At 49.9% G+C, this 71,763-nt stretch overlaps 1 protein-coding gene across 1 annotated transcript; it reads left to right on the top strand.

Moving 5' to 3' along the window:
- The first annotated feature begins 19,066 nt into the window (after positions 1-19,066).
- On the top strand, positions 19,067-70,815 carry LOC147083900 (homeodomain-interacting protein kinase 4-like). Its single transcript, XM_085980063.1, has 3 exons — positions 19,067-19,601; positions 30,476-31,620; positions 70,124-70,815. Exons 1-3 carry the CDS (start codon positions 19,085-19,087, stop codon positions 70,301-70,303), a joined length of 1,842 nt encoding a protein of 613 aa, XP_085836189.1. The 5' UTR covers positions 19,067-19,084; the 3' UTR covers positions 70,304-70,815.
- Positions 70,816-71,763: the final 948 nt, after the last annotated feature.

Genomic DNA, 71,763 nt, shown 5'->3' with positions numbered 1-71,763 from the left:
CCCCGGTATCATTCTGGTGAATCTGTCCTGCGCCCCTCCAAGGCCAATCTATCCTTCCTGAGGTCCGGTGCCCAGAACCGAACCCAGTGCTCCAGATGGGGTCTAACCAGAGCTTTATACAACTGTAACATAACTTCCTCCCATTTGTATTCCAGCCGCCTTCAGATAAAGGCCAACATTCCATTAGCCTTTTAATTATGTTTTGGACCTGTCCACTAGCTTTTAGTGATTTATGTACATGGACCATGTGGGCTGGTTTAATCTATAACAAAACCAAGTTATTGCAAATGCTGGCAATCTGAAATAAAAACAGAAAATGCTAGAAATACTCAGCAGGTCAGGCAGCATCTGTGGAGAGAGAAACAGAGTTAACGTTTCAGGTCAATGACCCTTCGTCAGAACTGGAAAAGTTGGAGATGTAACAGGTTTTAAGCAAGTGCAGGGACAGGGAGAGGGGGAGGGGAGGAAAGAACAAAAGGGAAGGTCTGTGATCGGGTGGAAGGCAGGAGAGATTGAATGACAAAAGGGCTGATGGTGCGAGGCTGAAGGAGATGGTAATGGGCCAAGTAAAGAAACAGAAGATGGGTCTAGAGGAGGTGTAAATGGGAACGGCAGAATCATCAACAGCTGCTGTCTGGAAAAATGAAGGCAAAGGTTATGATGTGAAATTGTTGAACTCAATGTTGAGTCCGGAGGCTGTAAAGTGCCTAATCAAAAGATGAGCTGCTGTTCCTCAAGCTTACGTTGAGCTTTATTGGAACAGTGTAAGAGGCCGAGGACCGAGAGGTCAGAATGGGAGTGGTGCGGAGAATTAAAATTACAGGCAACCGGAAGCTCGGGGTCAGGCTTGCGGACTGAACGGAGGTGTTCCGCAAACTGGCCACCCAATCTGCATTTGGTCTCCCCAATGTAGAGGAAACCACATTGTGAGCAGCGAATGCAGTATACTAAATTGTGTACAGTTTTGGTCTCCTTATTTGAAGAAGGTATGCTTGCCTTAAAGGCGGTGCAATGAAGGTTCTGGGATGATTCCTGGGATGAGAGGGCTGTCCTATGATGAGAGATTGTGTAGAATGGGCCGATACTCTCTGGAGTTTAGAAGAATGAGAGGTGATCTCATCGAAACATATAAGATTCTGAGGGGGATTGACAGGGTAGATGCTGGGAGGTTGTTTCCCCCTGGCCGGAGAGTCTAGAACTAGGGGGCATAGTCTCAGAATAAGGGGTCGGCCATTTAAGAATATGAGGAGGAATTTCTTCACTCAGAGGGTTGTGAATGTTTGAAATTCTCTACCCCAAAGGGCTGTGGATGCTGAATCATCAAGGCTGCGATCGATAGATTTTTGGACTCCAGGGGAATCAAGGGATATGGGGATCGGGCGGGAAAGTGGAGTTGAGGTCGAAGATCAGCCATGATCTTATTGAATGGTGGAGCAGGCTCGATGGGCTGTATGGCCCACTCCTGCTCCTAATTTTTATGTTATGTTCTTAACTTGAAAGAAGTACAAGTAAATCGCTGTTTAATTTTACTTGGCCTCTCGGTATCGATTAAATAAAGAGTTCTGCCACTGGACTCGATAGAGGTAGTTTTATTAACGTACTTAAACATAAGTGCTGATACCAATTACAAACAATACACTAAAACATAAATCTAACATACACGGGTATAATAGCAAAATACTGCAGATGCTGGAAATCCGAAATAACAACAGAAAATGCTGGAAAAACTCAGCAGGCCAGGCAACATCCGTGGAGAGAAATTAGAGTCAACGTTTCGGGTCGAAACCCTTTTTCAAAACTGGAAAGGAAATGAAATAGATCGAAGGCAGGGCTGCTATAGAACAAAAGAAGTAAAGAGACATTAAGAGGTATTCAAAACCAGACGAGATGGTGATAGGACAGTGGAGACAAAAGACGGCTGAGATTAGGTGTGAAGTGTACTGGCAGAATGGGAGACAGCTGCCATGTGGGAGAGAGAAAAAAAAAAGGAAAGGGGGGGGGCGGGAAAGAAGGACCCAAAACAAAGGGGTGGAAAAAAATATAAGGAAAAAACTCGAGGAACAGCACCTCATCTTCCGATTAGGCACTTTGCAGCCTTCCGGACTCAATATCGAGTTCAACAATTTCAGATCATAACCTGGGCCCCTATTACATTTTTACTTATATTTTTTTCCACCCCTCTGTTTTGGGTTTTCCCTTCCCCCCCTTTCCTTTTTTTTCTGTGATCAATCTTCCTCCTATCAATGGCACTGACAGCACGAACCCCCACAACCCCCCCCCCAACCCCGAGAGCTCTGCCTGACTGGGAGCTTGGCTTTCGTGATATATCAGCTTTATCTGCCTGCCTTGCACAATTATCCACCCCGCCCGCCCCCCCCACCCCCCACCCTTGCGGCTACCTGCATTCTATGCTCAAGAGATCCCAACTCTTATCTTGCACATTGGGTATGGAGGTATGATGATCTCACCCACTAGGACAAGGGGTGCTTACAATCCCAAGGCCTTCACAAGACGTTTAACTTACTGACCAGGCCTTGAAGCCATCGCACCCTTTTCCCCATTAAGTTGCTGTAGTAGCAGCTTTTCAGCTGTAGGGGCTGGTACTTTCTCATCGTCAACACCCCCATGAGCCTTTGCTGTCCAACTTGACCTATTTTCCCAAAGCATGCTAGATAAAGGTATTGGATTCCTTTCTCAACAGACCCTACTTTGGTTTGGGCTGAATTTAAACCATCAGAGCCCCGCTCAGGCAAAAACCAGGTTGAGTTGGCCCAAAGTGAAGACTCAGCAATGCCCAGTCCTCCTAATTTGAATAGGCTACTGGCACAGGAAGAGCTGGCCCGGTGAGCTTGTCCTGTCCTGGGAGTGCTAGGAGCACAGAATCCGATGAGGCAACAGCCCTTAGAGGGCTAGTTGTTCCCAGTGGTCCAGCGGCTCTTCTTGGTGCTGCAGAGTTGGGGGTCCTGCTGCAGGAGGTGCACCAAAGGAGGGTGGTCCTATTGGTTTCAGTAACCGCGCATATGCCAGCTGCATGGAGAGGCTGCGGACTGCGTCAGTGCTGTCCCCTGTAACTGGTTGTTAACGAGAACAAGATTTGCTGGTGTTGGCAACAAGGTTAAGCTAACTATGGTCCTCACTTTTACACACACTTCTTGTGGGGCCCATCAGCCATGGCATCAAACCCAGGTTGGCAGCAAATGGTACCATTTGACACGTTGCAACGGTGACCTGTTGCCCTCACTTTTTCATGGTGCCAAAACTCTCTGGCACAATTTTTTTGAAGATGAAGGTTGCAGCCAAGGAACCTCCAATAGAGGCTGAGGTTTCAAGGCACAGCCTGTGGTTGTCCAGGCCTAGTGTGAGGCATCAAAGCCCAGGTGTTTCTTTGGTTTCCAGGGCTTTTCCAGAGTGGGGTCAGCAGCCATGCATGCAGAAGTTAGGCCTGTCCACCTGGGACTTAGGGACAGGAGTAGGCCATTCTGACCCTGCAGCCTGTTCCGCCATTCTATCCTCACCTCCTGCAAATAATGTCGGCATCGTGGATTGCTGCACAATAATGGCTGGTTGATGACCACTGATGCTTGTGGTGGCACCTGAACAGTGGTTGGGAGCAAACCTTTCCAGTTCATGAAGACTACTGGGTTGCTGGGAAGAGCCCTGACACCTACTCTGCCCTTGGTCGCATCCTTGTGTTCAAATCCCTTCCATGGCCTCTCCCCTCCCTATCTCTGTAACCTCCTCCAGCCCCACAACCCTCCGAGATCTCTGCGCTCCTCCAATTCTGACTTCTTGAGCACCCCCGATTTTAATCGCCCCCACCGTTGGCGGCCGTGCCTTCAGCAGCCTGGGCCCTGAGCCCTGGAATCCTCTCCCTAAACCTCTCCACCTCTCTCTCCTCCTTTGTCGCTCCTTATAACCTACCTCACCTCTCCTAATCAATGTTCCCTCTAATTTTTTTTTCGGCCAATCAAAATTCCACGCACGCGCGGTTTTTCTATTTAAAAGCCGTCTGTGCATGACCTTAAGGCTAAAGGGATCACTTAAGGCTAAAGGGATCAAGGGGTATGGGGAGGAGGCGGGGACAGGGTACTGAGTTTGGATGATCAGCCATGATCTCATTGAATGGCGGAGCAGGCTCGAGGGGCCGAATGGCCTACTCCTGCTCCTATCTTCACACTGCGCTAACCTTCACTTCTACAGGAAGAGACACCCCTGAGCTAGATGTTGTCAGCCAGGCGTGGTTGAGCAGATGGTATAGCGCTGTGATAGCCTGTATGGTGAGCGGAGGTCATGAAGGCAGGTGCCCTCAGGCGTGCCCAGGTACGTATGGAGGGGAGGCCGTAGGGTAGTGACGGGTGTGGGCCGAGCATCTCAGCTGTCGCTGCCCCTGTCTGTGTCTGCAGATTGTTGCAGTTACTCAGTGCGTTTCGACTCCCCAAGGGAACCTCGATCCCCCACCTCTGTACGGAGTGATTGCATTGCCAGCAGACACCAAGAATAATGAAGGAAAACACTGGCAGAAGGAAACTGCAAACCCAGAAATGGAGCGAGGACAACTCCTGCAAGGAGTGCCATGTATCCCGGGTGAGGCGTTAAACCGAGGCCCCGTCTGCTCCCTCGGGTGGATGTAAAAGATCCCACGGCACTATTTCGAAGAAGAGCAAGGGAGTTCTCCCCAGTGTCCTGGTCAATATTTAGCCCTCAATCAACATCACTAAAACAGATTACCTGGTCATTATCTCATTGCTGCTTGTGGAAGCTTGCTGTGCGTAAATTGGCTGCTGAAAAAACAACAGTGACCATACGTTAGAAATACTACATGGGCTGTAAAGCTGATGTGGGTGGAGCCTGCGATGTGGGCGTGGCCTGTGATGTGGGTGGGGCCTGTAATGGGTGGAGCCTGTAATGTGGGTGGGGCCTGTGATGTGGGTGGGGCCTGTGGTATGGGTGGGGCCTGTGATGTGGGTGGGGCCTGTGGTGTGGGTGGGGCCTGTGGTGTGGGTGGGGCCTGTGATATGGGTGGGGCCTGTAATGGGTGGGGCCTGTGGTATGGGTGGGGCCTGTGATGTGGGTGGGGCCTGTAATGGGTGGGTCCTGTAAAGGGTGGGGCCTGTGGTGTGGGCGGGGCCTGTGGTGTGGGCGGGGCTGGTGATGTGGGTGGAGCCTGTGGTAAGGGTGGTGCCGGTGATGTGGGCGGAGCCTGTTGTATGCGTGGTGCTGGTGATGTGGGTGGGGCCTGTGATGTGGGCGGGGCCTGTGATGTGGGTGGGGCCTGCGATGTGGGCGGGGCCGGTAATGTGGGTGGGGCCTGTGATGTGGGCAGGGCCTGTAATGTGGGTGGGGCCTGTGATGTGGGCAGGGCCTGTGATGTGGGCAGGGCCTGTGGTGTGGGTGGGGCCTGTGATGTGGGCGGAGCCTGTGATGTGGGCGGCGCCTGTGATGTGGGCGGGGCCAGTGATGTGGGCGGAGCTTTACTCAAAGACATGAGATTTGGCGGGGGGGGAGCCCGTTGACGAGTTATTTAAATATTGCGAGCAGGCCGCCAGCGGCGGTGATGGAGTCGCAGGATTGGTCCCAGGCTGCCTGTTGGGCTGTCAAGTGACAGGGACTCGGTTATGGGAGCCTGACTCTCTGGCTTGTGCTTGCTGCCAGTGAGGTCCTGTGCCTCCGCTAGGACCTCACAAGTTCAGAGCTCAGAGCAAAGTCAACACACAGTGGGGTGAAGGGTTGCCAACTCTGGTTGGACCTATTCCTGGAGGGTTCTTCACCTGACCTCCCGCCTCACTCGGTCAAACAGCCTTTTCTTCCATCTGCAATATTTTTATAACTAATAAATGAGAGCACTTAGAGAAAATTAAAAAAAACACTCAATTTTGTTTTATGATTTTTCTCCCCGGGTGTTGCTGGCAGGTGTGTCCTGGATATTCACCTTCAATTCCCGGAGACTCCAGGGCAATCCTGGAGGGTTGGCTGCCTGAGTGGGCAGGAGGAGACTGTGGATTGATGCCTTAGGTGTGTGATTGGATTATAGCCCAAGGTCCCAGAGCTGGAAGGACATAAGGATATAGCCACAGCCAGAGCGAACATCCCATTGCCATCCCTTAGAATTTAGACAATTGCACCGTGCACGTGTAACCAAGCCCCAAACCAATGCTATTGTTAGTGTTCTGTTATTGTATCTATAAATATAGTTCCAAGACAGAATAGACACACAATCCAGCCCAGAACAATAACATCATTACCAAGTATAACCGATCATACTGAGACTGTTGGGCCAATTAACTCTGACCGAATTCGAGAGGCGATTCATGCGCAATGATTGGAGCCCTTTGCTGGGCTTCACCATGGCTCAGTGGGCAGCACTCTCATCTCTGAATCAGAAGGTCTGTGGGTTCAAGTCCCACTCTAGAGACTTGAGCATAAAAATCCAGGTTGACACTCCCAGCGCAGCACTGTCGGAGGAGCTGTCTTTTGGATAAGAACATAAGAAGTAGGAGCAGGAGTAGGCCATACGGCCCCTCGGGCCTGCTCCGCCATTCAATAGGATCATGGCTGATCCGAACCTAGACTCATGTCCACTTCCCTGCCCGCTCCCCATAACCCTTAATTCCCTTATCAGCTAGGAAACTGTCTACCTCCGTTTTAAATTTATTTAATGTCGCAGCTTCCACAGCTCTCTGAGGTAGCAAATTCCATAGATTTACTACCCTCCGAGTGAAGAAGTTTCTCCTCATCTCAGTTTTGAAACGGCAGCCCCTTATTCTAAGATTATGCCCCCTAGTTCTAGTGATGAGACGTTAAACCGAGGCCCCGTCTGCTCTCTCAGGTGGATGTAAAAGATCCCATGGCACTATTTGAAGAAGAGCAGGGGCGTGCTCCCTTTGTGTCCTGGTCAATATTTATTGCTCAACTAATATCACTAAAAACAAATAGTTTGGTAATTATCACATTGCTGGCTGTAAAGTGCTTTGGGACGTCCTGAGGTCATGAAAGGCTCTATAGAAATGGAAATTCTTTCTGCTGATTGCCTTCCGTCCTGTGGCTCCTCCTGGAGTATAGTTCCATGGGCATTGGTAGCCTTCTGCTTCTATGTGTCAGTCTAGATGGAGAGTATCACGGCTAAACCCAGTGCTGCCTCCAAGCAGTGTGTCAACCCACACTTCACAGCAGAGGTCACTGGATAACGATCAGAAGAGGCTAACCCATTCGCTCATTCCTGGCCCAGAAGTGTTGAGGCCAATTCCAGCCCTTCCAATGCTGCCCCGACTGAGGGCAGTGGACTCAGCCCTAACCCAGGATCAAACCTGATGCGTTTTGCTTTGTCTCGCTCAATGCCGCACTGAGCAGGGCCTTTAGGAGCGTAGGAATTGCCAGTTTGCCTTCTACCATCCTGGTAGCCACATGATACAACAATAATGGAGCTGGAGAAAGTTCAGAGGAGAGCTGAGTCACGATGCTCCAGCAAGCATGAGTGTGGGGCAAGTTTGATGGACCAGCTGGTCTTTTCCTGCACCTCATTTTCTTATATGTATAGTTTCCCTACTCAAGGTGACGCTGGATGGCTCGCTCCTTCAGACAGTTCCAGAGTCCCCTTCCGTGTCTTTCAATAGATATAACTGGACTTGTTGCAAAAGGGAAAGAAAGACTTGCATTTATATAACACCTTCCACGACCACCGGACGCCCCAAAGCGCTTTACAGCCAATGAAGTACTTTTTTGAAATGTAGTCACTGTTGTGATGTAGGAAACATGACAGCCAATTCAGAAAGTGCATGTACGCTTCTGGCTGTAAGTGCGCCACCTGCCACATTGAGTAATGACAAACAAGGGGCCGTCCTTTAACCAAACCTGAAGCAGGCGTTAACCCCTTTGCATATTCAATTCAGGCGCGAACTAGACCCCTTGCATGCCCAAAAGTGGTTGCGGCCAAATTTCTAGGCTACAAAATCCAGTTCAGATCATATTGATACACCCCAGGGTTATCCATCATATAATTATATATTGGGCAGTACAGGCACACTCCTGAACATAAGATACTAGGACCACTTATGGGAATGGCCAGAACACACTACCTGGGAGAATATATAAGACAGACCTTAAACTGGTAGCAGCGGCCCTATTCCTGTATAGACTTCACCCCTACCACAATTGCCTCTATAGAAAGCTTTTTTATTGACCATTACAATAGCAAAATACTGCGGATGCTGGAAATCTGAAATAACAACAGAAAATGCTGGAAACACTCAGCAGGTCAGGCAGCATCGAGGAGAGAGAAACAGAGTTAATGTTTCTGGTCGAGGACCCTTCGTCAGAACTGGAAAAGTTAGAGATGTAACAGAATTTTAAGCAAGTGCAGGGGCAGGGAGAGGGGGGAGGGGAGAAAAGAACAAAAGGGAAGGTCTGTGATAGGATGGAAGGCGGGAGAGATTAAAGGACAACAGGGATGATGGTGCGAGGCAAAAAGAGATCGTAATGGGACGAGTTAAGAAACAAAAGATGACTCTAGATGAGGTGTAAATGGCGATGGCAGAATGATCAACCACTGCCATGTGAAAAAAAAGGAAAAAAATAATATTGGGGCCGAGGTTATGGTCTGAAATTGTTGAACTCGATGTTGAGTTCAGAGGGCTGTAAAGTGCCTAATCGAAAGATGAGGTGCTGTTCCTCGAGCTTACGTTGAGCTTCATTGGAACAGTGTAGGAGGCTGAGGACGGAGAGGTCTGAGTGGGAGTGGAGCGGAGAATTAAAGTGACAGGCGACCGGAAGCTCAGGGTCCCCCTTACAGCCTGAAGGGAGGTGTTCCGCAAATCGTCGACCCGAAATGTAAACTCTGTTTCTCGCTCCTCGATGCTGCCCGACCTGCTGAGCATTTCCAGCATTTTCCGTTGTGTAAGGTTCTCAAAATTCCAACATTCCCCGAAGTTATTAGTCAAAAGGGACCCTGGATGGACTTGATTTTAAAACCAGGGTCCCCAAAATGGCTGCGGTAAACCTGGTGACCAGGCCGAATGGGATTTTAAAACAAAGGTCCTGCAAAACAAGCAGGTCAAGGAGTTCAAGTTTTAAACTAATCAAAGACTTTGTAAGGACTGATAAAATGAACAAAAGACTGTACATTCCAGTCATTAAGTTGGAATGGGCTCCATCAAGCCATTAGGCTTTCTGCATTTTAAATCGGGAACCGCTCACCGGAAACATTAAGCCTGAATGGGAGCAATTCACAACTTGTCTTTAACAACGGCCAGGGTTTCGAGGCTACTTTAGACATAACGACTATCACTCTACAGGCCATTTTTATAAACGTTTTTAAACATTTAAACGAGCTCACCCAAATCAGACAAAGGACTGAACTGATTTGGCGCGCAGATAAGGGCTCCCGATGGGGTTTTAACTATGGGCCCATCAGGAAGCCACTCGCTCTCTTGCCTCTTCCCTCCTGCCTCCTGCCTCTCAACTCGCTGCCAGATTACAACCAGGACGGGTTGTATGAAGAAGACTGCGTGGGGCTTCGAATAAACCGGCCCTCAGTCCAGCTCATTCAACCCAACAGGCTCAACCAAGGAAGAACATCAACTGAAGAAGAGCCCGTCCTGCGAGGTAAAATACCCAGGCAGAGACTTTAATATTGGGGTATTTTACCTGGACAGCACCCTTGCAGCGCGCTGGAACCACGTGACATCGGCAGGCCACAGAGTGCACAAGGAGTGAACCCAAAACCTTCAACTGTGTTTTTTTAAACGTAACAAGTTCTTGGATTGGTGAGCATGAAGTTCTGGCCCCTCATAGTCTAATCTAGTTAGGTATAGGGGGTGGGAATTAAGGGGATTGCTAATATAGTTGTTTTTCCTCGATTGTGCTGTGTGTTCCCCATTCCCTTTAAGTATAAGCATTTTATGTCTGTAGTGTGCTGTACCAGTAATTTTCTCGTGTAAGATCGTTATAATTTTTCAGTTCAATAAAATCTTGGTTCTTTTACACCAAATCACTTGTCTACTCGATTTTCTGTATCGCTGCCTGTATCTAAGTCTGGTGTCCAGAACCCAGGGGGCGAGCGATTCGAACCGCTCAAAGAAGGTAGTCAGAGGCAAAGCTGACTGACCAAACACGCCTGTGCAAACCCCCTACAGTTGTCATTTCTTATTGACCATTTTGCTTTGTGCTAATTTTTCTCCGACTCCCTCAGACTTTCCAATCTCCCTTTTTCCAGCTTTCTGATATATTCCTTGTATTTATCCTGACTCGCTTTGATATTCTCTGCTCTGCAAGTGCAAAATGCTTCTTATTTTTGGATTTACTTTGGATCTAATCTTTCCGTTCAGCAATGGAGCTCCAGCCTTTGAAGGCTGCCCTTTCTTCCTCACTGAAATCTATTTGATTTATCCCTTTCTGTCTCCTGATTATATATTTTCCAGTGCTGACACTTTTTCCAGTTTCTCTTTCCATATAATCTGACCAAAGGTTTTTTTTTTAACTCGTCGTATTTTTCGGTCCAGTATCCTGTCCATAATTCTTACTCGTAACATAATTATATTACAAGGCTGATGGCTGAGCAGAAATTGCCCACAGGAGTTAGTTGCATTGGTCCCGAGGAGTGTGGAGCAATCCACCAGCTGCCTCTGTACAATCGCACAGGCTGGTCGGTGTGGACTGGTGTGTGCGGACTCGTGCGGCATTTGTGGGGGTGCCCAGAGTGACACAGGTCCAAGTATGGTGCGATGTCTCTCAAAGTCGGTCTCTGTCTTAAATATACTCAACGACTGAGCCTCCACAGCCCCCTGGGGTAGAGAAATCCAAAGATTCACCACCCTCCGAGTGAAGAAATTTCTTCGCATCTCAGTCCTAAGTGGCCGACCCCTTATTCTGAGACTGTGACCCCTGGTTCTAGACTCCCAAAGCCAGGGGGAAACATCCTCCCTGCATCTACCCTGTCAAGCCCTGTAAGAATATTGCATGTTTCAATGGGATCACCTCTCATTCTTCTAAACTGTAGAGAATATAGGCCTCGTCTACTCAATCTCTCCTCATAGGACAATCCCCCCATCCCAGGAACCAGTCTGGTGAACCTTCGTTGCACTCCCTCAATGGCAAGTATATCCTTCCTTAGGTAAGGAGACCAAAACTGTCCACAATACTCCAGGTGTGGTCTCACCAGGGCCCTATATAATTGCAGTAAGACATCTTTACTCTTATACTCAAATCCTCCTGTAATAAAGGCCAACATTCCATTTGCTTTCCTAATTGCTTGCTGTACCTGCATGTTAACTTTCAGTGATTCGTGTACAAGGACACCCAGGTCCCTCTGAACACCAACATTTCCCAATCTCTCACCATTTTTCCTAGCAAAGTGGATAACTTCACATTTGTCCACATTATATTCCATTTGCCATGTTCTTGCCCACTCACTTAGCCTGTCTATATCCCCTTGAAGCCTCCTTGCATCCTCCTCACAACTTACATTCCCACCCAGCTTTGTATCATCAGCAAACTTGGATATATTACATTTGGTCCCCTCATCCAAATCATTGCTGTAGATTGTGAATAGCTGAGGCCCAAGCACTGATCCATGTGGTATCCCACTAGTTACAGCCTGCCAACCCCAAAATGACCCATTTATTCCTACTGTTTTCTGTCGGTTAACCAATCCTCAATCCGTGCTAGTATATTACTCCCAATCCCATGAGCCCTAATTTTGTTTAATAACCTCTTGTGTGGCACCTTATCGAATGCCTTCTGAAAATCTAAATACACCACATCCACTGGTTCCCCTTATCTATTGTGTTAGTTACAATCTCAAAAAAGGAACAGATTCGTCAAACACGATTGCCCTTTCATAAATCCACTTGCCCCGGAATCGCACCCCACCCCCGAGATCGTCTCCTCCCCCCTCAGGCCTGCCCGATTTCCCGTCCACCACAGACAGCGAGCTGCCCCGGCAGGTTTAGCGCTCAGTTTGCCGGGTCAATTCAAATGAGGCCGGGGCCTGAGAACGATGGGAGCCGCACGGAAGCAACTACAAGGCATGGGGGCGGTCACTCTCCGCCCGCCACCTGCCCGCTTTTGCGGCAAGTGTTAAAATCGACCCCGTCGTGCTCCGGCAGAGGTCGTTGGAAGGGGGATCAGGAATGGGAACAATTTTTGTCTTTGTCCCCATCCTGGCTCAGGGACACCGATCCCCTAAACTGAGGCCCTGCAGTGAGTCACTGGGCCTGGGCAGCGGGTTCCGGCAGTTGCTGTGAGTCCTGCAAGGCAGAGCTTGTTTCAGTGCCTGTTACAGGGCCGTGCACCGCCTGAGAGGCACCGGGCCCAGGCACAGGCCCCAGAGATGGTTCAGGGATAAACACAGACAACGACACCAGGGGAAACTGCCCTGCAAATCCTGGAACTCCCTCACTAACAGCACTGTGGGAGTACCTTCAGCACACGGACTGCAATGGTTCAAGAAGGCAGCTCACCACCACCTTCTCAAGGGCAACTAGGGACGGGCAATAAATGCTGGCCTTGCCAGCGACGCCCACATCCCATAAAAAAAAGATGAATTTAAAAAAGGGGAAGCTGTTTTAATGTCTCATCCAAAAGATGGCACCTCCGGCAGTGCCGCACTCCCTCAGCATGGCACCGGGAGTGTCAGCCTGGATTGTGAGTCCAGCCTCTGGAGGTGGGGCGGGAGTCCCACATGACTTTAGAGTGGAGAGAGATTCCGCAGTGAGCCCAGACCCACACCCAGTGCCTCAGGCTCGGAGTGGGGATCGTTTGACGGACTCGCCGGGTTGTCTGAATTATGCCGACGGGGGGAGAAACAAAAACCAGAAGCCAGTCTTTCACAGGGGACACAATGAATTATTTTGATTCTGTGATCTGTGAGCCGGGAGCTGATGCCGGATTCAAACTGAAGCCATTGTTGAGAAGCTTTCATCCTGCCTAGTCTCGGGAGTGCTTATCGTTCCTGAAATCTGACAGGAAAGGCCCTGACAATACCGCTGTGTTTATAATTAGCCCCCTGTCAATGATGTTTAATCGCAGTAGGATTTAGTTGAGCAAACCTGTCGACCAGAGATTATGAAGCATGCACTGACCAGAGATCAGGGCCTGGTTCCCCATCCAGGGTGAAAATCTTCCCGAAAAACATTTTATACCAATATGTGCTTCATCATTGTCACTCATCCCTGGCCAGGGAACACTGACTGTCGCTGGCATACGGGTTCCACGGATACTGGAGCCGCTCGGTACCTCACACCGGCCATTCTTTGTGTGTGTGAGCCTGGGTAAAGAATCCCTTCAGACTATTCCACCGCAGTAGCATCACGCCCAAGCGAATCCTGTTCCCGGCCAATGGCCGCAGGCATGAACTGCCCAGCAGGGGTCACTGCACGGCGGCCAGGAGTGAGAATCCCCCTTGGGCCAATTATACCACCTGATCCGCGCCCCACCACACCGGGCAGCCCCAGCTGAGATCAGCCAGTTCAGCACAGACCAGAAATCGGCCTCGGGACTTTCCAGTCTCTATGGCTGAGCTGCTCCACAATCGAACTCTGCTGCCTGTATCCTATCCCACTCCAAGCCCCGTCTGTCCATCACCTCGGTTCTCATTGGCTCCCAGTCTTCCAGCGCCTCAAATTTAAAATTGTCAAGCTTGAACCCCTCCCTGGTCTCATTTCTCCCTAAGCGAAGTGTTACAGACCCCTCCAAACTCTCCGTTCCTTCTGCCTCCAACCCCTCGTGCATCACCCTCCTCCCTGCTTTCCCTCCGCTCCACCATTGGCATGTCTTCAGCCAACTAGGCTCCACACTTTGGAATTCCCTAAATCCCTCTGCCTCTCCTCCTCTCTGCAGTCGATCCATGGAGGCCTCAAGTTTCCTTTATTATGGCGCATATCTTTCTTTTTTTATCTGTCATCTGTCTTTTCACACACAAGACCACTGACCGTCTGTTCCTCCTTAAAATCCACCTCTTTGACCAAGCCTTTGGTCATCCCTCCTAATAGCTCTAATCACATATCTGCAGCATAACTAAGACCGCCTATTTCCACCTCCGTAACATCGCCCGTCTCCGCCCTTGCCCCAGCTCATCCGCTGCTGAAACCCTCATCCATGCCTTTGTTATCTCTAGACTCGACTATTCCAAGGCACTCCTGACTGGCCTCCCAGGTTCTACCCTACATAAGCATGAGGTGATCCAAAACTCGGCTGCCCGTGTTCTAACTCGGACCAAGTCCCGTTCACCCATCACCCCTGTGCTCACTGACCTACATTGCCTCCCGGTTAAGCAGCGCCTCGATTTCAAAATTCCCATCCTTGTTTTCAAATCCCTCCATGGCCTCACCCCTCCCTATCTCTGTGATCTCCTTCAGCTTCACAACCCCCCGAGATATCTGCGCTCCTCTAATTCTGCCCTCTTGAGCATCCCTGATTATAATTGCTCCACCATGGGTGGCCGTGCCTTCTGTTGCCTGGGCCCTAAGCTCTGGAATTCCCTCCCTAAACCTCTCCGCCTCGCTACGGCTCTTTCCTCCTTTAAGACACTCCTTAAAACCTACCTCTTTGACCAAGCTTTTGGTCACCTGCCCTAATTTCTCCTTATGTGGCTCGGTGTCAAATTGTTTGTCTTATAATATTCCTGTGAAGCATCTTGGGACATTTTACTACGTTAAAGGCGCTATATAAATACAAGTTGTTGTTGTTTGGCTTGGCTTCCATTTGTTCCTTGCGTCTATGTGAAGTGCCTTGGGAGGTCTCTCTACGTTCCAGGAGCTATATAAATGCGAGCTGGTGTTGTTTAGTAATTTGTGATACAATCTGAAGCTGGCAAGTCCTCTGAAAGCAAACTCTGCCCAGCTGATCTGAGAATATGCTATCTGCATTTGAACCAAATGTTGGGAAGAGCTTCTATCAGTTGGGTCAGGGTCCTGGGCTGCACTCTTCCTATGTTGGGGGCTACAGCTGGAGAACCGCAGTGGGAGGCTTGTACATGGGCTCAGTCATTGCCCTGTAGACACGAGTAGAGGTAAAGATTGGAAAGCATACTAGACAGCCCAGGAGGTTGTACAGTGGTAACTGGTTGAGAAGTCCACGGCATCAGCTGTGGCTCAGTGGGCAGCACCCTCGCCTCTGAGTCAGAAAGTTGTGGGTTCAAGTCCCACTCCAGAGACTTGAGCACATAACTCTCAGCTGACACGCCCAGTGCAGTGCTGAGGGAGTGCTGCACTGTTGGAGGTGCCGTCTTTCGGATGAGGCGTTAAACCGAGGACCTGTCTTCTCTCCAAGGTGGACATGAAAGATCCCGCGGCACTATTTCGAAAAAGAGCATGGAGTTATCCCCAGTGTCCTGGCCAATTTTAATCCCTCAACCAACATCTAAAAACAGATTTCCTGGTCATTATCACATTGCTGCTTGTGGGAGCTTGCTGTGCGCAAATTGACTGCCGCGTTTCCTACATTACAACAGTAACTACACTTCAAAAAGTACTTCATTGGCTGTAAAGTGCTTTGGGACATCCAGTGGTCATGAAAGGCGCTATAGAAATGCCTTCTTTCTTTTTACCTGATTGAGAAGTCCATGATGTATTCAGGTGCAGAAAGCAAAACATAAACAAACCCCATGGGCTGGTTACACCACGAGGAAAGATTTAGTGGTCGTGACCAATCGTCACAGGAAAAAAAGAGGTGAGTAATCCTCACAAAGCTTGAAGCCAAATTTGCTGAACGGGAACAACTCAACATACAACTGAGAAAACACTCAACGTACAGCCCACAAACACAGCTCATCGCTAATTGGGCGATTCACCAGATTCACTGGAGTGCTACGGGGCAAAAGGGTTAAATTATGAGGACAGGTTGCGTAGACTGAGCTTGTATTCCCTCAAGTTTAGAAGATTAAGGGGTGAGCTAATCGAGGTGTTTAAGATGATTCAAGGAGTTGATGGAGTAGATCGAGAGAAACTATTTCCTCTGGTGGGGGGAGTCCAGAACAAGGGGGCATAACCTTAAAATTAGAGCCAGGCCGTTCAGGGGTGATGTCAGGAAGCACTTCTTCACACAAAGGGTGGTGGAAATCTGGAACTCTCTCCCCCAAAAAGCTGCTGAGGCTGGGGGTCAATTGAAAATTTCAAAACTAAGATTGTTAGATTTTGTTAGGTAAGGGATATGGAACCAAGGCGGGTAGATGGAGTTAAGATACAGATCAGCCATGATCTAAGTGAATGGTAGAACAGGCTCAAGGGGCTGAATGGCCTCCTCCTGTTCCTATATAAAAACCAGAGCCTCTGATGACACTTGGGGCTATAGCTCTAACAATAACATCAGCAGTATCCTTTCTCCCTCCTCTCTGGATGGCATTAATTCTTGTTGGGTTGGTCCCATGGTGCTATTTAGAACCTCCTCTAACTGGCCTGGTTATCCAGTGTATGTAGTATGACCGAGCATTGGAATGCACGGCCTGAAATGGCGGTGGAAGCAGCTTCAATAATAACTTTCAAAAGGGAATTGGATCATACGTGAAGTAGAAAAATTTGCAGGGCTATCGGGAAAGAGCAGGGGAGTGGGACTAATTTGATAGCTCTTTCAAAGAAGGGCCAAATGGCCTCCTTCTGCACTGTATCCGTCCATGATTCCATGAGCCTGATTCTGTCCTCACTCGATGTCCGCACACATCCAGTTTCCAGGGTGGGTGGACACTGATCAGAAGCAGGAACCTTGACTGATTTTTCTCCTTCACTCGCAAGGTTGCTGAGGCTGGTTCAAAGACCCCAGCGTCTGCCCCGGCTCAGATGAGCTATCTCGACACAGACCTGGGATCAAACGTGGAACCCTCCTGGTCCTAGTGGGTCGGTAGCACACCGGATTCTTCATTCACCAACTGAGCCACAAGGAGAACTTCCATCAACATATCTCGAAGATACATTGACCCTTGTAGCTGGTGCTTCTTCTCAACTAAGCCTGATGTTGGATTGGTTGCATGGGGCAGGATAAGATTCTGCTTTGTAATCTTTAGGATTATTTGAGGATTCAAATATCTCCAGCAGGACAGGACTAAACATGGGGTCTCAGATAGCCAATGCCCTGAGACAGCAACTTCGAAACATAGAAACATAGAAGATAGGAGCAGGAGTAGGCCATTCGGCCCCTCGAGCCTGCTCCGCCATTCAATGAGATCATGGCTAATCATCCAAACTCAGTACCCTGTGTGATGAAATATTCCATTCATCACTGCCTGTGACTGTGGTTGGTTTCAGTTTCATTTCCCTTACCTCAGTTCCGTTTCCTCACCATTTTATTGTATATTGTAATGTATTGTGTGTAGGGCTCCGCCCATACCTGGCCCCTATGTAAGCAAGCTCAGTCTGGCCTCATATCCAGTACGGCAGACCTCCGGATGGAAGATACCTCTCTCCACTGTGTGTTACCTTCTAAGTTAATAAAAGCCTTGTTTTGTTTCGCTAACATCGAGTCTCGGAATTATTGAGGCACATCACCCTGTCCCTGCCTTCTCCCCATATCCCTTGATCCCTGGGGATACTTCAGGGGTTGCAGTTTGCGTTACAATCAAAATGATTTGCAATGGCCTGATTTTGCTGGAGCGTGGTATCGCGCTGCGTGCCCTGTTGGTTAGACTTACAAATTCTCATTTAGGTTTTGCCCACGAAGTTTCTGGAAGTGCGAGCTGATAATGGCGCGGCGAGGGCAACAGGGCATTTGGGACCTCGGTGAACGACGGGACAGACAGTCTATCTCCTTAACCGATGAGATTGAAGGATTGAGAAATAAACAGAGGAAGGACTGAGAAGGAGGCTGAGTTAAAGTCAAATCAGGAGCAGAAGGAGAAATAAAGAGAAGGAAAGAAAGATCAGATTAAGAGAGAGAAAAAGAGACAGAAAGGAAAAGTAAGAAAAAAAATAACATTTTTAAAATCGATAACAATTCACAGCCTGAAAGAATGAGACTCACACTTATAATTGTTTACTTCCTTTGGCCAGAGAGGTTGATTGGCAGTCATTAACACTTATCACATCGTTAACAGGGCACTTTACGCTGATAATGACTAGACTTGGCTTTCCGCGGCGAGTTTCCTGGGCAATTAATGTGGAAATGGAGCAACTTCATGAAACTCAAAGGGCGGTTGAGGGCGAGCTGCCGTTTTCGCGAGGCTAACGGAGGAGCGGCCCAAATCGTCCAGAAGCTTGAGGCAATTTGCAATTCACGGTGGGAGGAGGGGGGTGGGGGATCACCCCCTCGCCACAAGTTGCTGGACGGGTTGCACATTAACAATGGCGTGTGTTGTTCAGAAGCCGTTAGTTTTTTTCCAGCAAAATCTGGCCCAATAAGTTGATCAGCATTCTTACCTCAGTGCAAAGAATATGTTCCCACACTCCTCTGCAGCCTTGCTGAGTGGTGGCAGGAATGACCCGATGAACAGAGCACTGATGCACGAGTTAGTCCGGTTAAGGAGCTTTGGTTGTGCTAACCAGTATTGAGTGTAAATGAAACTCATTGGTGATTGATTTGGAAAGGTGCAGCTCTGAACGGTGGTATAGTGGTTAGCACTGTTGCCTCACAGCGCCAGGGACCCGGGTTCAAATCCGGCCTCGGGCGACTGTCTGTGTGGAGTTTGCACATTCTCCCCGTGTTTGCGTGGGTTTTCTCCGGGTGCTCCGGTTTCCTCCCACAGTCCAAAGATGTGCGGGTTAGGTTGATTGGCTATGATAAATTGACCCTTAGTGTTAGGGGGATTAAATATGTGGGGTTACGGGGATCGGGTGGGATATGTGTCGGTGCAGGCTCGATGGGCCGAAATGGCCTCTATCTGCACTGTGGGGTTTCTGTGATTCTGTTCTGTGATTCTGTGAACAGATACTTTGTGAGGTGAGATGGGGAGCGCTGGCTACTGATGGTGTTGGAGGTGGAATCATTGCATTGTTGGTCCCGATACCTGTGTACGTGTTCCTCGGGCTCTGAGACCCTCAGACATCAGCCCCTAGAACCTGGTTTGGCAACAATGGCCCCATTGTTACGCCCGAAAGCTTCTATTGTTGGATACCAGCCGGCTGCTCTTCCAGTCAGGCAGAGGGCGAAGGCCAGAAGTTCCCTGAAGATGTCTGTCATCCATTCTGAGACAGACACCTACGACATTATTCAGGTTTTGGGCAAAGGGACATTCGGTGAGGTGGCAAAGTGCTGGAAGAGGAGCACCGGCCATTTTGTTGCCATCAAGATCCTCAAAAGTGATTCCTACCGAGCCCGAATCATCAAAAACGAATTTAAAATGCTGAGAGTGCTGGGAACAGTGGACCCTGATCAATACCACTTCATCCGATTCTTTGAGTGTTTCCACGACGATGTCAAGTCATACCTGGTGTTTGAGCTCATGGAGCAGAACATATTTGAGTTTCAGAAGGAGAACAACTTTGCCCTCCTCCCAGCCAGACACATTCGGACTATTGCCACCCAGGTCCTGAGGGCACTCCAGAAACTGAAGGACCTGTCAATCATTCACGCCGACCTCAAACCAGAGAATATCATGATCATTGATCAGAAGCGATTCCCTTTCCGCGTGAAAGTGATCGATTTTGGGTCCGCAAGCATATTTCATGAGGTGCGGTATGTTAAAGGTAGGCGTGTGCGCTAGTTCCATATTTACTGACCTTAGCCCGTGCTCGACTGGGCACTCAACGTGAATGGTAATCACGCCTGAAGTACCAGGCTGGGCAATGCCAACTGTGCACAGGTCTGGGGAAGAATTACCAAGTGCCTTACAACAACAACAACAGCAACAACTTGCATTTATATAGCACCTTTAATGTAGTACAACGTCCCAGGGCGCCTCACAGGAGCGTTCTCAAACAAAATTTGACACCGAGCCACATAAGGAGACATTAGCACAGGTGACCAAAAGCTTGGTCAAAGAGGTCGGTTTTAAGGAGCGTCTTAAAGGAGGAGAGAGGGGTGGAGAGGTTTAGGGAGGGAATTCCAGAGCTCAGGGACCCAGGCAGCTGAAGGCACGACTGCCAAAGGTGGAGCGATTAAAATCGGAGATGGGCAAGAGGCCAGAATTGGAGGAGCGCAGAGATCACAGAGGGCTGTAGGGCTGGAGGAAGTTACAGAGTTAGGGAGGGGCGAGGCCCTGGAGGGGTTTGAAAACAAGGTAGATAATTTTAAAATTTTAAACTTGAGTACATTCATGCATCTTCACTGTTAAAATCAAGGCTCATAGCATTTTTTTTTGTTCGTTCATGGGATGTGGGCGTCACTGGCAAATCCAGCATTTATTGCCCACCCCTAGTTGCCCTTGAGAAGGTGGTGGTGAGCCGCCTTCTTGAACCGCTGCAGTCCGTGTGGCGAAGATACTCCCACAGTGCTGTTAGGGAGGGAGTTACAGGATTTTGACCCAGCAATGATGTAGGAACGGCGATATACTTCCAAGTCAGGATGGTGTGTGACTTGGAGAGGAACATGCAGGTGGTGGTGTTCCCATGCGCCTGCTGCCCTTGTCCTTCTAGGTGGAAGAGGTCGCGGGTTTGGGAGATTCTGCCGAAGAAGCCTTGGGGAGTTGCTGCAGTGCATCTTGTAGATGGTACACACTGCAGCCACGGTGCGCCGGTGGTGGAGGGAGTGAGTGTTTAAGGCGGTGGATGGGGTGCCAATCAAGCGAGCTGCTTTGTCCTGGATGGTCTCGAGCTTCTTGAGTGTTGTTGGAGCTGCACTCATCCAGGCAAGTGGAGAGTATTCCATCACACTCCTGACTTTAAGATGGTGGAAAGGCTTTGGGCAGTCAGGTGGTGAGTCACTCACTGCAGAATACCCAGCCTCTGGCCTGCTCTTGTTGCCACAGTATTTATGTGGCTGGTCCAGTAAAGTTTCTGGTCAATGGTGACCCCCAGCATTTTGATGGTGGGGGATTCGGCGATGGTAATGCCGTTGAATGTCAAGGGGCGGTGGTTAGACTCTCCTACTCTATCTGGTTGTTTCTCACCATCTCAGTCCCCCCTTCCTCCTCCAATCCACAAACTTTTAAAATTGAAACATGGCGTCACCAAAATACTACTGTTTGATTTACCTTGCCTTTACTCTTAGCCTCAGCCGTATCCTACGCATCGCATCTTGGCTAAGAAGAGATCGAATAGAGATTTTCATTAATTATGAAGGGTTTTGATTGAGTAAATCAGGAAAAACTATTTCTTCTGGTTGAGGAGTTGCTGGTGAGAGGTCAATATAAAACTGTCCCTGGGAGAGGAGAGAGAGTCAGAGAAATTCCTTTTCACAAAGGTTATGGGGGCCTGGAATGCCGTCCCACAGGAAATGGTTCAGAGAGAGAGAGAGAGAGAGAGAGGCCATTGCATCCTCTGAATCAGAGCAAGACACAGGGCCAGGGGGAGAGCGCAAGGCAGTGGGATCAGTTTGGGATTGATACAGGGCTAGGGGAGCGAACGGGGCAGTGGGATCAGTTTGGGATTGATACAGGGCTATGGGGAGAAAGTGGGCAGTGGGATCAGTTTGGGATTGATACAGGGCTATGGGGAGAAAGTGGGGCAGTGGGATTAGTTTGTGATTGAAACAGGGCTATGGGGAGAAAGTGGGGCAGTGGGATTAGTTTGGGATCGATACAGGGCTATGGGGAGTGAACGGGGCAGTGGGATTAGTTTGGGATTGATACAGGGCTATGGGGAGAGAACGGGGCAGCGGGATTAGTTTGGGATTGATACAGGGCTATGGGGAGAGAGCAGGGCAGCGGGATTAGTTTGGGATTGATACAGGGCTATGGGGAGAGAGCGGGGCAGTGGGATTAGTTTGGGATTGATACAGGGCTATGGGGAGAGAACGGGGCAGTGAGATTAGTTTGGGATTGATACAGGGCTATGGGGAGAGAGCGGGGCAGTGGGATTAGTTTGAGATTGTTACAGGGCTATGGGGAGAGAGCGGGACAGTGGGATTAGTTTGGCATTGATACAGGGCTATGGGGAGAGAGCGGGACAGTGGGATTAGTTTGGCATTGATACAGGGCTATGGGGAGAGAGCAGGGCAGGGGGATTAGTTTGGCATTGATACAGGGCTATGGGGAGAGAGCGGGGCAGTGGGGTTAGTTTGAGATTGATACAGGGCTATGGGGAGAGAGCGGGGCAGTGGGATTAGTTTGGCATTGATACAGGGCTATGGGGAGAGAGCGGGACAGTGGGATTAGTTTGGCATTGATACAGGGCTATGGGGAGAGAGTGGGGCAGTGGGATTAGTTTGGGATTGATACAGGGCTATGGGGAGAGAGCAGGGCAGGGGGATTAGTTTGGGATTGATACAGGGCTATGGGGAGAGAGCGGGGCAGTGGGGTTAGTTTGAGATTGATACGGGGCTATGGGGAGAGAACGGGGCAGTGAGATTAGTTTGAGATTGATACAGGGCTATGGGGAGAGAGCGGGGCAGTGGGATTAGTTTGAGATTGTTACAGGGCTATGGGGAGAGAGCGGGACAGTGGGATTAGTTTGGCATTGATACAGGGCTATGGGGAGAGAGCAGGGCAGGGGGATTAGTTTGGCATTGATACAGGGCTATGGGGAGAGAGCGGGGTAGCGGGATTAGTTTGGGATTGTTTTTGCAAAAACCCAGCCCAGATACAATGTGCCGAATTGTCTCCCTCTGTGCTGTAAATGCCTGTGGTTCTATGAAGCTGGATGGAGATGTTTGAACTGTTAAAGTATGCAGTTTGACAGAGAGTGTTCAAATGCCTGGGACTGATGTCCATGAGTCTCAGGCTCGAGGGAAATATGTAGCAATTTCAAGTCATTCTCACTTTGTATACTGAAGTGTAGAAACAATTAACATTTTGATTGCCTGCTGCAGCCACACTTTTGAACTGTAAAGGAAAACATTTTTCAATTCAGGGACGTCCTTGGCAATGTTCCCACTAAGCTGCGCTTTGTCCTGTGCGGCCGGTTTCTTTCAATGCGCGGTCCCTTTAAATTTCTGCGCATGCGCAGTATTTCCACTGTAAAAGGTTGTGCGTGGCCTGCACGGGGCCTTACAGATTACTGCACAACCGCGCATTCGTGCAGCTTAGAGGGAACATTGTTCCTCAGGGTCTTCAGACTCCTCTCTGTCTCTTATGTGCACAGGGAATAATTTTTATACATGTGCCATGAAAGATTGGGGACTGAATTCCCTGTTGGCTAATACTGGGAAACTGGCAGAAACTGGAGGGAAGATCAGATGGGGAGTTGTCCCACTGTCTCTCCTTCCGACAGCACTTGCCACTCAGCCTATTGGAGGGCGCGTTGGCTGGAATCGTCACGGTAGCCAAGGAACACCCGCGAACATAGCCCCCAAAGTAATTAGGCTTCAAAACCTTGTGGATTTGGCCTTCGACCCCAATTCCTGCCCCCCTTCTTTGAGCGTGATCGCCCACTTTGTGCCCTCCCATCCCTTGCCTCAGTTGGTAGCACCCTCGCCTCTGTGTCACTCCAGAGACTTGAGCACAAAAATCTAGGCTGACGCTCCCAGTGCAGTGCTGAGGGAGCGCTGCACTGTCGGAGGTGTTGCCTTTTGGAGACGTTAAGCCGAGGCCCCATCTGCCCTCTCACGGGTGGACGTAAAAGATCCCACGGGCACTATTTCGAAGAAGAGCAGGGGAGTTCTCCCCGGTGTCCTGGGGCCAATATTTATCCCTCAATCAACATCACTAAAACAGATGGGCCTAGAAATTCAGTTGGCTGCGCCAGCCGTTAGCGCCTTAGGAGGAGTAGATCTCGAGCGCTAGGCGCTTAGCGCCCGGGCGCAGCGCGATCTGCGCCTCGCCCCAACTTCAGTAGACATTTAGCGCCGGCGCAAAGTCTTTGCGCGCGCTCAGCTGCGCGCGCAGATCATGACGTCATTTCGTCGTGCAACGCCCTTTGTGCGCCCGGAACCGGAACGTCACTCGCGCCGCCCCATTGTGCGCCTGGCGGTCCGAACGACTGTGAAGTGGAACGGTACACAGCCGAGGCGGGCCGCGGGGAGCGCAAATTAAAGGGCACTCCTGCAGTAGAAAAGGCAGCCGCTTTGCAACACTTTGTGAGAGACAAAGATGGTGGAGGAGGAGGAGGAGGAGGAGGAGGAGGAGGAGGAGGTGGTGGTGGTGGTGGTGGTGGTGGTGTTGTTGTGCCGGTACCACATAACAAACTGATGGAGAGAAGCCCTCCCCAACAACACAAATACAGCAGTCTCGGCCTTTAAAAAAAACAAATCCACCCTCCCCCTTTAAGAGCTCACCAGAGCCAGAGTGTCTGCCGTCAATCAGCAGCTCGCTGCACCTGCCCTGCGCCCACCTTCCGGTGTTAGCGTCCGGGCCGCCGGCTTAGCGCCTAAAGAGAGCCGTGCATCGCCAGTTTTAGCGCTCGAGCAAACTCTTAGGGCGAAGCTAATGAATATCGGCGAAGTGGCCTCGAATTTGCGCCGGGCGCAAACTTTAGCGGCCGCCCGACTTTACCGCCCCAAAAGTGGCTATAATGAATTTCTAGGCCATGATCTGGTCATTATCACATTGCTGTTTGTGGGAGCTTGCTGTGCGCAAATTGGCTGCCGCGTTTCCTACATTACAACAGTGACTACACTTCAAAAAGTACTTCATTGGCTGTAAAGCGCTTTGGGGCGTCCGGTGGTCGCGAAAAGTGCTATAGAAATACAAGTCTTTCTTTTTTTAGGTAGTTTTGCCCCCCCCTTTTTATTTTCCGTACCCACTTTCAGTAAATAAATACCATACATAATGTAAGTAATATGTGGGAGAAGCTCTTTACTTGAATGTAGGAAAGGCTGTTATAACTGTAGTTATACCTACTGTCTCTCACGGTAACATACTCTTTCCTGGCACTTCAACTATGACACTCCTTACCTCACTCAGTCTAATCCTTCCTCCAATTTACAGCCCTTTGAAACCCAAAATATAGCGTCCCCCTAACCGTTAGGACACAGATTTAAGGTGATTGGCAAAAGGACCAGAGGCGACATGAGGGAAAAAAATGTAAGCAGTGAGTTGTTGCGATCAGCTTCTAGAAAGCACAGGTGAGCCTGACTGGATTGGGGGGAGGGGGAGGGGGAGGGGGAGTGCTGTGGCGTGGGGGTGGGGGGGGGGTCCAGGCTAAGGGAGGGGCCTGGATCTTTAAATATGGCTCAATTATATATTTCAAATTTCAAGATCAGCCAAAGTGGGCAACGAAAGGGATGATGGAAAGTGCTTGTAAATTCAAGGCTCCAGGTCATGGTTGGTTTTTGTGATGTTCTTTGCAGATTATTTTGCATTTGTACCTGTGACAGTTTGACATGTGACACTTTGATGTGTGACAGAATGTTGTGTGACAGTTTGATATAGAAACATAGAAACATAGAAGATAGGAGCAGGAGTAGGCCATTCGGCCCCTCGAGCCTGCTCCGCCATTTAATGCGATCATGGCTGATCATCCAAGTTCAGTACCCTGTCCCTGCTTTCTCCCCATACCCCTTGATCCCTTTAGCCTCAAGAAATATATCAAACTCCTTCTTGAATATATTTAATCAATTGGCCTCTACTGCCCTGTGTGGTAGAGAATTCCACAGGTTCACCACTCTCTGGGTGAAGAAATTCCTCCTCATCTCTGTCCTAAATGGCTTACCCCTTATCTTTAGACTGTGACCCCTGGTTCTGGACACCCCGACCATCGGGAACATCCTTCCTGCATCTAGTCTGTCTAGTCCTGTTAGAATTTTATAAGTTTCAATTAGATCCGCTCTCATTCTTCTTCACACAAAGGGTAGTGGAAATCTGGAGCACCCTCCCCCAAAAAGCTGTGGAGCCGGGGGGGCGCGGGGGGGGGGCGGGGGGGGATGCGCGGTGGGGAGTCAATTAAAAATGTCAAAACTGAGATCGAAAGATTTTTGTTAGGTAAGGGTATTAAGGGATATGGAACCGAGGAGGGTAAATGGAGTTGAGATACAGATCATCCATGGTCCAATTGAATGGTGCAACAGGCTCAAAGGGCTGAATGGCCTCCTCCTGTTCCTATGTTCCCATGTACACCTGCTTGGTGCGACCCATATGAAATGCTCGGGGATGCTTTACTATGTTAAAGGTGCTATATAAGTGCAGGTTGTGTTGGCGTTGTAAAACCAGGCTGCAGTACTGGCTCCTGTCACCAGCGGGAGCCATTGGACCTGCCAGTCACTTGTTACCCAATTGAGGCAATCGGATAGAATGTGCCCTGCCCCATCTGCTGGTTGAAACCCAGTAATGCAGCATCTTTCCAATGTTTCGTTTCAAACGTCAATACTGGGCATTCCCAAAATGTTCACTGGGTGGGTCTTCAAGGAAACACCATGACCCACAAGATTCGATCAGGACTGAACTGTGCGTGTCCTGACCGTGCACTCGGTGATTACTCTGCTGACTGCATGGCTCTTGTAGCGCTTCACCTGCTGATGTGGCAGTCCATCTGACAGCTGGCATCAGCCAAACAGCCACAATGACACCTGTGCAATTCCACCTGTGCAATTCTACCAGTGAAATTCCACCTGTGCAATTCCAGCCATGCAATTCCACATGTGCAATTCCACCAGTGCAATTCAACCTGTGCAATTCCACCAGTGAAATTCCACCTGTGCAAGTCCACCCATGCAATTCCACCCGTGCAAGTCCACCCGTGCAATTCCATCCATGGAATTCCACCCATGCAATTCCACCCGTGCAATTCCACCTGTGCAATTCCAGCCATGCAAGTCCACCCATGCAAGTCGACCTGTGCAATTCCACCTTTGAAATTCCACCTGTGCAATTCCACCAGTGCAAGTCCACCCATGCAATTCCACCTGTGCAATTCCACCTGTGCAATTCCACCAGTGAAATTCCCCCTGTGCAATTCCACCCGTGCAATTCCACCCATGCAAGCCCACCCATGCAATTCCACCCGTGCAGGTCCACCCATGCAATTCCGCCCATGCAATTCCACCCGTGCAATTCCACCCATGCAATTTCACCTGTGAAATTCCACTTGTGCAATTCCACTCGTGCAATTCCACCTGTGCAATTCCACCCCTTCAATTCCACCCATGCAAGTCCACCCCTGCAATTGCAGCAGTGAAATTCCACCTGAGCAATTCCACCTGTGCAATTCCTCCCGTGCAAGTCCACCCATGCAATTCCACCCGTGCAAGTCCACTCGTGCAATTCCACTCGTGCAGCACGGTGGCATAGTGGTTAGCACTGTTGCCTCACAGCGCCAGGGACCCGGGTTCAAATCCGGCCTCGGGTGACTGTCTGTGTGGAGTTTGCACATTCTCCCCGTGTTTGCGTGGGTTTCCTCCGGGTGCTCCGGTTTCCTCCCACAGTCCAAAGATGTGCAGGTTAGGTTGATTGGCTATGATAAAATTGACCCTTAAGTGCTAGGGGGATTAAATACGTGGGGTTACAGGGATAGGGTGGGATATGTGTTGGTGTAGGGATTACGGGGATTGGGTGGGATATGTGTCGGTGCAGGCTCGATGGGCCGAAATGGCCTCTATCTGCACTGTGGGGTTTCTGTGAATCTGTGAATTCCACCCATGCAAGTCCACCCATGCAATTTCACCCGTGCAATTCCACCCGTGCAATTCCACCCGTTCAATTCCATCCGTGCAATTCCACCTGTGCAATTCCATCTGTGCAAGTCCACCTGTGCAATTCCAACTGCGCAATTCCAACCGTGCAATTCCACCCGTGCAATTCCACCCATTCAATTCCATTCGTGCAATTCCACCTGTGCAAGTCCACCTGTGCAAGTCTACCCGTGCAAGTCCACCTGTGCAATTCCACCTGTGAAATTCCACCTGTTCAATTCCAGCCGTGCAAGTCCACCCGTGCAATTCCACCTGTGAAATTCCACCTGTGCAATTCCACCCATTCAATTCCACCCATGCAATTCCAGCCATGCAAGTCCACCCGTGCAGGTCCACCCGTGCAAGTCCATCCCTGCAAGTCCACCTGTGCAATTCCACCTGTGAAATTCCACCTGTGCAAGTCCACCTGTGCAATTCCAACTGCGCAATTCCACCCGTGCAATTCCACCTGTGCAATTCCACCCGTTCAATTCCATTCATGCAATTCCACCTGTGCAAGTCCACCTGTGCAATTCCACCTGTGAAATTCCACCCGTTCAATTCCACCCATGCAATTCCAGCCATACAAGTCCACCCGTGCAGGTCCACCCGTGCAAGTCCACCCCTGCAAGTCCACCCCTGCAAGTCCACCAGTGCAATTCCACCTGTGCAATTCCACCTGTGCAATTCCACCAGTGCAATTCCACCCGTGCAATTCCACCCGTGCAAGTCCACCCGTGCAATTCCACCCGTGCAATTTCACCCATGAAATTCCACCTGTGCAAGTGCACCCATGCAATTCCACCCTTGCAAGTCCACCCATGCAATTCCACCCTTACAAGTCCACCCCTGCAATTCCACCCATGCAATTTCACCTGTGAAATTCCACTTGTGCAATTCCACTCGTGCAATTCCACCTGTGCAATTCCACCCGTGCAAGTCCACCGGTGCAATTCCTCCTGTGCAAGTCCACCCGTGCAATTCCACCCGTGCAAGTCCACCCATGCAATTCCTACCGTGCAAGTCCACCCGTGCAATTCCATCCATGCAATTCCACCTGTGCAAGTCCACCTGTGCAATTCCACCCGTGCAAGTCCACCTGTGAAATTCCATCTGTGCAATTCCACCTGTGCAAGTCCGCCTGTGCAATTCCACCTGTGCAAGTCCACCTGTGCAAGTCCACCTGTGCAAATCAACCCGTGCAATTCCTCCTGTGCAAGTCCACCTGTACAATTCCCCCTGTGCAAGTCCACCTGTACAATTCCCCCTGTGCAAGTCCACCTGTACAATTCCCCCTGTGCAAGTCCACCTGTGCAATTCCACCTGTGCAAGTCCACCCGTGCAATTCCACCCGTGCAATTCCACCCGTGCAATTCCACCCGTGCAATTTCACCTGTGCAATTCCACCTGTGCAATTCCACCTGTGCAAATCCCCCCGTGCAATTCCACCTGTGCAAGTCCACCCGTGCAATTCCACCTGCGCAAATCCACCCATGCAATTCCACCCATGCAAGTCCACCTGTGCAATTCAAGCTGTGCAATTCCACCTGTGATATACAATTGTCATTTACACACAGGACAACTGAGGTGAAAACGTTGAGAATTTGGATGCATGGCATCAACACTCTGTCACTTTCTCGCGTTACACGGAAGCCGCTTGTCAATCCGTGTGCCACCCCAGCTCTGGCAGAGATTTGGACATGCGCAATAATGACCAGGATGTATTGTAACCGAGTGCTGCCCCAATGTACCCTTCCCCCCACCCCTGCCCAGTTTAACCATCTCCGCAGTAGAAGAAATTTAGGTTCCCCTTGGTCTGACAGCAAGTCCTATAATGTAGAGAGTTTGTGGGGTTCAAAGTCTGGCCAGCTGTGGGTCTCTGGGATAGATTCACTCAGGTCTCTAACCTGTTAGAGGATTGAATTATGAGGACAGGTTGCACAGACTAGCTTTGTATTCCCTCGAATATAGAAGATATAAGAAGGGTGATCTAATTGAGGTCTTTAAGATGATCAAAGGAATTGATAGGGTAGATAGATAAACTCTTTCGCCTAGTGGGGGAATCCAGAACCTTACAATTAGAGCCAGGCCGTTCAGGAGTGATGGCAGGAAGCAGTTCTTCACACAAAGGGTGGTGGAAATCTGGAACGCCCTCCCCCAAAAAGCTGTTGAGGCTGGGGGTCAACTGGAAATTTCAGCTCTGAGATTGATAGACTTTTGTTAGGTATTAAACAATATGGAGTTAAGATACAGATCAGCCATGGCGAAACAGCCTCAAGGGGCTGAATGGCCAACTACTGTTCCTACGTCGAGGCTGCAGCCCCAGTGAACAACCCTATTTACTCTGTTCTTCTCACTCCTGTTTCATTCGCCTCCTGTTTCTTTCTCCTCCCTTCTCATCCCCTCTCCAACCGTACGCAGCCAAAGGCAAGACTTCACCCAACTGCTAATACTTGAGAGTTGGGTCCCTCCCTATCTCTGTAAACTTCTCCAGGTCTACGACCCTCCAAGATCTCTGCGTTCCTCCAATTCTGGCCTCTTGTACATCCCCGATTTCCTTCACTCCACCATTGGTGGCTGTGCCTTTATCTGCCTAGGCCCTAAGCGCTGGGATTCCCTCCCCAAACTCTCCGCCTCTCTACCTCTCTCTCCTCCTTTAAGGCATTCCTTAAAAACTACCTCTTTGACCAACTGCCCTAATATCTCCTTATGTGGTTCGGTGACGAACTTTGTTTGATAATCGCTCTTGTGAAGCGCCTTGGGACATTTTAGGTGCTCTATAGATGCAAGCTGTTGTTGTTGTGTCTGGTAGACAAGTTTTATTCCATATTAAACATTGGAAAGCCACCCAGCGCTGATCTCCAACTCCTTTTGGTTTAATTTCTGTGAACTAACCCGTTCCCTTTCTCCTTCCCCGCAGAACCCTACATCCAGTCCAGGTTTTATCGCTCACCGGAGATTCTCCTCGGCCTACCCTTCTGTGAAAAAGTGGACATGTGGTCCCTGGGTTGTGTGATGGCCGAACTGCACCTGGGCTGGCCGCTCTACCCCGGCAACAGCGAGTACGACCAGATCAGGTACATTGTTGAGACGCAAGGACTGCCCAAGGACCACCTCCTGAATGCGGCCACCAAGGCCAACCACTTCTTCAGACGGAACCCCCGGCAGCATTCGTCCCACCAGTGGCAGCTCAAATGTGCTGCCGATTACCAGGTGGAGACCATGGTTCAGCCGCTGGAGAGGAGGAAGTACGTCCTAAAGTCCTTGGACCAGCTGGAGACCATCAACATCACTAAGACGGTCTTCCCAGATGACGAGGTCATTGCCGAGTTCCACGATCGCAAAAACATGGTGGAACTGATCAAAAGGATGCTTACCTTGGACTCCCATGAGCGAATCACGCCCAGCGCGGCACTGAAGCATCCTTTTGTCACCATACAGCAACTCAAAATGACACACGAGCACACCAAGTATTACGACCTGTCCATCCAAGGTCTTAACGCGGCTCTGGACTGTGATAGAAGGGTTCTGGCTGATCGACATTACTACAACATGGTGGACGAGGCTTACTACCCAAACTCTGATTACTATGAGTGTCGGCAGGCCCACCATATCCCCAGCATCAGCTCGATGCAGAGGGCCATTGACAAAATGGACAGCTTGACCATCGAGGAGCCGGGGAGGGAGGTTGGCCTGAACATGTGGCCTGAGGGAGCAGGAAATGCGGGATACCAGCCTTCGACCTCAAAGGCTGGGAATGCCACATGCCTGCCCCATTCATACCACCAGGGGGCTTGCTACAGGACCAGCCACCCTGCGCATAGGCACAGGAAAGAGCCAGTCATGGGCTGCTACGCCAGCCGATGCGGAATGAAGCAGCCTCGCCATTCCAAGTCGGATCCAACTTTTGGGAACGTGATCCTGCTTGGGCAGGAGGCCCCCGCGGAGATCATTAACTGGGAGGAGGAAGACGCAGAGGCCTTCTTTTCAGCGCCTTCATCCTCGGCGCAAGAAGCAAAGAGGCCTGAGGAGGTTTTGACCGCCAGTGAACCGTCAGGCCCCGAGGTAAGCCCGGCGAAAGCACGAGGCAGCCGCGAGGCGCTGTCAGGGAGCTAAGGTGTCGTCCAACTCTACACACATTTAATCGAGTACTTTATTGGCACAGGTGCAGTGGGTAAATACTGCAAAACTGAGCAGAGGTTTGCGTAATGCATGTGGTAGAACACATGAAGGGCAGAGACACCAGTTGCTGGTTCATGACTAGGCCAGAGTGAACTGAGCATGCTCATGCTAAACCATGTGACAAGCCATGTGATAATACATTACACTGCTTTCTCCTTAAAAAAAATGCACGTATTCCCCTCTCAAATACAACAAGACAATGGTCCCACCTTTCCCGACATTACATCTACCCACTTAACAAAAACTCTGGGCTTTGTTTCTTCTAAAGCAACTGCAAATGCTACAAATGAACGACAAACCCAGTTTAATAACAGGTTTGTGGAGCCTTTCTCATCTCCTTACAAAAGGTTTTGGTGTTGATCCAATTTTCAGGCTGTTTTGTTCTGGTAACGAACTCCAAGAAGTAGTTACCGCCACTCTGTTTCCCCACTCGATGCAACCTTGCTCGCAAGACAATTCAGTACAACGGTTATGGAATGGTTTCAACTCTGTGTCCAGACACTGATCGGTCCATCCGTTCAAGGTGTCTTCATACACTCTTTACAGTACTGAGTCCTGTTGAGTCTCATTTGTGTAGGACGTGCGGAATTACTCCTCGCCCCGTCCAATAGGTTATAGAGTTCGGACTTGAGACTTATGGGAAATTACACCAGACACACGGGCTCTGCCTTTAACCTTTTAGTATTCCTAAGACAGATTCAAAACCCCAACCACTGTTCAAGCAGTTCACCAATAATGTTACAGGAAATCATACATGCAGCCACCCGCCGATGATCAGTCCAGCGTTGATTGTCGGCCACGTCCTTTTGACTGCAGCTCTTCGCCTTCCGACTGCAGCTCTCTGAGTTGTGGCGATCAGCCAGGCCCTTCCTTCCGACTGCAGTGCCGATATTTTTTGTCACTGGTTTTTATACAGTTTTCCTTGCCTTTTGCAGTATATCAATCATTCAGAAATGGTGAAATGTTCCATTAATTTTCGACGTCAGTTGTTTGAGCTGTCAAACTTTCACACTCACACATCCTGTGTGGCTATCCATTAGTTGCCTTTATCAAAGCCCAAAATTGTTCATTCACTCATAAAGTTTACAAAAGTGGCAGAAAACCACTTGGTTACAGTTCATGTGTAACGTCGTATTCTGCATTTCAAAACTTCAAAGGTTTGACTCCTCCCCTTTAGCCACCAAAAATTGTTCTACAATTTTGTAGTCTATTTGTTGTAGACACGATGGGCTCGATTTTAACGCAGCCGACAGGCGGGCTTTTAGGCGTGTGGGGGGTTAAAATCACCAAACTTGGGGGTCGGGACCCCACCTGCCTGGTTCCCGCCTCCATGCCATTTTAACCTAGGTGTGTCTGATGGACCCGAATCAGTCCCACCTGGCGGGACTGGTCTTTAGGGCCCTTAAACAGCACTAATTGGCCTTTATACTCCCATTTTAACAGGCCCTTGCCTGTTTAACCCTTTTCCCACATAAAACAAGCCTGGTGGGGATCACGCCTGTGAAACCGGGCGTGAACACTATTGGCTTGCTGACTATCAGCTGCAGGTCCAACATTAAAGAGGAGATTTGATCAGCCATCATTTGCAGGTGGCAGGACTTTGTTGTCTCAGGTCTGGGGCAACTTTTACCAGGCCTAACCACACCTGTGGAAGGTTGGAGCCTCACACACTTCTCCAGTGTGACCTCCTGCGAAACCCCTCTTGCCAGCCTCACTCAGCGCTTCCTCAACTGAGGCATCTACCGGAAGCATGGGAGGCCTTCTTTTCCTTCCCCTCTTGGCATTAGAGGACCTCCAGCCCCATTCGCGAAATGACACACGCCACAACTGCAGAAGTTGCCATCAGAATTTTTATGAAAAACAAACAACTGATGGCATTTCCACAAAATACACAGCATTTCACCCAAGTGACTACCCTTGTGACTATTTGTGGTTTATTTTCCTCTTACGCGTGCTCCTAAGTAGTGGTTCCCCTGTGGCTTCAGCAGATGTGGAGGCCCCTTGCTCACTTTCCTGCTGCTCCTGTCTCGACACCTTTGGCGGGCGTCCTCTGGGGTAACGAGCCTGCGAGGGCTCGTCAGCAGTCTGCTGCTCCTGCGGCTGTGCAGGGGTTGAGACCTCTATCTCCGTTGGGTGTGGACTCTGGCGGGGCTCTGACCGAGGGCTCTGCAGTGGCATGGAAGTGTGAGCGCTTGGAGAGGAGCCCCCACTTCCTTGAGGTCTGCCACCAACCTCCCTCTCATGGGTCAGGTCCCCCTCAGTGCCTGCAAGTGGCTTGAGAGCAGCTTGCTGCACATCAGGGGGGCCATGGGGACCCGTATCTGCAATGGCAGTCCTACTCAGAAGGACTTCCATGAAGGTCTGGTTTCTCTGTTCAATAGATGCCCATCGCTCCTCAAGAGATGTCATTCTATTCTGAACACTCACCATGTTTTCCATACCCTGGTGACTAACCTCCTCCATGGCCATAGCCCTCCTCCCCTCTACCATAGCCAGCCTTACCACGGAGGCAGCAATCATTTCCACGTAGGTAGCCATCCTTTCCATGTTCATGCGTTCATGCGCCAATAACTCCACAAAGGCTCTGCTCATGTTCGCTATGGATTCCTCCATTCGCTCCACACTCGCAGCGACCCTACAGACAATACCTGCCAGAGACTCCTGCATCTGTGCCTGGAGTTCCATCACCTCTGATCTTATGGATGGACCCAGAGGCAGAGGGTCGACATGCAGCTGAGCTGAGCTGGCAGAGTCCTGCGCCCTCCGATGAGGACTCTTCACTGCTGTCCCTGTCTCCACAATCTGCTGATGCTCACTTGTGAGCTGTGATACACCAGGTGACAACTCTACTCTATGTCCTGAAGGTCCCACCGAGGTGTGAGTGTCTGCGCTGGTGCTGGGTGCGCTTATTTCTGCTGACACTGCGCCCTCAGAGGTTGCAGATTCCTCTGAGGAGTCTGGTTGTTCAGGCTCTTCCTCCAGCACCGTTGGGATGGGGGCTCTCGATGGTCCTGTGGGGGAGTCAAGGAAAAAGTTAGAGATGTGATGCCAAGGTTCCATGCACATTGCATTTTGCAGATGATCATAAGTCCATATGATGTAGCTTCAGAATCATTATCAGCGACTCATGCAATGCCAAAGAGAGAGATGGAAAACTATTCTGTCACCAGCTTGCGGGGATGCTCCTGTCTGTCCTTCCCCAACGTCCACATCTCGGTCAGCCCCGGCAATCTCCAAGACGCCTTCCTCCCAGGGGGTGAGCTGGGCTAATGAGGGCGGCCCTCCTCCAGTCCTGGCTTGCTCTCTCCTGTTGTGAGCTCTCTTTTCCTGCAATGAGGGAGACAAGTGGAGGTTGAGTGAGAATGAAGGAGTGAGTGCAGAGACTGCACAGCATAGATACTTAGAAGGAGACAAAGATGGAGTGAGGTTGCAAGACCAAGGGCCCTCCCTGTGTGTAGTCAGTTGTGTTCAAAGCATCAGAGTGAGAGGGAGTGTGAGGGCTGCATGGTGGCATAGTCTAGTGGGATGTGCAGGAAGAGATTGGTAAAGCTGAGTGCTGGTGAGGAAAGGCAATGGGGATCAGATTGAGGGTGATGGAAACTTCATACAGTACTTACTTTTCCAGTGCGAAGAAGGTCATGGAATCTTTTCCTGCACTGCAACCACGTTCTTCGTGTGAGCCCCAAGGAGTTGACTTCACCAGCCACCTGTAGCCACACAGCCTTGGTCTGGCTGGGAGGCCTCTTCCTCCCTGAAGAAGGGAACAGGACCTCCCTGTGGGCCCTAGCACCATCCAGTAATGCCTGGAGTGAAGCCTCATCAAATTTGGGGGCAGATCTGGCCCTCCCGCTGACCGTTCCTCCTGCAGGCTCCTGTGCCATCTTAATGTTGAAGGTTGGGAGCCTGCAGAGGAAGCAAGGCTTGCTGTGGACCTTAAAAGCAGCAGCAATGATGACGTCATATTCTGTGACTTTCTGACTGGAAATACTCAATTGCCAAGGCTTCCCACACGCTGGAAATCAATTGGCCAATTGAGTTAAAATTGCATCAGTCTCACAGACCCATTTAGAATCGTGTGGGAATCACTAAATTTGGGGAACCCGCCAATTCACCGCACCTGAGTTAAAATCGACCCCGATGTCTGCAAATCTAAGGGGGTTTGTTTATCTCTGTTGTCTATGACAACCCCCTGCAGTCACAACCATGTTTGCTGCCTTTTAGTGAAGCACATCAAAGCACATTCCATGTCCACTTATCAGTGAAAGACCGTCTGTTACAACTTTATTTCACTTTGAAAAAAATATTTTGGCCGGGCAAAGCATTTCAATATATACCAAAGTTTAAAATTAAGGGTCTGTGTATGCCTACAGCCCCCCCTCAAGTAACTGTCACCAGAATTTGTTTGGGTTACAGTTACTTACTCGAAAGCATCTGCAGTAACCGGACTATTTCTTGTTGCTTGCGCCGTCTCTTGACACGACACATTAGCGTTAACAGGTATAACACAATGGTCAACTGAATGATGACCAGAACGTGGGAAGTAATCCTTATCCAAGGATGAACCTCGATAGTCAGGCCGATATCCCACCAGGACGAATCATCCCCGACTTTCACAGAATCACAGAATCACAGATCCCCACAGTGCAGATAGAGGCCATTTCGGCCCATCGAGCCTGCACCGACACATATCCCACCCTATCCCCGTAACCCCACGTATTTAATCCCCTAACACTAAGGGTCAATTTATCATAGCCAAATCAACCTAACCCGCACATCTTTGGACTGTGGGAGGAAACCGGAGCACCCGGAGGAAACCCACGCAGACACAGGGAGAATGTGCAAACTCCACACAGACAGTCGCCCGAGGCCAGATTTGAACCCGGGTCCCTGGCGCTGTGAGGCAACAGTGCTAACCACTATGCCACCGTGCCCCCCTAAGTATAGAAACATAGAAGATAGGAGCAGGAGTAGGCCATTCGGCCCCTCGAGCCCGCTCTACCATTCAATGAGATCATGGCTGATCATCCAAACTCAGTACCCTGTCCCTGCCTTCTCCCCATATCCCTTGATCCCTTTAGCTTTAAGAAATATATCTAACTCCTTCTTGAATATATTTAATGAATTGGCCTCAACTGCTTTCTGTGGTAGAGAATTCCACAGGTTCACCACTCCCTGGGTGAAGAAATTCCTCCTCATCTCAGTTCTAAATGGCTTACCCCTTATCTTTAGACTGTGACCCCTGGTTCTGGACACCCCGACCATCGGGAACATCCTTCCTGCATCTAGTCTGTCCAGTCCTGTCAGAATTTTATAAGTTTCGATGAGATCCCCTCTCATTCTTCTAAACTCCAGCGAGTATAAGCCCAATCGACCCAATCTCTCCTCATACGTCATTCCTGCCACCCCAGGTATCAGTCTGGTGAATCTTCGCTGCACTCCCTCCATGGCAAGAACATCCTTCCTCAGATAAGGCGACCAAAACTGCACACAATACTCAAGATGTGGTCTCACCAAGGCCCTGTACAACTGCAGCAAGACATCCGTCCTTATCTCATGATTCTTCTGGGTCAAAACATAATAATGTTTTTGAGACTGATTAATACACTTCATGAACCCTATCAGGTACTCGGGCAGGGGTGGGTATGTTGTATCCAAATCTAGCAACATATCGGTGCAGCTGCTCTTTTAACTAATCTTTTCTATTACTAGTCAGCTGGTCATGTGAACATATATTGAATAACACCCACGCTCCAATCCGTACAGGTCGGACCGGAGTAAAACAAAATGTTTCCATCGCAATAGGACAGATCAGATCATTGTACTGGTATTCCCAGTGTATGGTGGTGACACAATATTCCCCCCTTTCCCGATATGATGATCTCACAGGGAAATGCTCCCCCGGAGTTACCTTCATAGTGGAATTCCATGCCACATGATCCCATTTAAACCCCCAAGCGGGGGTTGCTTGCTCCGCTATATCTTAAGGGCAAATGAACGCATCCCGGTCTCGGGGGCATCCAGTAAGGTCTGGGACCGCCCATGTGGCCCCATCCACTCGTGGCCACCTACTTTGGGGGTTCACTATACTCTACTACATGATCTCCCCGGTGTACCCCTATGTTTTCTATATGAAACAGAGGACTTGGGGCTGCACTCCCCTGCAGGACAGGATAACACAATACCAAACCCAACAGAGTGACATCCCTCTGCTTCAGCCAGTCGCAGTAATGTCTCACCGGGTATACCTGCACCAATTTCCTGACCTGACACATAGTCAAATTCAGTTGGAAGGTGGACATCACCCTTAAATGTTGATCAGCCACCCACGAGGGAAGCCTCCCCTCAGTAATTCGCTGTAGGTTTTCCCTGAATTGCTCCACCAACCAAGATCCACACATTATACACACGTCATTTCGCGTGGCTTCATCGGAAGCATCATAGATTTCTCGTAAAATTTTATTAATTGTTTTAGCATAGGATGCAAGATATTTGACTATATCTTGCAGGTGTATAATCATGACTCCATCCTCCTTCAATTCTCCCTGTTCCAAAGTGTTCATTTCGTTCGAAATGTTCCTCAAGTGATTTCTAACCGTGTTTACTGAGCCCTCTAGAGTGGCTAGATCAAAGGAGGTACCAGTGTTAAAGGCGGATGCAACGTCATTCATTAAGCTCCAGCGCCTTCTGACGTGCCATGTGGCATTAATGCCTTCCCGCTTCCCTTCAAAGTCTCGGTCGTAGTCGCTTCCGAGGTAACATTCAACCCAGAATAAATTGGGAACTCGCTGTTGTACAAGGTCTCCAAATCCCCTTCTGCCAGTGTGCCAGATTGCATATGCCTACAATTGCAATCTCAGTCTTTGTCAACTGCACCTAGCGTGAAAATCTCACCTTCACTCCCAACACACGAGTCCTCATGTGGCAACCTGGACAAGGCATCTGCGATTGCATTTTGCTTTGAAGTGCGATATTCAATCGTGTCATCATATTGTGACAACAACACTGCCCAATGTTGCATTCTTGATGCGGCCATTGCAGGGATGGCAGATTTGGGCCCCAATATTGTTAGGAGCGGTTTGTGATTGGTTATCAGGGTAAACTTTCTGCTGATCAGGAACGGTTGGAATTTCTTGATTCCAAACACTATGGCGAGTGCTTCTTTTTCAATTTGTTTCTTTCGCTCTTTGTGAGGGTTCGCGATGCGAACGTGATTGGTTTCTCTTGGCCGTCAGCCATTACGTGACTTATGACAGCTCCCACACCATAGCTGGAAGCATCACACGCTAACAAGCTCACACTCTGTGTCGTAGTGCATAAGCAGAGCATCGCTAGAGAGACTTTTCTTACAAGTGTCGTAAGATTCCTGTTGCGCTTTTGTCCACTTCCACTGGACATCCTTCTTGAGGAGCTCGTGCAATGGAGCTAACATGGTCGCTAACTCAGGTAATAAACGTGTGTAGTACTGGACCATTCCAAGGAAAGATCTTAACTCAGACACGTTCTGTGGCTTTGGAGCATTGATGACAGCATCAAACTTTTCCTTAACTGGTTGCAAGCCATTTGCATCAACTTTCAGACCAAGGTACACAACCCTCGGGCTGCACAAAAGCACATTTGGTCTTTTTCAATTTGACATTGTGGGCATTCCTTTGAAGCACTATATCTAACACTTCTAGATTGTCTTCATCGCTGCTTGGTGCGATCAGCATATCGTCTTGATTGCAAAAGCAATTTGGAACTCCTTGCAAAATCTTATCCATCATAGCCTGGAAGATTTTGGGGGAGGACTTTACACCGTACAGCAGCTTGGTGTATGAGTACAGTCCCTTGTGTGTGTTGATGGTGAGATACTGTTGACTCTCTGCGTTAACATTCAGCTGAGCATAAGCGGCGACAGGTCAAGCTTGGAGAAAACCTTTGACCCTGAGAGTGCTGCATACAAATCTTGCGATGTAGGTAACGGGTACTGCTCATCGTCAACTGCTTGGTTGATAGTAACTTTGTAGTCACTGCACAAGCGGACAGTTCTGTCTGCTTTGGGCACTACCATAATTGGGGAAGCCCATTCACTTTTGTCAGTTTTTACGAGCACTCCGTTCTCTCCGAGCTTCGCTAACTCTTCCTCCACCTGACTTGTCAACTCATAGGAGACCAGCCTTGCCTTACAATAGACAGGCTTCGCATTGGACTTGATGCAAATATGCACGTCATACCCAGTGATGCCCTCATAACTGCCTGCGAACATGCTTCCGTACTTGTTCAGCATTGTATCGAGTCACTTCTTTGAAGTATCTACACTGAAGACATTTTTCCAGTCTGGACTAAACTTTCTCAACCGGTCTTTGCCCATGAGGGTTGGCCTGTTGTTGTAGCTCACTACAATAGGCAGCTTTACTGACTGGCCATTGTGTTGAACTGTACATTCCATTTGTCCACATGTCTCTAGGATTTCTCCGGGGTAGGTTTTTTACTCTTCGGTACTCTTTGTAAGTGGTATTTGATTAAACTTACTCTCATATGTGCCCTTACTCCTGATAGAGCAGTCCACCGCTGTGTCGATACACATATCAATATATTGCTCGTTGATCAAAGGTTTTGTACGGAAATCTTTCTCACGACTGCTAGCATTGCCGCTAGTGGCATAGATACTGTAGGTGCCTAGTTCTTCAACATCAGGTGTATTCACTTCAATATTGTGAACTCCTCCCTTTTGTTGTCATTGCTCTGCATTGCCACTAGAATGGTTCTTACTTCCTGCTTTCGATCTAGCTCTGCACGCTGTTGAAATATGGCCTTGCTTCTGGCAGTGAAAACACTGCGCATTTCTGTATTGGCAGGCCTGTGGTGAGTGATTTCCATTGCAGTGATAACAATTCACTGACCTGCTCTCACTGACATGCTTTTGACTTGGACTCACAGCTTTAGGTTCGGCGGGGGCTTTGTGACTGTAGACCTCAGCTGCACTAGTCACTTGAGTTGGACGGAGCTCCCCAGCATTCTTAGATGCCAACTCCATAGATCGGGCAATCTTGCATGCTATGTCAAACGTTAGGATCAGAGTGCTCAGTAACTTGGACTGTGTGTGCTCATCCACCAGTCCACACACAAGCACAATCCAAAAATGTACCGAAGTTACAATGCTAAGACAGGTTCTGAAGAGCTACAATGTACTCACTGATGGTTTCACTTTGTTTTTGGTTTCTGGCACTAAACTTGTAGCTCTCTGCTATTTATAATGGCTTTAGGTCGAAATGGTCCACGAGGTTCTTGACAATGCCTTCAAGCGACGCATCCTTCACTTTCCCTGGCGTGAGTAGGTTTGTCAACATTCCTTGGACATCTGGCCCGATCTCCGTTAGAAAAATTGCTTTTTTATGTTCATGAATTCATTTATTTTGAGCTTGAAGATTCTTATCTGCACTTTCGGCCTCAATGACTGTGATGAAATATATGCCTTCATCAGCCCATGTGTTTTACCTGCTTGTATTGTGTGAACCGCCCCCTTTTGTTCCTATTGTGTGTATTGGCTACGCCCCTGTCTTTTGCCATATAAAGGTCTCAAGAGCTGTATGAGTCATTCCTACCAGACGAAACCGATGTGGGAAGACCTGCAATACTGCAATGTTCTTAGTGATTAAAAGCCTTTAGTTGAATCCTTTAAACTCCTTGGCCTAGAAATTCAGTTGCGTGCGCCAGCCGTTAGCGCCTTAGGAGGAGTAGCTCTCGAGCGCTAGGCGCTTAGCGACCGGGCGCAGCGCGATCTGCGCCTTCCCCCAACTTCAGTAGACATTTAGCGCTGGCGCAAAGTCTTTGCGTGCGCTCAGCTGCGCGCGCAGATCATGACGTCATTTCCTCGTGCAACGCCCTTTGTGCGCCCCAAACCGGAACTTCAGTCGCGCCGCCCCATTGTGCGCCTGGCGGCCCTAAGGACTGTGGAGTGGAACGGTGCACAGCCGATGCGGGCCGCGGGGAGCGCAAATTAAAGGGCACTTCCCCTGCACTATAAAGGCCAGCCATTTTGCAGCACTCACTCTTTTGAGACGGATTTTTGGAGAGAGACCAAGGTAGAGAGCTTACTGCTTTGGCCCAACACTAGGACAGGTATTTCTGGCTTCAGGCCACAGCTTTGTAATTCTCTTTGCCTTCATTGAGATTTCATTGTTTGCCAACATATTATGGGGGCTGTCAACGCTGGCTTTCAGCATTACGTCCAAAGGGCTCACAGGCGCCGTGAGAGAGTGGCAGCCCTGGCTAGACGCAGAGGGGGCAACAGGCGTCGGCAAGGGAGGCCTTACCCACTCAGGGTATACCGCCAGCAGTTCTCCTATGTCAACATGCCTGACGAGCAGTGTGTTAGGAGGCTGCGATTCAGAAGGGAGGTGGTCACAGAGATCTGCCAGCTGCTTCACAGAGATCTCCGGCCACAGCTGAGGTGCAGGACGTCTCTGTCGGTGGCAGTGAAGGCGACGGTGGCTCTGAACTTCTATGCCACCGGCTCCTTCCAATCCGCTGCTGGGGACATTGCTAACATCTCCCAGTTCGCCGTGCATTGCTGCATCCGCCAGGTGACTAATGCCCTTTTCAGAAGGAGACGTCAATTCATCTCCTTCCCCATGACCCTGGAGAAGCAGCAGCAGCGGGCAATGGGATTTGCAAGAATAGCGGACTTCCCCATGGTGCAGGGCGCCATTGACTGCACGCATGTGGCTTTGCGGGCACCGCTGGAGAATGCCGAGGATTACCGCAACCGGAAGGGCTACCATTCCCTCAACGTACAGCTGGTGTGTGACCACAGGCAGCGCATCCTAGCTGTCAATGCCTGCTTTCCAGGCAGCAGCCACGATGCCTTTATCCTGCGACAGACAACTGTGGCTGACATGTTCCAGGCACAGCCTCACCCAAGAGGATGACTTATCGGGGACAAAGGCTATCCTTTGTGTACCTGGCTCATGACCCCGCTCCGCGCGCCCAGGACCCCTGCTGAAGAGGCATACAACGAGAGCCATCAAGCGGCCAGGAACATCATCGAACAAACAATTGGCATCCTGAAGCAACGGTTCCGCTGCCTGGATCGTTCCGGCGGAGCCCTGCAGTATTCGCCGGAGCGAGTCTCCCATTTCGTGGTCGTTTGCTGCATGCTGCATAACCTGGCTATCCGCAGGACTCAGGCACTGCCACCTCAGGTTGGAGCACCACCTCAGGAGGAGGAGCAGGAGGAGCAGGAGGAGGAGGAGGAGGAGGACCAGCACAGGAGGGACGCACAAGGTGCAAGGGCCACCCGTCAGCGGCTTATTGAACGTAGGTTCTAGGCCCCCTGTCAGGGAATGGCTTGTGCCAATGAAAGAACATGAATGCAGCCGCTCCGCAAGCCCTCAGCCAGTTAAGGCAACCAAAACTTCAACGTTCAAACATGGACAATATGAATAAAGAAAATTGTTTATTGCACAAACTCAGAGCCCTTCCCACATGAAAAACAAAAACAGAAGAAACCCCCAAAAAACATTCAGACACATTACTCGCTCCCACAACCTGGAGAGGATTAACAAAAGTGTGAAACAAAAATGGCCGTCATCCTCGGCCTTCGTTAAAAAACAAACATCACATCCTCGGCCTTCAAACAACTAACATCAAATTCTCGGCCTCCAAAAACAAACACAACTGGCCACACATTCTACTCTTTGGCCCGCGAGGGCGATGCCTTGGGCATCTTTGTGTGGCCCCTGCCCGCCCTGCTGCTCCTCCTCAAAGTGAGCCCAGTGGCTGCAGCAAGGCTGGGGGAAGGCTCCTGAGGGGCACATGGCGTGACGGCAGATGCCCTTGGGGGTCGGCCTAGACGAGCTCTGGCCCTCGAGGGGCCAGCTGGTGACTGCTGCAGCTGTGGCTGGGCAGCATCAGTCTGTCCAGCAGCTCGTGGCAGCTCCACTGGGGGAGTGGCAGTGGCGGCTGCAGGAATGGGGGCAAGCTGGCTGATGGCAGGCGCTCGCTGGTCGCCTGAGACACTGGCACTCGCCCGGGCCAGCACTGCAGCATGCGCAGCAATCTGCTGAAGGACAGACCACTGTGCTGCTGCAGCACGGCGGGTGCCCTGGCGATGCCTGGCTGACGCAGCGAGTGTGGCAGCAGCTAGTGCCCGTGTTGCCCTGGTCTGTGACCGCATCAGACCAGCCAGTGACTGGACGGCACCACTGATCATTTGGCTACTAGCTGCCTGAGCTGCCCCGACTTCCTGCAGACTCCTGGCCTGAGCTGCCCCGAATTGCTGCAGACTCCTGTCATGAGCTGCGCCGAATTGCTGCAGACTCCTGTCCAGAGCTGCCCCGAATTGCTCCAGACTTCTGGCCTGTGATGCCCCGAATTCCTTGACACTCTTCACCAATGACTCTATGGCATCAGGCATCCGTGCCACTACCCCCATGAGCTCCGTGTGCCTGCGCTCCGAGTCGACCGCCATTTCCCCGAGGAGGCGCACCTCCTCTGCGCTGACCGTCGCCGGACTGGAGGCCGCACTCACCCTCTGGGGAGAAGGCCGCCGAGCTTCCCCACCCCTCCCGCGTTGCTGCAGGCCGCTGGGCCCAGGAACTGCACTCCCCACCGACCCTTCCCCCAGGCTCCCCTCCAGGGAAGACGTGTCCCCTACATCGCCATGGGTTGGCGCGGCTGAGGGTGCCACTGATGGCCCGCCTTCCTCTTCCTCCTCCTCTTCCTCCTCCTCCTCCTCCTCCTCCTCCTCCTCCGACGAGGGGCTGACACTGGCAGCTTCGGGGACATCCTCCTCACCTGGCGCCTCACCATCTGAAAGCAGGAAGGCACAAGAGTAGCTTTAGAGTGAGGACAGGGCGTCAGCGAGGGAGGCATGAGTGGTGCCATTCACCACATTGGTCGGACAGTGGCAAAGGATGTTGATCTGATGCGCAAGTGGAACGAGAGAGGTCCAAAAGGTCAGGTCCTTACCATTGGTGCCCAGAACAGGGTCGGCATCTCCAGTGGCAACGGGGCCAATGACACGGACTACCATGATGCGCTCCATGCGCTGGTCTAGGTCGGACAGCTCCTGGTGCCGAGGACCGCCTCCCCCGGTGGCAAGCTGGCTACGCTTATTGTTAGCCAGCTTGGCCTGCAAGAGAAAGGATGGCCTCTAAGTATGGTGTGTAGCCCTGATCTTGTCTGCACAGCCTCCCATGGTGGAATAGCTTGGACAGTGTGTAAAGTGCAGAATGTGCAATTGATGGTCATGCCAGTCCCATAGCTGCGGGATGAGGGCTGGCCATTAGGGCTTTCAGGTCCCTTTGCCCATAATGTCAGGTGCACATGCAAGGATGAGGAGGACACTGGAAAGGGTACTCACCCTGACAATCCCAGTGAGGTCATTAAACTTCTTCCTGCATTGTACAGGAGTCCTGCCAACCACACTGTTGGATGTCACCCTGTTGGAGACATCCCTCCAGGCTTTGCGGAAGACGCTGGTCACCGGTTTCTTGCCAGTGTCTGGAAACAAAATATGGCGTCTTCGCTCCACAGCGCGAACCAGCAGCCTCAGGTCAGCTTCAGTAAAGCGCTGCGCTCTTTCCCGGGCCTTCTGCATCGTCCTGGTCGCTAAATAGGTACAGCAGCAGTGCTGAGGCCTAGCTGGAGGGCTGCAGTATCCAGGGCGTGGCAGCCAAACAACTCGACCCTTCCCCCTTTAAGAGATGGCCGGCGCCAGCGTGTCTGCCGTCAATCAACAAATGACCACACCTGCGCTGTGCCCGGCCTCGGCGGTATCGCTCAGCACCGCCGGCTTTGCGCCTAAAGATAGTCGTGCATCGCCAGTTTTAGCGCTGCAGCAACCTCTTAGGGCGATGCTACTGAATATCGGCGAAGTGGCCTCGACTTTGCGCCGGGCGCAAACTTCAGCGGCCGCCCGACTTTACCGCCCCAAAAGTGGCTATACTGAATTTCTAGCCCCTTGTCTTTGAGTTATTGAAAGCACATCAATGACGTAATTGGCCATAAAAAAAATCTCCATCTGCAAATTGTAAGAACTGAATGGTTTGCAAGCTCGGTCATACATGCCGAAGCTTCCGATGAATCCCGCAGGTGCGGCCATGATTGTCCCGATCCCATTGAACAGTGACTCAGCACGCTCCCTGTGCACCACTGAGAATCAACGCCACTGTTGCTGTGTAGACATACACGCAAAGGCGAAGCACAGATGATTCTGCATTAGCATTAACGGTAAAAAATCGCAAGAATTCTGTTTAGGCGTCACAAATTCATCTTAAACTCATCCACTCGAAGCTTCAACACTGTGTGCTTCCATGATCCCTAAATATGGCTTTGGGATCCCATCCTCAACACCAAGATGAAATACACATGGGTAGAACAAAATGAAGGACAGAGAGACGATGCGTTTCTAAACCGTGTGCTTGTTTATTAGGCCAGAGTGAACTGAGCATGCTCATATTAAACTATGTGACAAATCATGTGATAATACATTACATTAATGATTGGAGAGAGAATGATTGGAGAGAGTAATAATTGCAGAGAGTAATGATTGTAGAGAGAGTAATGATTGCAGTGAGTAATGATCAGAGAGGGAATTGGATGTAATATCTCCAAATTTGCAGGCGACACAAAGCTGGGTGGGAGGGTATGCTGTGAGGAGGATGTTGTGAAACTCCAGTACGATTTGGGCAGGTTGGGTGATTGGGCAGAAACATGGCAAATGCACTATAATGTGGATAAATGTGAGGTTATCCACTTTGGTGGCAAAAACAGGAAGGCAGATTATTATCTCAATGGCAATAGATTGGGAGAAGGGGAAGTGCAAAGAGACCTGGGTGTTATTGTGCACCAGTCACTGAAGGTAAGCATGCAGGTGCAGCAGGCGGTTAAGAAGGCAAATGGTATGTTGGCCTTCGTAGCAAGAGGGTTCGAATACAAGAACAAGGATGTCTTGCTGCAGTTGTACAGGGCCTTGGTGAGACCGCACCTTGAGTATTGTGTGCAGTTTTGTTCACCTTACCTGAGGAAGGACGTTCTTGCCATGGAGGGAGTGCAGTGAAGCTTCACCAGGCTGATACCTGGGATGGCAGGAATGATGTACGAGGAGAGATTGTGTCGTTTAGGCTTATACTCACTGGAGTTTAGAAGATTGAGAGGGGATCTTATCGAAACCTATAAAATTCTGTCAGGTCTGGACAGACTAGATGCAGAAAGGATGTTTCTGATGGCTGGGGAGTCCAGAACCCGGGGTCTACGTCTAAGGATAAGGGGTAAGCCATTTAGGACTGAAATAAGGAGGAATTTCTTCACCCAGCGAGTGGTGAACCTATGGAATTCTCTGCCACAGAGGGTGGTGGAGGCCAGTTCATTAAATATATTCAAGAAAGAGTTAGATATATTTCTTGAGGCTAAAGGGATCAGGCGATATGGGGAGAAGGCAGGGACAGGGTACTGAATTTGGATGATCAGCCATGATCTCATTGAATGGTGGAGCAGGCTCGAAGGGCCGAATGGCCTACTCCTGCTCCTATCTTCTATGTTTCTATGTTTCTATTAATGATAGCAGAGAGTAACGATTGCAGAGAGTAATGATTGCAGCGAGTAATGATTGGAGAGAGAATGATTGGAGAGAGTAATGATTGGAGAGAGTGTTGATTGCAGAGAGTAATGAGTAGCGAGAGTAATGATTAGAGAGCGTAACATTTCGTTGTACTGCACTTGTGCACTAACAATGACAATAAAGTTGATTATTATTATTATTATTATTAATGATTGGAGAGAGTAATAATTGGAGAGAGTAATGATTGCATAGAGTAATGATTGGAGAGAGTAATGATTGGAGAGAGTAATGATTGGCGAGAATAATGATTGGAGATCGTAATGATTGCAGAGAGCAATGATTGAAGAAAGTAAAGATTGGAGAGAGTAATGATTGCGGAGAGTAATGAGTAGAGAGAGTAATGATTGGCGAGAGTAATGAATGCAGAGAGTAATGATTGGAGAGAGTAATGATTGCATAGAGTAATGATTGGCGAGAGTAACGATTGTGGAGAGAGTAATAATTGCAGAGAGTAATGATTGGAGATAATATTGATTGGAGACAGTAATGGTTGCAGAGAGTAATGATTGGAGAGAGTAATGATTGGAGAGAGTAATGATTGCAGAGAGTAATGATTGGATAGAGCAACGATTGCAGAGAGTAATGATTGCAGAGAGTAATGATCGGAGAGATTAATGATTGCCGAGAGTAATGATTGCCGAGAGTAATGATTGCCGAGAGTAATGATTGCAGAGAGCAATGATTGGAGAGAGTAATGATTGCATAAAGTAATGATTGGTGAGAGTAATGATTGCAGAGAGTAATGATTGGAGAGAGTAATGATTGTAGAGAGTAATGATTGGAGATAATAATGATTGGAGAGAGTAATGATTGCAGAGAGTATTGATTGGAGAGAGTAATGATTGGCGAGAGTATTGATTCCAGAGAGAATTATTGGAGAGAGAAATGATTGCAGAGAGTAATGATTGCAGAAAGTAGCGATTGGAGAGAGTAATGATTGGAGAGAGTAATGATTGGATTGGGAAATGATTGGAGAGAGTAATGATTGGAGAGAGTAATGATTGGAGAGAGTAATGATTGGAGAGAATAATAATTGGAGAGAGTAATGATTGGAGAGAGTAATGATTGGAGAGAGTACTGATTGGAGATAATAATGATTGGAGAGAGTAATGATTGGAGAGTGTGATGATTGCGTAGAGTAATGATAGCAGAGAGTAATGATGGGTGAGAGTAATGATCAGAGAGATTAATGATTGCCGAGAGTAATGATTGCCAAGAGTAATGATTGCAGAGAGCAATGATTGGAGAGAGTAATGATTGCATAAAGTAATGATTGGCGAGAGTAATGATTGCAGAGAGTAATGATTGGAGAGAGTAATGATTGCAGAGAGCAATGATTGGAGAGAGTAATGTTTGGAGAGAGTATTGATTCCAGAGAGAATTATTGGAGCGAGAAATGATTGCAGAGAGTAATGACTGCAGAGAGTAGCGATTGGAGAGAGTAATGATTGGAGAGAGTAATGATTGGAGCGGGAAATGATTGGAGAGAGTAATGATTGGAGATAGTAATGATTGGAGGGAGTAATAATTGGAGAGAGTAATGATTTGAGAGTGTAATGATTGCAGAGAGTAATGATTGAAGAGAAAATGATAGGAGAGAGTAATGATTGGAGAGAGTAATGATTGGAGAGAGTAATGATTGCATAGAGTAATGATTGGTGAGAGTAATGATTGCGGAGAGTAATGATTGGAGAGAATAATAATTGCAGAGTGTAATGATTGGTGATAATAATGATTGGAGACAGTAATGATTGCAGAGAGTAATGATTGGAGAGAGTAATGATTGCAGCGAGAGTAATGTTTGGAGAGAGTAATGATTCAAAAGAGTAATGATTGGAGAGAGTAATGATTGGAGAGAGTAATGATTGCAGAGAGTAATGATTGGATAGAGCAACAATTGCAGAGAGTAATGATCGGAGAGATTAATGATAGCAGAGAGTAATGATTGCCGAGAGTAATGATTGCAGAGAGCAATGATTGGAGAGAGTAATGATTGCATAAAGTAATGATTAGCAAGAGTAATGATTGCGGAGAGTAATGATTGCAGAGAGCAATGATTGGAGATAATAATGATTGGAGAGAGTAATGATTGCAGAGAGTAATGATTGGAGAGAGTAATGATTGGAGAGAGTATTGATTCCAGAGAGAATTATTGGAGAGAGAACTGATTGCAGAGAGTAATGATTGCAGAGAGTAGCGATTGGAGAGAGTAATGATTGGAGAGAGTAATGATTGGAGCGGGAAATGATTGGAGAGAGTAATGATTGGAGATAGTAATGAGTGGAGGGAGTAATGATTGCAGAGTGTAATAATTGGAGAGAGTAATGATTTGAGAGTGTAATGATTGCAGTGAGTAATGATTAAAGAGAAAATGATAGGAGAGAGTAATGATTGGAGGGAGTAATGATTGCAGAGAGTAATAATTGGAGAGAGTAATGATTTGAGATGATTGCAGAGAGTAATGATTGAAGAGAAAATGATAGGAGAGAGTAAGGATTGGAGAGAGTAATGATTGGACAGAGTAATAATTGAAGAAAAAATGATAGGAGAGAGTAATGATTGGAGAGAGTAATGATTGGAGAGAGTAATAATTGTGGAGAGTATTGATTGCAGAGAGAATGTTGTAGAGAGTAATGATTGCAGAGTGTATAGATTGCGGAGAGCAATGATTGGAGAGAGTATTGATTGCAGAGTGTAATGATTGGAGTGAGTAATGATTGGAGAGTAATGATTGCGGAGAGTAATGTTTGGAGAGAGTAATGGTTGGAGAGAGTAATGATTGCAGAGTAATGATTGCAGAGAGTAATGATTGCAGACAGTAATGATTGGAGAGCGTAATGATTGCAGAGATTATTGATTGGAGTGAATAATGATTGCAGAGAGTAATGATTGGAGAGAATAAAGATTGGAGTGAGTAATGATTGGAGTGAGTAATATTTGGAGGGAGTAATGATTGGAGAGAGTAATGATTGCAGAGAGTAATGATTGGAGAGAGTAATGATTGGAGAGAGTAATGATTGGAGAGAGTAATGATTACAGAGAGTAATGACTGGAGAGAGCAATGACTGGAGAAAGTAATACTTGGAGGGAGAATTATTCTAGAGAGTAATGATTGGAGAGATTAATGATTGGAGAGTTTGATGATTGGAAAGAGTAATTCATGGTGAGAGTAATGATTGCAGAGAGTAATTGTGTAGAGAGTAATGATTGGAGAGAGTAATGATTGCAGAGAGAATTACTGGAGGGAGTATTGATTAGAGAGAGTAATGATTGGAGAGAGTAATTATTGGAGAGAGTAATGAATGCAGAGATTAATGATTTGGGAGAGTAATGATTGGAGAGAGTAATTAATGCAGAGAGTAATAATTAGAGAGAGTAATGATTGGAGAGAGTAATGATTGGAGAGCATAATGATTGGAGAGAGTAATGAATGCAGAGACTAATGATTCAGGAGAGTAATGATTGGAGAGAACAATGAATGCAGAGAGTAATAATTGGAGAGAGTAATGATTGGGGAGAGTAATCATTGGAGAGAATAATGATTGGAGAGAGTAATGAATGCAAAGAGTAATGATTGGAGAGAATAATGATTGGAGAGAGTAATGATTGCAGAGAGTAATGAGTTCAGAGAGTGATGATTGGAGAGAAGAATGATGTGCGTGTGTAATGATTGGTGTGAGTAATGATTGGAGAGAGTAATGATTGCAGAGAGTAATGATTGGAGTGAGTAATGATTGCAGTGAGTAATGATTGCAGACAGTAATGATTGGAGAGATTAATGACTGGAGAGAGAAATGATTGCTAGAGAATGATATGAACCTTGTCATTCATGTGAAAATGACTTATGAAATGATACTGGGCGGCCTGCTGGTGGCGGTGTCCAGGGAGAGTTTATATACTCGGGCACGGGCCCAGCTTGCTCAGGACATTCTTTAACAGGAACTAGTGAAGGACGCAACTAGATCCCCATGTTGAAAAACCGTTGATTAATGCCTTGTTTAATACTTAGACCAAGTGCCTAGTAGTTTCCTTACGTCAGAGAGTAATGATTGCAGAGGGTATTGATTGGAGAGAGTAATGATTGGAGAGAGTAATGATTGGAGAGAGTAATGATTACAGAGAGTAATGATTGCAGACAGTGTTATAAATCTCATCATCAAGAAACTACTTATGAAATAACACTGGACGGCCAGCTGGTGGCGCCGTCCAAGGAGTATAAATATTCGGGCGTGGGCCCCAGCTTGCCAGGGACATTTTGTAAGACAAGGAGCTAGTGAGATACAACTAGACTTCCATGTTCTGAAACAAGTTGATTAAAGCCTTGCTTTATGCTCAACCCAAGTGCGTAGTGAGTTTTATTACGTCAGACAGTGTAATGATTGCATAGAATAATGATTGGAGAGAGTAATGATTCTAGATACTAATGATTGGAGAGAGTAATGATTGCAGAGTGTAATGATTGGAGAGAGTAAAGATTGGAGAAATAATTATTGGTGAGAGTAATGATTGGAGGTAGTAATGATTGCAGAGAGTAATGATTGCAGAGAGTATTGATTGGAGAGGGTAATGATTGGAGAGAGTAATGATTGCAGTGAGTAATGACTGGAGAGTGTAATGATTGCAGAGAGTAATGATTGGAGAGTGTAATGATTGAAGAGAGTAATGACTGGAGAGAGTAATGATTGGAGAGAGTAATGATTGGAGAGAGTAATGATTGCAGAGTATAATGATTTGAGTGAGTAATGATTGGAAAGTAATGATTGCGGAGAGTAATGATTGGAGAGAGTAATGCTTGCAGAGAGTATTGATTGGAGAGAGTAATTATTGCAGAGAGTAATGATTGGAGAGAGTATTGATTGGACAGAGTAATGATTGGAGAGAGTAATGATTGCAAAGAGTAATGATTGGAGAGAGTAATGACTGGAGAGAGTAATGATTGGAGAGAGTAATGATTGGAGAGAGTAATGATTCAACTGAGTAATAATTGGAGAGAGTATGATTGCATTGAGTAATGATTGGAGAAAGTAATGATTGCATTGAGTAATGATTGGAGAGAGTAATTATTGCATTGAGTAATGATTGGAGAGAGTTATGATTGCATTGAGTAATGATTGGAGTGTTTAATGATTGCAGTGTTAAATCCTTGAACGCAGCTTTCAGTCCAAAAATCTTTAGCTCCCTGTTCGGCAAACCTTGAATTGAAAATTCTCATCCTTGTGTGCAACTCCCTCCATGCCCTTGCCCCTCCCTATCTCTGTATCCTCCTCCAGCTGAACAAGCATCCGGGATCTCTGAACTCCTCCAATTTTAGGCCTTTTGTTCATTCCTGATTTCCTTCACACCACCATTGGCGGCCGTGCCTTCAGCTGTCTAGGCCCGAGGAATTCCCTCCCTAAACCTCTCTGCCTCTCTGCCTCTCCCTCCTCCTTTAAGATGCTCCCTAAAGCCAAGCATTTGGTCACCTGTCCTAATATCTCTTTCCGTGGCTCGGCGCCAGTTTGCCTGATAATGTTCCTGTGAAGCTCCCTGGGATGTTTTACTCTGTTAAAGATGCTGTATGAATGCAAGTTGCTGCTGTTGTTGATATTTAATGTAATATCTCCAAGTTTGCAGACGACACAAAACTGGGTGGGCGTGTATGCTGTGAGGAGGATGCTGAGAAACTCCAGTATAATTTGGACAGGTTGGGTGATTCGGCAGATGCATGGCAGATGAAGTATAATGTGGATAAATGCGAGATTATCCACTTTGGTGGCAAAAACAGGAAGGCAGATTATTATCTGAATGGCAATAGATTGGGAGAAGGGGAAGTGCAACGAGACCTGGGTGTCCTTGTGCACCAGTCGCTGAAGGTAAGCATGCAGGTGCAGCAGACGGTTAAGAAGGCAAATGGTATGTTGGCCTTCGTAGCGAGAGGGTTTGAGTACAGGAACAAGGATGTCTTGCTGCAGTTGTACAGGGCCTTGGTGAGACCACACCTTGAATATTGTGTGCAGTTTTGGTTGCCTTATCTGAGGAAGGATATTCTTGCCATGGAGGGAGTGCAGTGAAGATTCACCAGACTGATACCTGGGATGGCAGGAATGACGTATGAGGAGAGATTGGGTCGATTGGGCTTATACTCGCTGGAGTTTAGAAGAATGAGAGGGGATCTCATTGAAACTTATAAAATTCTAACAGGACTAGACATACTAGATGCAAGAAGGATGTTCCTGATGGCGGGGGAGTCCAGAACCAGGGGTCACAGTCTAAGGATAAGGGGTAAGCCATTTAGGACTGAGATGAGGAGGAATTTCTTCACCCAGAGAGTGGTGAACCTGTGGAATTCTCTACCACAGAAGGCAGTTGAGGCCAATTCATTAAATATATTCAAGAAGGAGTTGGATATATTTCTTAAGGCTAAAGGGATCAAGGGGTATGGGGAGAAGGCAGGGACAGGGTACTGAGTTTGGATGATCAGCCATGATCTCATTGAATTGCGGAGCAGGCTCGAGGGGCCGAATGGCCTACTCCTGCTCCTATCTTCTATGTTTCTATGTTTTGAATGAAATGTTAAACGGAGACCCTGTCTACCTGTTCATGGGGCAGGAACGATCTGGTGGAATTATTTGAAGAGCTGGAAGTTCTCCCAGTGTCTTGGACCAACATCACTCTCTCAACCAACTGGGCCAGATACGCCCCATCCTGTCGAATCACATTTGCTGTTTGTGGTACTTTGCTATGAGTAAATTGGCTGCCCCGGTTCCCACTTCAGAAACAAACCATGGTCTGTGAAACTCTTTGGGCCCTTCTGGTGCTGGGGAAGGTTCTACATAAATGTCAATCTTTCTTTTTTCGTCTGTAGTCTCAGATAACGGGTGTGGTGGGCTCCATCCTGAGGAAAACCCCTTGGTCTACCCGGCGAATGCAACGACGCCCGTGATCCTCAGTGACGGTTTAGCGCTGGTGCTAACTTTTAACGTCTGGGCCTCTAGCGCCTCGCAGATCGTGATGTCATAAAGCGCGCAGCGCCCCGTTGGGGCAGTAATGGCAGTCGCCCAGGTCGCCTTGCAAAACAGAACTGCCGGCAACCAGCTTGCACGGCATCATTGGCCCTTCCCTTTAAGCGAGGGAAGCAGCCTCTGTGATGAAAGAGCGCCGTTGACAATGTGCTCGAAATTGTTCAGCGCTCTGCCGCTACTGCCCCACCCTCGGACTTCAGCGCCCTAAGAGAAGTGGTCAGCGCTTGATTTAGTGCCCCACTTCCCTCTTGGAGTGCTAAAACTGAATTTCGCGGGAGGTGAGAATGATTAGCGCCTGGCGCTAATTTTTCAACTTTTAGGCCGAGAAATTCAGTTGTTTGCGCCAGCCGCTAGCGCCTTAGGAGGAGGAGATGTGGGGCGCTAGGCGGCTAGCGGCCGGGCGCAGCGTGATCTGCACCTCTCCCCAACTTCAGTAAAGATTTAGCGGCGGCGCAAAGCCTTTGCGCGCGCTCAGCTGCGCGCGCAGATCCTGACGTCATTTCATCGTGCAACGCCCTTTGTGCGCCCCAAACCGGAAATTCAGTGGCGCCGGCCTATTGTGCGCCTAGCGCCCCTAGCGACTGGTAGAGGGGAACGGTTCCCAGTCGCTGCGGGGCGCGGGGGGCGCAAATTAAAGGGCACTCCTCCTGCAGTAGAAAAGGCAGCCATTTTGCAAAACTCCTTCTTTGGGAGAAACGGATCTTTGCAGAGAGACAAAGGTAGAGAGCTTTCTGGTTTGGCTCAACACTCGCACAGGTACTTGTGGCTTCAGGCCACAGCTTTGCACTTGTCTTTAACTTCAGAGCCAAATCATTGATTGGAAACATATAATGGGGGCTGCAATGGGTGCAAATGTTGGCCTTCTCCATTGCATTCAAAGGGCTCAGAGATGCCGTGAGAGAGTGGCAGTCATGGCCAGACGGAAAGGGGGCAAAAGGCGTCGGCAAATGAGGCCTTACCCACCCAGGGTGTACCGCCAGCAGTTCTCATATCTGAACATGTCTGACGAGCAGTGTGTTCGGAGACTGCGATTCCGAAGGACGGTGGTCACTGAGATCTGCCACCTGCTTCGCGGAGATCTGCAGCCACATCTGAGGAGCAGGACGTCTCTGTCGGTGACAGTGAAGGTGACGGTGTCTCTCAACTTCTATGCCACCGGCTCCTTCCAATCCGCTACTGGGGACATTTCCAACATCTCCCAGTTTGCCGTACATTGCTGCATCCGCCAGGTGACCAATGCCCTTTTCAGAAGGAGACGTCAGTTCATCTCCTTCTCCATGGCGTGCAATGGGCTTTGCAGCATTAGCGGGCTTCCCCATGGTGCAGGGCGCCATTGACTGCACGCATGTGGCTTTGCGGGCACCTCTAGAGAATGCCGAGGATTACTGCAACCGGAAGGGCTACCATTCGCTCAACGTGCAGTTGGTGTGTGACCACAGGCAGCTCATCCTAGCTGTCAATGCCCGCTTTCCAGGCAGCAGCCACGATGCCTTCATCCTGCGCCAGACTTCTGTGGCAGACATGTTCCAGGCCCAGCCTCACCCACGAGGATGGCTTCTCGGGGACAAAGGCTATCCTTTGTGCACCTGGCTGATGACCCCGCTCTGTGTGCCCAGCACCCCTGCTGAAGAGGGATACAATGACAGCCATCAAGCAACCAGGAACATCATTGAGCAAACAATCGGCGTCCTGAAGCAATGGTTCCGCTGTCTGGATCGTTCCGGAGGAGCCCTACAGTTTTCGCCTGACCATTTCGTGGTCGTGTGCTGCATGCTGCACAACCTGGTTATCCGCAGGACTCAGCCACTGCCACCAGACATTGGAGGACCACCAGAGGAGGAGGAGGAGGAGGAGGAGGACCAGCACAGGAGGGAGGCAGAAAGTGCAAGGGCCGCCCGTCGGCGGCTTATTGAACGTCGGTTCTAGGCCCCCTCTCAGGGAATGGCTTGTGCCACAAGATGAATGTCGCCGCTCCACAAGCCCTCAGCCGAGCAGGGCAACCAGGACTTCCAAAAGAAAGCATGGACAGTGCGATTTAAGAACATTTATTACTTTGATACCTCTGTCCTTCCCACATAACAAACTAATGGAGAGAAGCCCCCCCAAAAAACACAAATCGACCAGTCTCGGCCTTTCAAAAAACACAAATCGACCAGTCTCGGCCTTTCAAAAAACACAAATCGACCAGTCTCGGCCTTTCAAAAAACACAAATCGACCAGTCTCGGCCTTTACATGTGAAACAAAACATTTGGGCACACCTTCTACTTTTTGCCCTGCGAGGGTGATGCCTTTCGCATCCGTGACTGGCCCCTGCCCGCCCTGCAGCTCCTCCTCAATGGGACCCCAGTGGCTGCAGCAAGGCTGGGGGAAGGCTGCTGAGGGTCAGATGGCGAGACGGCAGATGCCCTTGGGGGTCGGCCTGGACCAGCTCTGGCCCTGGAGGGGCCGGCTGCTGACTGCTCCAACTCTGCTTGTGCGGCAGCAGCCTGTCCAGCGGCTGGTGGCAGCTGCAATGGAGGAGTGGCAGTGTTGGCTGCAGGAATGCTGCCAACCTGACAGATCACAGGTACTCCCTGGTCGCCTGAGACATTGGCACTCGCACGGGCCAGAACTGCAGCATGCGCAGCAATCTGCTGAAGCACAGACTGCTGGGCTGCTGCGGCGCGGCGAGTGCCCTGGCGATGCCTGGCCGATCCAGCGAGGGTGGCAGCAGTTAGTGCCCGTGTGGCCCTGGTCTGTGTCCGCATGACACCAGCCAGTGAATGGACGGCACGACTGAGCACTTGGCTAGAAGCCGCCTGTGCTGCCCCGAATTCCTGCACACTCCTTGACAGTGACTCTATGGAGTCAGGCATCCTTGCCACTGCAGCCATGAGCTCAGTGTGCCTGCGCTCAGCCTGGGCGGCCATTTCCTCTAGGAGCCGCACCTCCTCTGCGCTCACCGTAGCAGGACTGGAGGCCGCACTCACCCTCCGGGGAGAAGTCCGCCGAGCTTCCCCAGCCCTCCCGCGTTGCTGCAGGTCGCTGGGCCCTGGAGCTTCACTCTCCTCCAACCCTTCCCCCCGGCTCCCCTCCAGGGAAGACGTGTCCCCATCATCGCCATGGGCTGCCTCGGCTGAGGGTGGCACTGATGGTCCGGCTTCCTCTTCCTCTTCCTCCTCCTCGCCCTCCGATTCACTCACAGTGCCAGGTTGAGGGCCCGCCTCCTCACCTGGCGATTCAGCATCTGAAAGCAGGGAGGCACAAGAGTTGCTTTAGAGTGAGGACAGGGCGGCAGTGAGGGAGGCATGAGTGCTGCTATGCACTGCATTGGTCCGACAGTGGCAAAGGATGCTGTTCTGAGGCGCAAGTGGAAAGAGAGAGGTAAAAAAGGTGATGCCCTTACCATTGGGGCCCAGAACAGGGTCGGCATCTCCACTGGCGACGGGGCCAATCAGCCGGCCTGACATAATGCGCTCCACACGCTGGTCCAGGTCGGAGAGCTCTTTGAGGTCAGGATGGCCTCCCCCGGTCTCACGCTGCTGCCTTCAGTTGTGCGCCACCTTGGCCTGCAAGAGAAAGGGCGGTGTGAAGCCCTGATCTTGTCTGCACTACCTCCCATGGTGGACTAGCCCTGACAGTGTGAAGCCCTAATCTTAGCTGTACTGCCTCCCATGGTCGAATAGCTTGTACAGTGTGTAAAGTGCTGAATGTGCAAGTGATTTTCATGACAGTCCCATAGCTGCTGGATGAGGGCTGGGCATTAGGACTTGCAGGTCCCTTTGCCCATAAACTGAGGTGCACATGCAGGGATGAGGAGGACACTGGAAAGGGTACTCACCCTGACAACCCAAGTGAGGTCGTTGAACTTTTTCCGGCATTGCACAGGAGTCCTGGCAACCACGCTGTTGGAGGTCACCCTGTTTGACACCTCCCTCCAGGCTTTCCGATAGGCACTGGGCAGCAGCCTCCTGCCACCTTCAGGGAACAGAACATGGCGCCTGCGCTCCACTGCGCCAACCAGCACCCTCAGGTCACCGTCGCTGAAGCGCTGCGCTCTCTCCCTGGCCTTCTCCATAGTCCTGGGCGTTACACAGATCAAGCAGCAGTGGTCAGGCCTTGCTTCAGGGCTGCAGTGTGCAGGGCGTGGCAGGCAAACAAATCCACCCTCCCCCTTTAAGAGCTCACCGGCGCCAGAGTGTCTGCCGTCAATCAGCAACTCGCCGCAGCTGTGCTGCGCCCGCCCTCGGGGGTTTCGCCCCGGGCCGCCGGCTTAGCGCCTAATGATAGTCGTGCATCGCCTGTTTTAGCGCAGCAGCAACCTCTTGGGGCGATGCCATTGAATATCGGCGAAGGTGGCGCGAAGTTGCGCCGGGCGCAAACTTTAGCGGCCGCCCGGCTGTAGCGCCCCAAACGTGGCTATACTGAATTTCTAGGCCTTAAAGTTTTAGCCCCCCAAACGGGGCTATACCGTCTCTCCCCCTAAGAGTTGTAGTTCAGTGTTGTGAAATTCAAGATGACAGATGTTGGGAAATATTTCTTTACACAGATGGGGATTAACAGCTGGAGCAGGTTACCAAGGAACTATTTATAAAACAGTTTGATGCTGCAGTGGGAAGCCAGTAAGGTTGATATTCTGGAAGAATGAGACCAAATGGTCCCATAGAATCATGGGAACAGGAGGAGGCCATTCAGCCCCTCCAGCCTGTTCTGCCATTTAATGAGATCATGGCTGATCTGTATCTTAACTCCATTTACCCACCTTTATTACATATCCCTTAATACCCTTACCCAACAAAAATGTATCAATCTCAGTTTTGAAATTTGCAATTGACCCCCAGCCTCAACAGCTTTGTGAGGGAGAGAGTTCCAGATTTCCACCACCCTTTGTGTGAAGAAGTGCTTCCTGACATCACCCCTGAATGGCCTGGCTCGAATTTTAAGGTTACGCCCCCTTGTTCTGGACTCCCTCCACCAGGGGGAATAGGGCTAGAAATTGGGTACCTTAGCGCCTCCGGGTAGTGCCTCCGCTGGGCACTAACGGCTTACCGCCCGCACGCGGTGATGTTAGCGCCACCGGCGAAATTCACCTGGCAGTTTGCGGCGGCGCTAACCACTATCGCCACACCCGCCTGCGGTCGCAGATCGTGACATCATCCAGCCACGCATCGCCCCGGTAGCGCCCTGGACCGGAAATTCATTCTCGCCCCCTGCCTCAGTGCCAGCCGTTAGCAACGGTAGAAGAGACGGTTTGCAGTCGGTTGAAAGCTGCAGGAGCGATAGTTCAAGGTGCTGCCTTGTCAGTTTGACAGAAGCAGGCGGGCGTTTTGACCCATTTTTCTACTTGAATAAGTTTTGTGCCTGAAAAATATTTATCACTTTAATTCGGGTTACATTTGATACTGCAACATTTCCAACACTTAATGGGGGCTGAACTGGCACGGGACCTCGCCCTCCAGTGTCACCGTCGGAGACAGCGGAGGCAGAGAGAAAGATTGGAACATGTGGCCAGAGGGAGGAGGGCCAACAGGGCTCACCACAGAAGACCTTATCCTCCCAGGGTATTCCGGGAGCACTTCTCCTACATTAATCTCTCAGAGGAGCAGTGCCTTAGAAGGCTCTGCTTCAGCAAGGAGGTGGTCACAGAGCTCCGCCACCTCCTGCAGCCAGACCTCCAGCCTCAGTTTAGGACCAGGACGTCTCTCTCAGTGGCAGGGAAGGTCACAGTCGCTCTCAATGTCTACGCCGGTGGCTCCTTCCAGGCTTCAATAGGGGACATTGCAGTTCGCCGTCCATTGCTGCATCCGGGAGATGACAGACGCTCTGTACAGAAGGAGAAGGGAGTGCATCTCATTCCCCATGACCAGAGAGAAACAGGATGTGGCTTTGCAAGGATAGTGGGCTTCCCCATGGTTCAGGACGCCATTGACTGCACCCATGTGGCATTGTGGGCACCTCATCACAATGCAAAGGTCTTCTGTAACCACAAAGGCTACCACTCTCTGAACGTTCAGTTGGTGTGCGACCACAGACAGCGCATCCTCGCTGTCAATGCCCGCTATCCTGGCAGCAGCCACGATGCATTCATCCTGCGTGAGGCCGGAGTCCCACCACATGAAGCTCGCGGCTGGCTGCTCGGAGACAAGGATTATCCACTCGCCACCTGGCTGATGACACCCCTCCGCAACCCCAGCACTCCTGCTCAGCACGCATACAATGAGAGCCATACCACCACCAGGAACCTGATCGAACAGACTATCGGCGTGCTAAAGCAACAGTTCCGCTGCCTTGACTGCTCTGGAGGAGCCCTGCAGTATTCCCCTGATCAAGTCTCCCTTTTCATTGTTGTGTGCTGCATGCTGCACAACCTGGCCATTCTGAGGGCCCAGCCATTGCCACCAGGGATTGCAGGTCCACCTCAGGAGGAGGAAGAGGGAGAGGAGGAGGAAAAGGAGGTGGAGGATGAAGAGGAGGAGAAGCAGCACCAATGTAGGAGGGAGCCACTCAATGTTGCTTCTGCAAGGGCCGTTCGTGATCGCCTCATTAGACAGCGCTTCCAATAAATGAGAGAGCACATGGCCTTTGACCAGAACAACCACATCATTACAGCCAGCTCGCAGCCCCTATCACCGGGAAAAGCTCAAATGAGAAACATCATAAAATGTGCTACATCAAAATAAGCATTTATTATTCTGCACAACTTTCTCTTATCAAACACAACCAATAATAAACAAACACAACAATTTATCGACAAACACAACTGGTTCGCAGCAAACAGAACTATTTCTTACCAAACTGAGCAATATATTTACAAACACATCACCTTTTGTATTCACACTCCCCCCATTTGCTATTAACATTTTATTTACTGAGCCTTCCTCAATGATTTCCCTCCCCTTTGCAATTCCCCCCTCCCAACCCTACTGCTCCTCCGTAATGTGGCCCCAGTGGCTGCAGCAAGGCTGGTGAAAGGCTGCTGAGTCTGGGATCCAGAGACTGCAGATGGCCTTGCAGGACGCCCTCGACCAGCTCTGGGCCTGGAGGGCCCGGCTGCAGACTGCACCACCTCAGCATGGGCGGCAGCAGTCTGGGCTGGCTGGGTTACAGGCTGCGGCAAGTGCAATGGCGGAGTGGCAGTGGTGAGAGCAGGAATGCTGTCATCCTGAGAGAGGGCAGGGCCTTCCTGCTCGACCGAGACACTGCTACACACCCAGGGCAGAACCTGAGCATCTGGCGCAATCTGCTCGAGCACAGATTGCTGGCCTGCTGTGGCACCGTGAGATCCCCGGTGGACAGTGGTCGACCCAGCGATGATGGCAGCAGTCAGCGCTTGCGTGGCATCAATCTGAGACTGCATGAGAGCAGTCTGAGACTGGATGCCACCAACCACTGACTCCATTACAGAACTAAGCCGTTGCATTGCCTCGGCCTGTGTGGCAATAGCTGCTGCCACCTCACCCATGACACGCAGCATGAGGTCTGAGTCCCCACGGTCTCTCTGCGAGGCAACCATCCTCTGCAAACTGCTAAGGATGGGCTCAAAGGTTTGCACAGAGATGAGAGCAATGCTGGAGGCAGACTCCTCCAGGCTCCTAGCCGGTGCATCCATGCTCTTGGGCACCCTTGCCATTGCACCCATGAGCTCGGTGTGCATGCTCATCGCCCGTGTGGTCATTGCCTCCACATCGAGGTCCTCATCTGAGTCCTGTGCAGCAGAACTCGCGTGTACTCACCCACCGGGGAGATGGCCCCTGATCTTCCCTTTCCCCGTGGCGTTGCTGCAGCCCGCTGGGTCCCGGAGCTTCACCCACATCAGACTCATTTCCTCGGCTCCCCTCCAGCGACCATGTGGCCCCATTATTGAACTTCTCGCCCTCGGGAGACACAGGCAGTGAGGCTCTGGCTTGTTCCTCCTCCTCTCCTGTGTCGCTGTCACTGGGAGGCCGAGCGACAGGCTGGTCAGATGGTGACTGATTATCTGAAATTATAAAGACACAAGAGTGAGTTTAATGTCAGGGGAGGGGTGCAGAAATGGAGCAAGGAATGGAGACAGTATACTTAGATGGAACGTGGGAAGGGCTTGTGGTGTGAGGGGGAAGTGGTATGAGAGAAGGGGGAGTGGTGATGAACATACCGTTGTTGAAGTCCTGCGGCAATGGCCTCCTGCCAGTGTCCGGGAAGAGCACTGCCCGTCGGCGTTCCACAGCTGCGACCAGAGCCTCCAAAGCCTGGTCGGTGAACCGGCGAGCTCTCTCCCTGGGCCTCTGATCAGCCATGAGATTTCTCAATGATGGTTTGCAGCTTCTTGCAGGCCCAGGTCACAAGCAGCAATGATCAGGGTGAAGCTGTGCAGCATCATTGAACCGCCCCTTTAAGAACTGGAAGGTGCCAGTCTGTCTGAGTACTTGTATTTGACAGCGCCGGAACTGGAGTAGCGCTCTGCGGTAGCGTCCCGCTCCCCGACATTAGCGCTCTAAGAGGAGTGTGTAGTGCTTGATTTAGCGCTCCACTTCCCTCTTGGGGCATAAAACTGAATTTCGCGGCCGCTAAAGTTAGCGCCCAAAATGGTCGCTACCGAATGTTTCCCCCATAGTATCTCTCGATCTACCCAATCAAATCCTTCAATCATCTTAAACACTCAATTAGATCACCCCTTAATCTTCTCTACCCAAGGGAATCCAAGCTCAGTTTATACAACCTGTCCTCATAATTTAACCCTTTAAGCCCCGGTATCATTCCGGTGAATCTGTCCTGCTCCCCCTCCGAGGCCAATCTATCCTTCCTGAGGTCCGGTGCCCAGAACTGAACACAGCGCTCCCGATGGGGTCTAACCAGAGCTTTCTATAACTGTAACATAACTTCCTCCCCTTTGCCTTCCAGCCCCTTGAGGCCAACATTCCATTGGCCTTTTAAATTATTTTTTGACCTAGTTTACACTCGTTTAGTGATTTCTGTATTTGGAGCCCTAACTCTCTCTGCTGCTCCACAGTGCTTACCTCCTCGCCATTTAGAAAATACTCTGATCTAACTTTCTTAGGTCCAAAGTGGATGACCTCACCCTTCCCCACATTAAACTCCATCTGCCACAGCTTTGCCCACTCACTGAATCGATCAATGTTCCTTTGCAACTTTCTGCTCCCAGCTACACTACTCACTGTGGCACCTAACTTAGTGCGGTCAGCAAACTTGGATACACGGCTCTCTGTTCCTTCATCCAAGTCATTGATACATATAGTGAAAAGCTGAGGCCTCAGTACAGATCCCTGGGGGACATCACTAGTCACATCCACCAATGTGAATACTTATGCCTTATCCCTACTCTCTGTCTCTACCTCCTAACCCATTCCCTACCCATGTCAATAGGTTGCCTCCAATTCCATGGGCTTTCGTTTTTGCTAAGTCTCTTTTGTGGAACTTTCTCAAATGCCTCCTGGAAGTCCATATAAATAACATCATAAGAACATAAGAACATAAGAAATAGGAGCAGGAGTAGGCCATTCGGCCCTTCGAACCGGCCTTATCGCCACATCCCTTGATGCCCTTACTAGTCAGAAATCTATCGACTTCTGTTTTGAATATACCCAATGACTGAGCCTCCACAGCCCTCTGGGGTAGAGAATCCCAAAGATTCACCACCCTCTGTGTGAAGAAATTTCTTCTCATCTCAGTCCTGAATGGCCTACCCTTTATCTTGAGGCTGTGGCCCCTGGTTCTAGACTCCCCAGCCAAGGGAAACATTCTCCCAGCATCCACCCTATCAAGCCCTGTAATAATTTAGTATGCTTGAATGAGATCCCCTCTCATTCTTCTGAATTCAAGAGAATACAAGCCTAGTTTACTCAATCTCTTCCCTTACGACAGTCCCGCCATCCCAGGAATCAATCTCGTGAACCTTCGTTGCCTCTATGGCAAGTATATCCTTCCTTAGGTAAGGAGACCAAAATTGTACACAGTACTCCAGGTGTGGTCTCACCAAGGCCCTATATAATTGGAGTAAGACTTCTTTACTCCTGTACTCAAATCCTCTTGTAATGAAGGCCAGCGTACCATTTGCCTTCCTAATGGCTTGCTGCACCTGCACATTCACTTTCAGTGACTCATGGACATCCATAGACACTCACCAGTACCTTCACCACACGGACTGCAGCGGTTCAAGAAGGCGGCTCACCACCACCTTCGCAAGGGCAAATAGGGATGGGCAATAAATGCTGGCCTTGCCAGTGTCGCCCACATCCCATGAATGGATTTTTTTTTAAACTCCCTTATCTACCATGTTAGTGACCTCCTCAAAAAATTCAACTCAGTTAGTTAGGCATGATTTACCCATTACAAATCCATGGAAACCCAGTGCACACCTTCAAACCTGTCTTTGATCTGTGGGCACATATTTATATCTGTGCATATGTGTTAACCGCACTTATTACTAGTGCTAAGTAATAAGTACCCTATGGCATTGCTCATGAACAGTCTGGGATCAAAAGTCACGGGTGTCATGTTTAGCTGCCAAGGTGTTTAGTCTGTCCTGTCCCCTTAATGTCATTGCTCAACTTCTCCCATGGGGGAATCAGCTAAATAGAAACATCTTAAATTAGAAGTTAATTGCCTAGCTGAGGGAAGTTTAAGGGGGAGAAATTCGGTATCGCCCCGTTTGGGACGCTAGTAGTGGCAGTGCGCAAAGTTTAGCGCCAGGCGCAAATTACCGCCACCTCCAGCGATATTGGGTACCTGCGCCCCTGAAGGTGATTGCGGCGCTAAATCAGGCGCTGCACGACAGTCTTAAGGCGCTAACCCGGCGGCGCGACGCAATATCTCCGCGGGCGGGCGCAGCGCAGGTGCTGTCAATTATCGAGTGCGGCCAGACACGCTGGCGCCGGACAGCTCTTAAAGGGGCGGATCGATCATCATCTCCAGCCGCACCCTGCGCATCGGAGGCCTCAAACTCGGCGGTAACCTACCTGTGGCGTCGACAACTGCCTGAACATGGAGAGAGCCAGGGAGAGAGCGCAGCGCTTCAGTGAGGGGGCATTGGATGCTCTGGTTGGCGCGGTGGAGCGCAGGCGATCTGTACTCTACCCAGAGAATGGCAGGAGGCCTCAGCACAGCGACTATCGCAGAGCTTGGAGGGAGGTTTCCAACAGAGTCACCTCCAGCAGCATGGCTCCCAGGACTCCTGTGCAATGCAGGAAGAAGTTCAATGACCTCACTTGGGTCGTCAGGGTGAGTGCCTTTTTCAGAATCACCTTCATCCCTCCATCTGGACCTCACTTTATGGCTAGAGGGTGTGCAAAGCCCCAATGGCCAGCTGTCATCCAGCACCCATGGCCCTTTCTGGAAACACACACGCACATTCAGCTCTGTGCATAATGTAAGGGCTAATCGACCATAGGAGGCATGTCATCCCAGGTCAAGGCAGCCTAATGTAAGGGCTAATCGACCATGGGAGGCATGTCATCCCAGATCAGGGCAGCATAATGTAAGGGCTAATCGACCATGGGAGGCATGTCATCCCAGATCAGGGCAGCATAATGTAAGGGCTCCTGGACCATGGGAGGCATGTCATCCCAGATCAGGGCATCATAATGTAAGGGCTAATCGACCATGGGAGACATGTCATCCCAGATCAGGGCAGCACAATGTAAGGGCTAATCGACCATGGGAGGCATGTCATCCCAGATCAGGGCAGCATAATGTAAGGGCTAATCGACCATGGGAGGCATGTCATCCCAGATCAGGGCAGCATAATCTAAGGGCTAATCGACCATGGGAGGCATGTCATCCCAGATCAGGGCTGCAGGTTTCCTCACACCCCGTCCTTTCTCTTGCAGACCAAGCTGGCCCATAATAGAAGGCAACAGCGTCAGACCGGAGGAGGCCGGCCTCACCTGCAGACCCTCACAGACCTGGCGGAGCGAGTCCATCGGATTGTGGCAAGCCAGATGATTGGCCCCGTCGCCTCTGGAGATGCCGACCCCATTGTGGACAGCAATGGTAAGGTCATCACCTTTTTGACCTCTCTCCTTCCACTTGTTCCCCACACCAGCATGCTTTTTCACTCTCAAGCCAACTCAGAGCATTGCAGCACTCATGCATCCCTTGCTGCCACCCTGTCCTTTCGCTAAAGCCACTCTTGAACCTCCCTGCTTTCAGATGCTGCATCACCAGCTCGGGAGGCGGGCCCTCAAGCTGCCAGTGCGAGTGACTCTGGAGGTGACGAGGAGGAGGAAGCCGGACCACCCGTGCCACCCTCAGGTGAGCCAGCCCATGTCCAGACTGGGGAGACGCCTTCCCTGGAAGGGAGCAGGGGGGGAATGGTCTGAGGAGGATGCAGCTCCAGGACCCAGCGGCCTGCAGCAATGTGAGGGGGGTAGGGAAGCTCGGGGGCATGCGTCTCCCCGGAGGGTGAGTCGGGCCGCGAGTGCTGCTGCACAGAATGCAGATGAGGTGCGTGCCCTCGCAGAAATGAGCGCCCAGGCTGGGCAGAGGCACACTGAGCTCATGGCTGCAGTGGCAAGGATGCCCGATTGCATTGAGACACTGGCAAGGAGTGTCCAGGAGTTTGGCGCAGCACAGGCAAGGAGTGTGCAGGACTTCGGCGCAGCACTGGCAAGGATTGTCCAGGACTTCGGCGAAGCACAGGCACCTGCCACGCAAGTGCTGAGTGCTGCCACGCAGTCAATGGCTGGTCTCATGCAGACGTAGATTGAGGCCACGCGAGCACTGACTGCTGCCACCCTCGCTGGATCGGGCAGGATTCCCCGGGGCCCTCGCCGCACCACAGCAGGCCAGCAATCTGTGCACCAGCCGATTGCTGCGCATGCTGCGGTGCTGCCCCGTCAGAGTGCCAGTGTGTCGGTCGACCAGGGAGCTGCTGTCCGCTCTCAGGATGACAGCATTCCTGATGCCACCACTGGCACTTCTCCACTGCAGCTGCCACCACCTGTAGGACAGACTGGTGCCACCCATGCAGAGTTGGAACAGTCAGCAGCCGGGCCCTCCAGGCCCAGAGCTGGTGCAGGCCGTACCTCAAGGGCATCTGCGTTCTCAGTTTCGGACAGTCAGCAGGCCCCCCCTAGCCTTGCTGCAGCCACTGTGGTCCCATTACAGAGGAGCTGCAGGGCGGGAAAGGGGCAATTCCGCAAGGGCAGCAGATCACCATTGAGGTTCAAAAAGTAGGAGGTGTTGCTAAATTATGTTATTTCTTTCATTCAAGGCCGAGGATGCTGGTCTGAATGTTGGTTATGTTTTGGACATTGTCTCCAGGGTGTGAGAGCCAGTTATGTTTTGGACATTGTCTCCAGGGTGTGACAGCCAGTTATGTGGCAGTCTGTTTGTTTTGGTGTTTGTTTCCATTGCTTTGTCATGCGGGAAGGATACACAGTTTGTTAAATAAAGAAGTTTATTTATTCACAATGTCCATGTCTGTTCTTTGCACAAATTGTTGCCTTGACCGGCTTAGGGGTAGCAGAACAGTTCCATTCATGTTCTTGGAATGGCAGAAAGCATTCCCTCAGAGGGGCCTAGAAGCGACTTGCTATAAGCCTCTGACGGACGGCCCTTGCAGTTTGTGCCTCCCTCCCATCTTGGTGCTGCTCCTCCCCCTCCTCCTCCTCCTCCTCCTCTGCTGGTGCTTCAATGTCTGGTGGCATTGGCTGGGTCCTGAGGATTGCCAGGTTATGCAGCATGCAACACACAACCACGAAGTGGGAGACTCGCTCAGGTGAGTACTGAAGGGCTCCTCCGGAATGGTCCAGACAGCAGAACCGTTGCTTCAGCACGCTGATTGTGTGCTCCACGATGTTCCTGGTCGCTTGATGGCTCTCGTTGTATCGTTCTTCAGCAGGGGTGCTGGGCGAACGGAGCGGGGTCAGCAGCCAGGGGCACAGAGGATAACCCTTGTCCCCGAGAAACCAGCCTCCTGGGTGAGCCGGGGCTTTGAAAAGGTCTGCCACAGAAGTCTGGCGCAGGATGAAGGCGTCGTGGCTGCTGCCTGGAAAGTGGGCATTGACAGCGAGTATCAGCTGTCGGTGGTCACAGACCAGCTGCACATTCAAAGAATGGAACCCCTTTCGGTTGCGGAAATCCTCCGCATTCTCTAGAGGTGCCCGCAAAGCCATATGCGTGCAGTCAATGGCGCCCTACACCATGGGGAAGCCTGCTATCCTTGCGAAGCCCTCTGCGCGCTCTCGCTGCTTGTCCGGGGTCATTGGAAGGAGATGTACTGCTGTCTCCTTTTAAAGAGGGCATTAGTCACTTGACAGATGCAGCAATGCACCGCGAACTGTGAGATGTTGGCAATGTCCCCAGCAGCGGCCTGAAAGGAGCCGCTGGCATAGAAGTTTAGAGCCACAGTGATCTTCACAGCCACCGACAGAGATGTCCTGCACCTTAGTTGAGGCTGCAGATCTGGCTGAAGCAGGTGGCAGAGCTCAGTGACCACCTCCTTACTGAAGCGCAGCCTTCGGAAACACTGCTCCTCCGACATGTTGATACACGAAAACTGTTGGCGGAAAACCCTGGCAGCGTAAGGTCTCGTGTGCCGACGTCTGTTGGCCCTCCTCCATCTGGCCATGCCTGCCACTCTATCCCTGCGTCTCTGTGCCCTGTCAATATGATTGAGAAGGACGACGTTCCCATCCAATGCAGCCCCCATAGTAAGTGCGCACTGAAAGTTATGCCAGTTGAGAAGCTTACCAACTGCAAAGTAATGTTCAGAAGGCTAAAGTTCCTCAGCCAGCGCTGGCTCACTGCAGAAATGGCTCTCCGTTTGTCTCTGAGCAACTCTCTCTCTCACAGAAGGTGTGGTCCAAAAATGGCTACCACTAATAATCCTGGAAGAGTCCCCTTTGAACAGCGCCCCCCCCAGCCCGACACGACTGGGAAACGTTCCAGGTAACCTGTCGTTGGTAGCGACAGGCGGAACAGAGGGGGGCGCCACTGAATTTCCGGTCCGGGGTGCCCCAAGAGCGTTGCACACTGAAATGACGTCATGATCTGCGTGCGCCGGTGAGCGGGCGCTACGGTTTAGCGCCGGCGCTAAATGTCCGCTCAATTTGGGAAGAGGTGCAGGGTTCGCTGCGCCCGGGCGCTAGTTGGTTAGCGCCCCACTTCTCGACCTCTTTAGGCGCTAATGGGTGGCGCAACCAACCGAATTTTTCCCCCTAAGTCTCCAAAGATGGGAGCACAAAATCCAGGCTGACACTCCCAGTGCAGTGCTGAGGGAGTGCTGCACTGCCGTCTTTCAGATGAGATGTTAAACGGAGGCCCCATCTGCTCTCTCGGATGGATGTAAAAGATCCCATGGTGCTATTTTGAAGAAGAGCGGTAGAGTTCTCCCTGGTGCATTCCGAAAACAGATGATCTGGTCATTATCACATTGCTGTTTGTGGGAGCTTGCTGTGCGCAAATTGGCTGCCGCGTTTCCTACATTGCAACAGTGACTACACTTCAAAAGGTACTTCATTGATTGTAAAGCGCTTTGGGAGGTATAAATGCAAGTCTTTCTTTTCTTTTAGATTAGCAGGCGCTTAGAATAATCTGGCTCCTCCCTCGAAGCAAGGCCAGATTATCCTGGTCAGAAGAAACCAGCAGGGAATGACTGGCTTTTTAAAAATCATACTTAACGATTGATCATTCATGATTTATTGCTGTTGTATGAATATGATGAAGTCTGAGCCACTCAGGTTCAAGGGCGACACGTACTTTGCACTGTCAGACTGTCAAATTGAGGCGAGACTTCACGAATAGCTAGAAAGGAGTGCTTTCCGCACGCACTGATCTCTACCTGTTTATTATTCTTTCTAGAGAGCTCAAGCGAGCCAACAGGATTCCGAACACTCCGATAGCTACGACAACGAATGGTTAAATAACGGCAGTGAGACGTGGAGTCCTGACAGCACGGTTTCGGTCTCAATTGAATACGACCAAATACAGCCGCGAAGTAACAGTTACCAGAATTATGTTCACATGGAAAATCAGCATTAGTTTCCTTGCCCAGATAGTCTAGTAAAGAGTGCCCTCTGCCAATCAAAAAATAAAACTTCAAATGATTTTTCAATGTGACAAATGCCTTGCATCTTTGCCACAAAATAAACTGTCATTAAATCCTCAACTCTAAGCATCATTTTATTTTATAATAAAGCAGCGTGAGAAGGTACATCTCTAACGCGGATCGAATGAAAGCAATTTTAAAGTATATATTGTGCAAAAATATGCCAGGCCTGAAAACAAACCGGTGGGTGGCCAGGTAATGTTAGAGTGGAGCAGAGAGGAATTCAAACATTTGGGAGTCTTTCAGTAAAACAAAATGGGCAGTTTCATGCAATTGAGTTTCAGCGTTTATCAAATCGTTTTCCGAAATTGACCTCCTGAACACTCCAAAACTTTGGGAAGGTTTGGAGAGAAAGCTTTGATCTGTTATCCAGTTTTTGTCAGTGTTAAAATCTGAAATGCACTCTGTGTATTCTGTATTATTAATAAAACTGTTTGAAAATCTATCAGGTCTGTTGGGTTGAATAATCTTCCCTAGGGTCCACGTTCCAAGTTGCCTTGGGCAAGGTTACTGCCCCGAAAGGCAATCATGGCCGCATGATATGTTTCTCCAGTATTGATGGCACTGATTCTGGCTGGGATATGGTGCTGTCAGTGCCGGCAATCCCCTGGTAGCTCATCCAAGTGTGAGAGCCCAGACAGTGAATGTTGGCAATGATAATACCGTGCCGATTATTGCTCCAATTATACCGTGCCAATTACTGCACCGATTATACCGTGCCGATTATTGCTCCAATTATACCGTGCCAATTACTGCACCAATTATACCGTGCCAATTACTGCACCAAATATACCGTGCCAGTTACTGTACCAATTATACTGTGCCAATTACTGCACCAATTATACCGTGCCAATTACTGCACCGATTATACCGTGCGAATTACTGCACCAATTATACCGTGCCAATTACTGCACCAATTATACCGTGCGAATTACTGCACCAATTATACCGTGCCAGTTACTGCACCAAATATACCGTGATAGTTACTGTACCAATCATACCATGCCAATTACTGCACCGATTATAACTTGCCAATTACCACAGCAATTATACTGTGCTGATTACTACATCGATTATAGAAACATAGAAACATAGAAGATAGGAGCAGGAGTAGGCCATTCGGCCCCTCGAGCCTGCTCCGCCATTCAATGAGTTCATGGCTGATCATCCAAATTCAGTACCCGGTCCCCGCTTTCTCCCCATATCCCTTGATCCCTTTAGCCTTAAGAAATATATCCAACTCCTTCTGTGGTAGAGAATTCCACAGGTTCACCGCTATCTGGGTGAAGAAATTACTCCTCACCTCTGTCCTAAATGGCTTACCCCTTACCCTTAAACTGTGACCCCTGGTTCTGGACTCCCCGACCATCGGGAACATGCTTCCTGCATATAG

Source organism: Somniosus microcephalus, unplaced genomic scaffold, assembly GCF_052327205.1.
Source record: "Somniosus microcephalus isolate GS21.2 unplaced genomic scaffold, FLI_Smic_1.0 scaffold25, whole genome shotgun sequence".
Lineage (NCBI taxonomy): Eukaryota > Metazoa > Chordata > Chondrichthyes > Squaliformes > Somniosidae > Somniosus > Somniosus microcephalus.
The sequence above is the reverse complement of the archived record's forward strand: the minus strand, read 5'-3'. Positions and strand labels throughout refer to the sequence as shown.

Excerpts from the sequence above, each read along its gene's own strand:
- LOC147083900 (XM_085980063.1), top strand. The coding sequence starts at position 19,085 with ATGTCTGTCATCCATTCTGAGACAGACACCTACGACATTATTCAGGTT. Across the intron at positions 19,602-30,475 it reads TGAGGTGCGGTATGTTAAAG|AACCCTACATCCAGTCCAGG; the intron begins GTAGGCGTGTGC and ends CCTTCCCCGCAG. Across the intron at positions 31,621-70,123 it reads GTGAACCGTCAGGCCCCGAG|AGAGCTCAAGCGAGCCAACA; the intron begins GTAAGCCCGGCG and ends TATTCTTTCTAG.